General features: G+C 38.5%; 5 protein-coding genes and 1 long non-coding RNA gene across 8 annotated transcripts; 2 read left to right on the plus strand and 4 right to left on the minus strand.

Moving 5' to 3' along the window:
- Positions 1-412: 412 nt before the first annotated feature.
- LOC104599387 (uncharacterized) lies at positions 413-7311 on the minus strand. 3 transcript variants are annotated; one of them, XR_016073177.1, is made up of 4 exons: positions 7173-7311; positions 1037-1402; positions 715-822; positions 413-586 (listed from the first exon to the last, which is right to left on the minus strand). It is a non-coding gene; the product is annotated as an uncharacterized LOC104599387 (long non-coding RNA). The 3 variants fall into 3 exon arrangements; XR_016073183.1 differs by having other exon boundaries at positions 6384-7202; XR_016073171.1 differs by lacking the exon at positions 7173-7311 and having other exon boundaries at positions 1037-7166.
- Positions 7312-9199: 1888 nt separating this feature from the next.
- Positions 9200-23038, plus strand: LOC104599599 (putative ubiquitin-conjugating enzyme E2 38). Its single transcript, XM_019198123.2, has 8 exons — positions 9200-9642; positions 9756-9849; positions 17062-17199; positions 17299-17739; positions 20039-20102; positions 21159-21298; positions 21386-21697; positions 22420-23038. Exons 1-8 carry the CDS (start codon positions 9599-9601, stop codon positions 22780-22782), a joined length of 1596 nt encoding a protein of 531 aa, XP_019053668.1. The 5' UTR covers positions 9200-9598; the 3' UTR covers positions 22783-23038.
- Positions 23039-24986: 1948 nt separating this feature from the next.
- LOC109114842 (DUF2921 family protein, putative (DUF2921)) lies at positions 24987-28139 on the plus strand. The gene has a single exon (XM_019198127.2). It carries the CDS (start codon positions 25065-25067, stop codon positions 27957-27959), a length of 2895 nt encoding a protein of 964 aa, XP_019053672.1. The 5' UTR covers positions 24987-25064; the 3' UTR covers positions 27960-28139.
- A 4582-nt stretch (positions 28140-32721) lies between these two features.
- LOC104599388 (pyrroline-5-carboxylate reductase) lies at positions 32722-34048 on the minus strand. Its single transcript, XM_010261899.3, has one exon. It carries the CDS (start codon positions 34046-34048, stop codon positions 33539-33541), a length of 510 nt encoding a protein of 169 aa, XP_010260201.1. The 3' UTR covers positions 32722-33538.
- Positions 33347-40221, minus strand: LOC104599389 (uncharacterized). Its single transcript, XM_010261900.3, has 2 exons — positions 39086-40221; positions 33347-36782 (listed from the first exon to the last, which is right to left on the minus strand). Exon 1 carries the CDS (start codon positions 39764-39766, stop codon positions 39332-39334), a length of 435 nt encoding a protein of 144 aa, XP_010260202.1. The 5' UTR covers positions 39767-40221; the 3' UTR covers positions 33347-36782; positions 39086-39331.
- A 2115-nt stretch (positions 40222-42336) lies between these two features.
- LOC104599390 (putative hexosyltransferase MUCI70) lies at positions 42337-51113 on the minus strand. Its single transcript, XM_010261901.3, has 9 exons — positions 49952-51113; positions 49028-49318; positions 48674-48887; positions 48323-48432; positions 48039-48238; positions 46190-46293; positions 44154-44341; positions 43859-44058; positions 42337-42758 (listed from the first exon to the last, which is right to left on the minus strand). Exons 1-9 carry the CDS (start codon positions 50211-50213, stop codon positions 42546-42548), a joined length of 1782 nt encoding a protein of 593 aa, XP_010260203.1. The 5' UTR covers positions 50214-51113; the 3' UTR covers positions 42337-42545.
- Positions 51114-72089: the final 20976 nt, after the last annotated feature.

Below are 72089 nucleotides of genomic sequence, written 5' to 3' on the forward strand. Positions count from 1 at the left end.
CAATGTTTACTCAATTGACACATTTGAAATTGCAAACAGGACACCAAAACAGACTTCAACAACTCAAGAAACAAGACTCTATTTTCAACTTGAGGGGGAGTGTTGAGAAATGGATTGTAACAGTGTTTTTCTTTTCTTATAGTTCCTATTAGACAGTGGGCTTGCTTATTTTTCTCTTCTTTTATTTCCACAAACTACTATAAATAGGACTGGGAGACACAATGGCTCCATTATTTGGAGTTCTCTCCAATTCTCTTCTATCACCATTCTCTTTTACAATTCTACAGTTTTTTTCCTTTATTTTTCTGTATTTTCTCCTTCAACTATCTTCTCTTCTTGAACTCTCTTTTATTTCCAGCACCTACAGTTCTTTCACAATTTTAAAAGATTAGGGGCAACACCAACAAAAGAATTTACACATGTACAAATTTATTGGCTAAAAATGAAGCGGGGACTAACATCAGAGTTTAAAAACAAAACAAGTTTACATCATTCTCTCTTACAATTCTACAGTTTTTTCTTTTACTTTTCCGCATTCTCTGCTTCAACTATGTTCACCTCCTCAACTCTCTTTTATTTCCAGCAACTACAGTTTTTCACCATTTTAAAAGATTAGGGGCAGCACCAATAAAAGAATTAGCATATGTACAAATTTATTAGCTAAAAATGAAGTTGAGACTAACATCAGAGTTTAAAAACAAAACAAATTTACACCTCTACGAGTGCAGCTTCTTTTCTGGGGAAAGATCCAATAATAGAAGGAGACAGCCCAACATCCCTTGCCCCTTTAATCATGGCTGTTTCAGTCCATCCCAACCTAACCTGCAAAGCCACAATGACAATTCAAAACTGGATGGTCAAAAAATACTTGCCAAAATAATTCAGTATATTTTCTCCTAATTTTTGCCTAAATTTGACAATTTTAAAAACAAAAGGAGAAAATAGATTGACAAAGCAGAGTAATGCACTAATACTATGATCAGAATGAGGAGGTCCCACAAACAGGAAGGGGGAAATCCAGATTGGATGCACTAACCACATGATGAAGGGAAGCTCGAAGGACACAGGCCTGCTCATCTTGGTATTCAACTCTCTGCCTTTGCTCTTCTTTTGAGCTGTGGGTCTCATAGTGAGGACTTGGTGCACCTTCTTCTGTTGTTGATGATGATGATGAAGCCTTGATTTCAGGGTGTAATTGATGATTATTAGGATTTGGGGGAGATAAAGGTTGAGTATTGGAGTCTGTGGAGAAATGAGAATAGTTGCTAGTGATGATAGGAGAGAAAACAAAACGTCGATTTGTATTATTGATATAGGATGGAAGCACAAAAAGGCGCTTCACCACCGAGTAATACATCTCAATGACACTAGGAGCATTCAGTGAGATTCAGAGAAGGAGGTTCTGCTTACAGCAAAGTGGGGGAAAAGATCAAAAGCCTTGTAAACAGGCAAGGCATACATCAAAACAGTTCTGATAGAGGTTAAATGTATGTATACACAATTAAGTAAAATCCAATCAGACAGCAGCACATAGGAAAAAAGAACATAGACCAAACATAAGAACAACAAACACAGAAGGTATGCATCAAAACAATTTTGCTACAGGTTAGAAAAGGCATACATCAAAACCATTCTGCTACAGATTAATTTTATCTTTAATATGGACAAGAAAAATTAAGCAACAGCACATAGAACACTAAACAAAGAAGACATATACAAACAGGTGTAATACAAAGCATATATAATTCTTGGTGTGAGTTCAAACAACCTAGTTGGTTACTTTCTCAACAAACTAGAAGCAGAACCTCACCACACAGGTATGTCAACAAGGAGCCCACATTTGTAGCTTAAAAGCACCATGGTAGAACTAAGATGAGGAAAACTTGCACAAGTTATATCAGATTGAAGAGCTCATAGGTAAAACGATCACATATTTATAACAATTACAGATATTAGTGGGTCGGGTTAAGTGGTAAACATGCATTGACCCAATCCTATTAGGGTTGGGTCAGCCTTGATCGGGTTTAGGGTTGGTTGTATCTTTATAATCTTTTTCTTCAGTATTCCTTTTTTTACTTTCTTATAAATATCAATCTTCTGCGATTTTTCAGCACACAAAAGACAAGAAACCAAAACATTTAGACAAAATAGAAATCAGGGGATAATCAATATCCTGATGGTGATCAATGAATACAAATGATCCACAACGGAAGGGAACAAGGTTGTATCTGATATTTGATCCATAAAGGGAAGATGCCAACTACACACATACACAGGTGTATCTGATGTATGCAATTAACAAAATGCCTAATTTGAGAATTTGAACAAATTCACCAGTGCATTAGATGCTAAGTAATCAAAATATTTAAAACAGAACATCCTAACAAGGGCAATACATTGGTTGAAAACCCTGAACTCCTTTCAGTTTTTCACTTTTGATGACCTCTGGGGGAACTAGTTGGAAGTGGCAAATAGTTCTACAGGAAGAAGCAGGTCCATTACAGCTTGGGCTCCACCTTTGGAAGGGTTTATAAAAGTGAATTTTGATGGGAGCAATCAGGATAATCCCGGCTTGTCTGGGGTAGGCAGTAGGCTTCTCTTGTCTTTGTTTTCAGGGCCCGTGGGTATTCAGATTGCAAATCAACTTGGGATGAACAACTTAGTCATAGAGGGTGATTCTTCTCAGGTGGCTTTGGGGTGGTTGCAGGAGCAGGATTCTGTTACTTGGAAGTATAGGGATCCGCTAAAGAAAATTAAGTGGCTGACTTTGCATATGACTATCAGGAAACAATGGATGAACAGGTCTGCTAATGCAATGGCATATTTATTAGCCAAACAAGGGGCTGCTAGGGATGCTCTTTTTTTGGGCTGTGTTGTAATTTTCAGTTTCAGCTTTAATTGTACAAGGGTGTGGCTGCATCTTGCGCCCCCCTTGGGATGCTCGTATCAGTTTTTATCCTTTGATAATAAAAGATTCAGATCAAAGTTTAGCACAGTTATATTGGAGATATACAATGAGTGGATTCCATAAGGAAGATGCAAAAAGTATGAGAGATATAGAATAAGATAACAATGAATATTTTAGCAATTATTCATAAATGTCTCTCAAAATCAAGAAGCTGAATAACTACCAACTAAGAATGATCCACAGTAAAAACATATTCTTTTTGCATTTCTTAGTGGGCCAGATTGGCATGCAGAACTACCAATAAGAAAAAATATTGGTTTTCAGAACTGTATGAACAATAACCCAAAAATGAAAACATTATAACTTGACAAACTTGAGAACACAGATTCAAGTCTGAGGATCGCCACTTCATGCAGAATGTGTCAGAACTTAAGTCCGTAATTCTGTATAAACCCACCCCTCCCAAGATCCCGAATGACCAGGACCAGCATTGAGTAATAACCTTCACGTTAGCTTGACAAGCATAGTTGTCAAGGCAACGCCTACACAAGAAGGTGCCCTTGGAGGCTCGCCTCACCCAGTCACCAAGCAGTTTTGTGCACTGGGTTATAAAATACTTTTATATTTTTAATTTTTTGACATTACAATTATAAAATAGGCATTATTAAACTAGAATATTCATTTTATGTGTTTATATACTAATTTATTTTTATTATTTTCTTATTTGTTAGGGTTTAATCAATGCAAACATTGCTAACTGCTGTATTGAACCCATGGTTCAAAGTATCGATACACCTCTATGTATCGGCAGAGGTGTATCAATACTTATAACGATACTCCCCTTATTTTTTTATTTCTTTGGTTTTCAATTTCATTTTTAAATATAATATATATATATATATATTATTTAAAAAATGGGTCCCCGAAAACACCTGTAAACAGGTGTATCGAGACCCCAAAGATACAATACAATACACCCGATACAAGGTGTATCGTATCAAAATTTTGATCCTTGATTGAACCCTCAAAAATTTCAAAACCTGAACCAATAACCAAGGGAAGAACTTAAAATTTTGTCTAATCAACACATTTTCTTCTTCCACCTTTTCTTTTCTTCTTTCCTATAACAAAAGTAGGGGTTCAGCCCCTATATTTTTTGAATTTTCTTTCCTTTGTTTTTTTTCTTCTCATAAAATGTTGATTTTCTAGACTTAAACATGAAAGTTATACTTCTCTTATGAAAATTTATGAATAATTATCAAGGAAAGATGGTTATGGAACCTAGGGAACTACCCTAGGATATATGGTTTTACTTAAAAAAAATCCATCGCCTAGGCATCACCTAGGCGCCCGCCTAGGAGACTAGGCGACAAGGTGCCCCCTTGTCACCTAGCCTCGCCTTGGCACCTTGAAAACTATGTTGACAAGTTGCTGAAGAAATCATCTTAAGAATAAAAGAAACAACCTAGACTTCTAGTGAGTCAATTGAATTCATGCTACCTATCAATGTTCATGGTGACTTGAATGATCATACGAGCAAACACATTTGATAAGAAAAGCAATTACACAAGATCATGATTATTCAACCCCAAGAATAGCTCAAGCTGATTGGTTACAAGGATGCTGCCAAATGCAGCTCAAATCATTAAAACAATTCTTACATAGCATGAGTTTTGCCCAAAATCCAAGTTAAGGTTTCAAGTTTCAACTATGCGTGTGTGGGGAAAGACACCACCAAAAGGAGTTCACTTAGGCCATGTTTGGTTCAATTCTCATTTTTTCTCATCTTTACCTAGGATGAGATTCTATGATGGGCAAGAATAGGAAAAAATGAGCATAATGAGAAAATATTGCTGTGAACCAAATGCTTTTTTCCAAAAAAAAATAAATGAATTCTTTTTGAGGCAAGAATGAGAATGAATTTAGACCTGTTTGGTTACAATTTCCATTCTCATTCCTTTTGAATTAATATTTTGTGCTATATTTAGGTGTGATTATTTGTAGCCCAGACTAGAAGCCTGGATCAATTCAAACCAAAAATTTCAGGATTGGGCTTAGGTTTTGTTTTCAGCCTGGCCTGGGCTGCATGGGCCCACATTAAGAATTACTTACTATGTGGGTCCCGCATATAAAACCTAATTTATATGCTTTATCATTCTATTGCAAAAAGAAAAAAGTAAAAAGAAAAATTCCAATTCTACCACTATAATATATTTTTTTTTTGATGAATAATAATAAGTTTATTGATTCAGAAGCAAATTAGAGTGAGTTCATACATCATCCCAAACGAGAGGCACGAGCTGCAGCCCCTCCTTGAAACTTACAAGTAAACTAGGAAAGAAAAACAAGAATCACAACTGAGCCCAAAATAATTCTTCTACTAATTGGTTAATTTAACTAGGCCAATTTTAAGACAAATCATGAACTTCTACTAATTGGAACTCAAAATTTAGAATTATATAACAAAAAATAAATAAGGATCCAACTCCTAGTACAAGTTCTACCAAAAACAAAATCCTAGTACAACAAATAATCACTAATCAGCCATAAGTAAATCAATGCAATTATAAGCCATGACAAAAATCAAAAGATAGGACTATTTTGTTGTCTTTGGGCCTAAGATTAAGAGCCAAAATGTAAGCTAGACACATCTATCCAAATAGTGAAATTGATACAGGTCAGTGCTATCATAATGTGTTGAGAAATGCTTGATGCACTTGTTGCCTTTGAGATTTTGAAGTTCTTTTTCCAAAACATCCTATATGAGCAAGAGTTGCTAATCAGCAAAAAAGTTATCTTAGCAACATGCCATATCCTTAATGATAGATCAATGTATGCAAATATGTTTCTTCAACAACATGAAACACCACTTATCATGCCAAAATGGCTTGGATACAAATATGCAATTCCTGTCACTTTAATATGAGAGTCTCAAACTCACCTTGACTAACCTATATGCATAAACAAGTATTCAGGTTACCCAAAAAAAAAGTGACCTAAGTTAAGAGCCAAACAAAATGCAGAAGACATTGGAATTGTGGTGATAATAAGATCGTGAATCAACTTTAAGAACCTATACTCAAAGCATTAGGAGAATTATACGCTGCAAACCAGAAACAAAGTATTACTCTGTGCTTGCTAACCAGATGGCCCTGCTTGCAACTAGAAGTTTGGGTGCTCCCAACCCAAAATCAGAGTTGGAATTGATCACATGCAAACCGCTTTTAGCAACTATAAGCAGATGACCCTGCTTGCAATCGTCAGAACTCTTGCCCCAAATAGAGGGGACAAGTTTGGGTGTTCCCAACCTAACCTCAAAACTATTTTTTTTTCCTTGTGTTTAATTCTTATAAAAAAACTACCAAATTACAAACTAAGTCTGCATCATAAACTAAAAGGAAACAACTCACACACGATAACAAAGAACAAAAGAAAATAAATACATATAGCATTTTAGGACTTGCTGAAAACTAACCATCTGAACAAAGTTTGGAAATGGCCCAAATAATAAATTCCTGTCCATATGGCTATGGTGTTTTGGTGTTGAGATTGTTGCACTTTAACAAGAGTAATTCCAAGTAAATATGGTGTTAGCTTGTATGCCACTTTCAACCAACACGCTATATAGCATACTCATTCAACCTTGCCCTCAAATAACCATTCAAGATTGCCATCCATGAAACAACATATCTTTCCATCATTCTATCAAACACCTTACGAGCCTCCAATAAATTACCAACAAATTATCATCTACAAACATCACAGGAGTTCTTAAATATTTTACAATGATTGCATGCAATCTTCAACTTCTTTCACAGCATAAGATGATCAAATAAGGAAGCATACACATCAGGATCCCTCAATATAGAATCGAATAAATTGGCTCCTGGGTTTTGTGTAGAATGGGGAACGTGGTAGAGGTTCTGTATTTTGTTATAAACAATATATTTTGACAAGGAAAAAAGTCAAAAACACAAAAACTATGATATTTTATGAGATTCTTGTACTACTTCTAGTTTGTCCTAATCTGCCTGCTCTCTTTTGATGATTAAGATGGTTGAGGAAACAACAAAGTAGTTGAAATTTAGGAATGTATAAGAAGGCGGGTGAAAGCATCGCAGGGATTAGCCGTTTTCACGGGAACACAGACGGTTTGAATCTAGACCGATCCCTATTCCTATTACCCTAAGCAAAGAAGAGGAAGGGAGAGGAGCAAGGAGCAAGGAACAAGGAGCAAAATCAGAAGGAGAACGCAAGCTCTTACCAGATTCCACTCTATTGCTAAGACTGCTGTGAATAGCTGAGAGAGAGGAGCAAACCTAAATACGGTACCAAACTTGTTCAAACGAACGGGATCGGCTTCGGTCAGTGCAAGGCCCGTTCGAATACTCATTTCCAAACGAAATCATGTTCATTCATAAGATGCAGTGCCTCCCTCACGATTGAGATATGCTCCTCACACCGACCTCACAGAAGCATTCCACCGTGTATTGGGAACATCTCCCATTAGTATGAGAAATGTTCTCGATGTGCGGCTGAAAAATGCTGTGAGGTTAGTGTGAGAAGCAGATTCTAACTCCTCCGTCACTCTGTGGGACATATACATGGAGGATATCACAAATCCGTGAAAGGATCTGTTCCTCATAAATCGGCACCTCACAAACACATTCACTGTGCATTAGCAATATCTCCCATGAATATTCATTAATAAGTACAGGAAATGTTTCCTATGCATAGTAGAATGTGTGTATGAAACACCAGTGAGGTGCCAGATGTGAGGAGCAGATCCAGTCTCCACAAATCCCAAATCCCATATTGGATGTTTGATTGATTGTGTATATACACATGCAAGCTGTGCCTTTTTAATGCTATGTTGGAATCTACTTAATAACTGTACCCATCTCGTACGTGTATGACTTACCTTTTCACGCAGGATGTTGTAAAGTAAACCGACGTCAAGGGGGTCACCCCATTGTAACCATAATCACATGTGTTGCATAGTTGCCACCTGTCCTCTAATAAATCTTTTGGGCCCATTGTGATTTGGCCCGAGTTAGACAAACTTTGGGGGGGGGGGGGGGGGGGGGGGGGGGGGGGGGGGGGGGGGGGGGGGGGGAGGGGGGGTAGGTTATATGATTAAGAGTTTGAATCCTCTATCATCATCATCATCTAAGCGACTAAGCCTTATTTAAACTATATGAGTTACATCTTACATGATTCGTGTTTTGTCATTCTTATCTATTTAGTGCTCCAAATTTGACAAAAGTTATAGTACTGGCTGCCAACTTAACACTAATATTAATATTTGGTGGTTCTCTTGTCATTGTGCTACCAAACAGAATTTTCATTAGTCATTTGAGTGAGGGTGTTCAATAAAATATTTAACCCACGGTTTTCTCAATAATTCACATTGGAAGTACTATTATCAAAGATATTGGTACTACCTTCTACATCAAATTGACCAAATTGGTGTCCTACTTAACCAAACTACCCTTAACTATTTAATATTTAACCATAATAGTCATTTAACTAGGGTTGTTTTAGTGATTTACAATTAAAACAAAAGAAATATTGGACCTGTTTGTCTGGGTCCCCTTTCAACTTTTACCTCTCTCATCCAGTTAAAGCGTAATAATTAAAAAATTGTTGCCTTGTTGGGTATAGTCTTTTATACATGCTGATTTATGGCCCAAATCATAGTATCAGTTGATCCATCATCCATTCATCCATGTTGTGGTGGGCCTCAATTCTTGAAACAAGCGAAGGGCCCATCTCCGGCTAATTTGACTCCAAACCCAAAATATACAGCCCATCAAATAATGGTTAAATAAATACAAAACTCGAAAGCAGAGCACCAAAGCCTACTAAGGACAGTTGGGCCCACACAAGTTTAGACCCTTTCTGACCCATTTCCAAGAAAAAGAGGCATCTCACGTGCGGGTCACTGAATAAAATATGATCCACGTACCCCAGAATTTGGAAGGAAGACGTGTCGATATCTTGCAGATTTGGGCTCTGTTCTCTAGGCCTTCTCGTTGGATTACGTCCTACGCGAGAGAAATGGAATGCTGCTTCAGTGCTTCTCCTTGGAGGCCCACGATCCACGACGAGTTCCTCAGTTAAGTAATTATGATTTATTAATATCTGTTTATTTTGTTAACTAACACATCTCAGAGATAAATGTGGGTCAGGAAGCAATGATGGGGCAAATCTGTACTGGATAGATGTCAAATTGATCAGACGGTTAACGGAGTATGACCCACCAAAATTTTCCTTAAGCTACACGTGGCGTAGACAAGTCAGACCGTACTCCACAAGCTCAAAGGCGAGGCCATGGATTAGACTCTCGACAGTCGTAGAGGAAAAAGCAAAAGTTCTCGTCGCGTTTTGAGGGGTATTATTGGTAATTAAGAGTTGAAGACGGAGCAATTTGTTAGTATAATACGTCCCGCTATTTTCGCGTGGTGCGAGTAAGTCTACTTATTAAAAGGCGCGAATCGGAGAGAGAGAAAGGAGAGAAGAATTTTTAGAAGGGCAACAGAGAGTCCTCGTTCCCTCTCTTTCTTCGTTTTTATTCATTTTAGTTAACTGAAAAGGCAAGAAAAGGAGAATCAGAGTGGAAGTAGGAGAGACTGGGAAGGAGGAGCATACGGAGAGGGAGAAGTGCAAGACAAGAGGAGGCGATCGTTAATGGAGCAGGCGCCCTTGGCCAGACACGTCATTAGAAAATCCAAGTACCGGACCTTTTTTTTCTTTCCTTTCTTCTTTCTGGACTTCTGAATCTTGCGTTGGAAGTTTTCCCGTACTGTTCCGATTTTTGGTTTGTTTGGCGATAATTTGATTGCAGGCTCAGAGTAATGTCGGGCGGTAGTTCTTCACTTTTTGATCCCGACGTCATCGATATCACGCCGCCGGCTGCTCAAAAGCTCAAACATAACAAGGTGATATTTTCTTGATTAATCGTTTGAGAAATCTCCCTTTCTTTGTCTGTTTATTCTCTTGTCTGGTCGCTCTTATTGTTATACTGAGTTTCTTATTCCTGATTGTCATATGGAAAAAAAGAGTGGTCGATTTTGATTTTAGAGACAATTGAGTGTTCTGTGATTATTTTCATGGGTTCTGATGGTTCTGGTGGCTTCCTTCATTTTATATATTATATAATAGATATTGATCAGGAAGTAAGGAATTTTTTTTATCTATACGGTTCCTTTCTTTCTGTCGAAAGGGCTTAAATTTGGCTGTTATGGATACCTCAACTCAGATACGAGTATTTGTTTTCGCCGATTTGTGCTGTTATTAGTAATGTTGGTATTACTTATCGATAGACTTAGTTCTTGTTCCTCTGTTAATTAAGTTTCGGGAATGGGGATATTGCTTTCATGAGTAGAGTGTCGCAATCTAGACTATTAAGAGCCTACCATATTGGTTGTATGATAAGATAGATTAAGATTTGATTTTCAAATCCCATTATAATGGGTTATTGTGATGTATTGTATCTTATGCTAAAACTGCCTCGTTCTTTAAATTCGCACAGGAGGACTATTCGATAACTTAAATGCATGTTATTATGCTTTTTTCCCGTTTCCCTGATTTTAACCATATTTCAACAGAATATCTTCATTATCTCCAAGTAGTTGCTTACTGTTAAATGTTCATTAACAATTCCAGCTACACCAACTGTTTGAAATCTTGTTGCAGCCTCCGAAGAGCCCAGATAGCTAGGAGCCTGGGGCTATCATTAGGCAATGGCCTTTTTAAATTACACTCCTACATACTAGAATTAATTTGACTAATTTTGTCAACTATTGCAGCTGTTCCTAGATTCTTGTGAATATACTTACTGTAATTTTATTCCAACTTATCTTGTCCATCGCTCAAGGTGAGATGTGCAAGTTTAAGCAGTTCTTCATGAAATCTAAAACAATGGTGCTTTCACCATAAGTCATCTCGTTATTACACCTAAAAAATGATTCTTTCACCAAGTTTTGTTGGAACCTTGGAATCATGAAGCATGAATGCATTTTGAATTTCAACTAACAAATAGAGAATGCACTAGGAAAAATAGTCCAGTTAAAATGATATTGTTCTTTGAATAGTATTCCACAACATTAATTTTATTGGTTATTGAAGAAGTGCTTTTATGTTTTTAGTGTCACAGAGCTAACACAAGAAACTGAAGATGTTATTTTATTGAGTATTTGAGTTTGTCTGCATGCATGATTAATTATGCTTCAATACTGATGGAGATCTGTAGATTGTTGGGGATGCTATGTTTTGGGGTCTATTGGATGGCATGGGGTAGTGATTCTCTTCTGTGATGATTTTATTGCATGGATCAGTTTTTGCAATTCACTTTTAAAGGAGCCCATTTCTATTGGATAACCAGGTTAGTTTTACATAGGGCTGACTTTTGGTTGAGAAGAGCCTAATTTGATTGATTGGCTTCCTTTAGGTGTTTTGGTGGGTGCTGTTGGCTTTGGTATGACAGTCTGGTGGGTGGGTATCTAGTTCTAATTTGGGTGCTACACTGCTATTTGTTTTTGGAAAAGGATTCTTAGAGGCTTCTTGCTTTTTTTGTGTGTGCATGTATATGGTCATGAGGGAGTAAGCTTTTGGTTCTAATGAGTTGACAATGGATTAAAAAGGGATCTGAACTGGGAGGGAGTTTTAGTGTTCCAGTTTTGTCTTTTCTTTCTACAGATGTTAGTGTTCATGGGAGTTTTTCTAAGTTGCTTCTTTTACTCTTTAGGAAAAAAGGCCATTACCCAATGATGGTCCTAGCCATCCAGGATTGGAGGGATACGGACCTGTTCTTTAGCTCTTCTTTTGCACAAAATGGCCATTTTAGACTTGGAATCTTTGTTCTCTCACATTTCAGTCCAAGGTTTTGCCATGGCATCAAGCAATGGCCCCTAGGGAGAAAGTGTATTTTGTCGAATAGAGTCAAACTTTAAAAGGGCCATTGCTTAATGTGATGGATAAAATCTTGGGCTGAGAAGCATGAAATTACAGGTTTGATTCAAAGTGTTGCCAATTTTATGCTAATGTGCCAAGAAATGGCTTTCAGTAGGATGACCTTGGTAGTAGATAGTGCCAAGAAATTGGATTCTTTTGCCTACTTTTCTTAGACCAAATCAGTGATTTAAAAGGCGCGCCTAAGCGCACAGGCGAGGCGCATTTTGGGGTATGCACCTCACCCAGGTCCTAGGCACACCCCTTTCAAAAGGCGCACGCCTAGTGTGCCTAGGTGTGCGCCTGATGCACCTTACGCCTCAGCCCAGGCGTGCGCCTTTTAAAATTTTGCGCTTTTTGCCTTTTTTGAGTCTAATTGCTGGGTTTTACATGCTTGAAAATGCTTTATATGTTTCCATTTATTTTTAAATTTTCATTTGAATACGCTTTACATGTTTTATTTATGTATTTTAATTTTAGATAATTGGTTTTTTAAAACATTTTTTTTAATTTATGTTTATATTTTTTATTAACATTATGTTTAATATTTTTGAATCTTTTGCATTTTTTTGAATTTTCTGGCTTTTTTTATTTTTTAGCTTTTTTTTTGTAGTTTTGCACCTTTCTTAAAAAGGCACCCCTCGCCTAGCGCCTCAGGCGCAAATTGGCCCTTGTGCCTTTTTTGCGCCTTGTGCTTTTAAAACACTGGACCAAATTCTGTCAGTCATCTCAGGTTATTACTCAATGTAGTTAGTGTGTTGCCTAGGCATTTTGGAGGCCCATCACCTATGCATGTTGGAGGCTCATTGCCTAGGTGGGAGACTGGGAGTATGGATATATAAACATCTTAATAGGGGCAAACAACTATATTCTTTTCATAAAATGGTAATTTGGTATGAGTATGTAGCCCATTTTGGGTCAATAAAAATGTATGCAAAGCTAACACTCTTGATAACCTCCAAGAGAGGTGGCCTTATTGGTGTCTCTCACCAAACATTTGTTTCTTTTGTGTGGCAAATTTTGAAGCTATATTTCACTTGATAACATCAAGAATCAAAATATGGATATGATATGCCATATATGAAGCAAGCCATATCTGTATCAGTGTGCACAAATACTCATGGATACACCGATACATGCATATTTTAAAAGGCTTAAACCTTTAGGATGATTGATCCCATCCTTATAATTCTTTTAAAATATAAAAGTAAAAAAATAAAAAAATGGTGTATCAATACACACCGATACCCAACTTTTGCCATATTGATATTTTGATGTTTGAACTTCTTATGCTTATGCTACTAATATATGAGAATATGATATCTTTTTTCCTTGTTTGATGTTCGATAGACTCCTCTGGATTCTATGCAAGGGTTATTTAGTTCAACTCTCTTCACCCTCACTATGAAGTGAAGGATGATCTTGTTGTGATGTGCCAGGGCAGCTAGTTTATGGGAAGAGAGAAATAGCAGAATTTTTAAAGAGAAAGTTAAAAGCAATAAAGTGGTCATTTGCAAATATTAATTATACTAAGGGTACCACACTGAGTAGAAACCTTAAAGAAATTTGATTACATCATGACAGATGACATAATTAGAGATTGATCTCAAATGGCAAAAACATTGGTAATTAAATACATCTCACCCTTCCCCTTGTTGGTCTCTATCATTAGGGATGCATCAAATTGAACTTTGGTGGTTATAATCTTGGGAATTTGGGCCTATCTAAGTGGATTTTTCATAGATGATGCTGATGAGAATTTTAAAATAAGTAGGACCAAAACAAAATATATGCAATGTAAATTTAATAACAACAACAACAAGAAGGTATCTGATTTACTCGTAACTGTGGTGGTGTTTGGGACCATCGTCATTTTTTTGAGCAAATGGTGCCACACCAGATTTTGAGAAAAAGGCAAAAAACACATTGGCATATGCCGTTTAGTTGGCTGTTTTCTCAAAAAACAGTAAGAAAACGTTTTGCAATTTTCTCAAAACATTGCCCATCTTAAAAAATGCAATTTTGGTGCTTTTTCTTTCCACAAAGCATTTTCTGATATGGCTTCTATATGGTGTCGTTTCCTCAGGAAACAGCAATGGAACCAAATAGCACCATGAAAAAATGTTTCTCAAAAACTGCAAAAAACGCAATGGTCCCAAAACCCCCTATGTAGTGACACTGATGGAGTCGTCTACTCGTCTCAAGACACTGTTAGCAAGCAGCATAATGTCAATGCCGGTCAGAGAATTAGCTTGCAATTGGGGAGACTAGGGGTGGTAAATGGATGGATTGGGTTGGATGTGGATTTCAGATCAACCCATCCACCAAAGCACCAACCACCCACTAGGGTTAACAATGGACCGGATATTTGTCCAATTCGATCTAGTGCCATATGAGTTCATTACAGATGGACCAGGCCCAATCCAATCTGATGAATAGTTTGGACTGGACTGGTCCAACTCAATGTCTTATTGGACCGTCCAACCTGTTCAAATTGGTTTTAATTCAGATTGGGTCCAACCCAAACCCGGATATTGGTTCAACCCTACCCAGTCCACTATAAATCCATTACAGATGGACCAGGTCCAATCTAATCCAATAAATACTTTGGACCATTAAGTCTAGACAGGTCCAATTCAATATGTCTTATTGGACCCTGTTCAAATTGATTTTGATTTGGATGGGGCCAACCCAAACCTGGCCATTGACACCCCTACTACCCATATCCATTAATAAACCATTTTGACCAGGTTGGGTTGGAACCCAACCTAACCAACCCATTTTGACCCACTTAAATATTTAAATCCATGTGATTATTGCGTTGGTTCAACTAAATATACAAAATGGGACCCAATTTTAAAAAAAAAGGAGAGTGAGAAGAGAGAATATGAGAGGGAAGTGCTTAATGGCCATCCGTTACTTTGGCATGAGTGCTAAAGTGTCCCATGTGTCAAGGACACATGGCATAAGAAGGGTGCTGTTTGGCTGCAATTTGCCTAGCCTTCTGTTTCTAGCAGATCCAGACCCCTTGTAAATGTGGGGTTTAGAGGAGCATTCTCTAGTTGGTTAATTTGTTTTTCTTGGCTGTATTGCTTTGTGCGTTTGCAGCTGGTCCCCCTCATTCTAAAGCAGTGCACAAGGACAGCAAATGGGGTTTGTGGGGGAAGTGCCTTGATAGATCTTATTAAGATAAGAATTGGGCACTGGCCTTTGGCATGTGAAGAATTCAAAGGTGTTACTATGGATGAGCTAGTGAGAGGATGGCAGGTTGTGGCAGGGCATCAATCTAGAAGTCAACACTCAACAGAGACCAGTGGAATGGACAGCACCTGAGACCAGAAGGCTAAAACTCAAATTTGATGAATGCAGCCTAGGCAACCAAGGGGAATCTGGAATTGGAGGTGTTTGTTAGAGAAAGTAATAGCAACATTTGTCTCAGTTATTCTGGACCATTTGGGCATGGCATTCTTTAAAAGCAGAAATCTAGCCTTTTAAGGACTAACCTTATCTCCATGTTAGGGTGGAAGGATTTAGTAGTGGAGGGAGACTTTTAAACAGTTATAGAATGGATGCAAGCTGATGGGGATTCTCCTTGGAGTTACAGAGCACTAGTAAGATAGGCTCAAGCATTGGACAAACAATTGAACAGCTCATTCAAGTGGGTACCATGGTCTGCAACTTTGTTGGCTGATGCTCAGGCTAGAACACGGGTAATGAGGGATAATTTCCTATGGGGAACACCTAGACCGGGATTGGATGTGCAAAATTTTCTGTATCTAAATGTTTGTAGCTGTCTAGGATTGAGTTATACTTTTCCTTCCTACTCATACTTTCAGGTAGGAGGGAGTTTTTTCATGAATACAAATTACTGTTTTGATCAAAACAAAAGAAAGGAAAGTGTCTGCAGATAATTGCTATTAGATGTTTTTGTTACACAAGTGTATGCTTGTATTGTTCTGGAGGAAGTTTTGGAGGTGCATTTAGTCGGGGATTATATTGTCTTGTGGAATTGGAAACTAATGGTAGTTGGAACTTGGAAGCACAATCTAGTTATTTGAAAAGGCTGGGATGATAACTTGTGAAGAATTAGAAATGATGTGATGCATGCATAATAGAGTTATTCTTGGATTCAATATGGTAGAGTTAATTGGGGAGTGTGGGACTAGTGGAGGTAGAGGTGGAAAATCTATGCAGTTATGCCAATATTTTCCTTGCATATTGGTTTAACATTGAAAGAGTCCAGATTTAATTTTAATGTACTTACAATAGATCCACATGCTTTTGATCAGGAATTATGTTCTCCAGTGATTTAATTCCTTGGGAACATTGGTTATTGTACTATGATATCACTGGGCTATCAATTGCTCATCTTCAATTTTTTCAGGTTATTGATCTTTCTATGATTGTTACAAAATTGCATAGAAGTTCGGTACTTCTAAGTTTTTAGGCTTCCAATGTCTAAAACTTTGTGTGGGGTGTTCAACATTTGATGTAAGCCATGTTGATGGAGATAGGTGACAGTTTCTCAATAGAACTTGTTTAGCATTTTATTCATATATTCTGTATTGCTATGGAGTATGAAAACTAATAAGCTTATCTGCCTTTTTTCCTGTGAAATTGTTGATTTTTGTAGTTCTCTACTATAGAATGTGGTTACAGTTTCTCAGAATTGTGGGGATTCTAGCCTTTTGTCTGAAAGAGATCACTGAAAAGAGGTGCTGTTGTTGGAACTTTGCAGGAACAGAGTTCAAGTCTGTAATACTGGTTTACATGGATGTTATTCTTGGTGTTGTTCAGGTGTCTGAATTTAGTTGTTCTAGCCTCTAGGGTTGATCAGGGGCCTTCTCTCTCTTCTTCTTCTTCTTCTTTGGATTTTGTGTTGTTAAAATTTTGAAATTTAACACATCCTACACAAGTTGATAAAAATTTAAAATTTAACTTATCCTACACAAGTTGATAAATGCTGTTTAATTTGGTATGTTAAATTATAGCTGTTTCTAGGATTATGATTATTCATCTACCCAGAAGTTCCATAATACCCCTAAGATTATCTTTATGTTGAACAGAACCAGTTCAGTCTTTACTGCTAATACAATCTGTGCCATGTCTCCTAAATTTTCTTTAGGTTTTGAAGCTATTTTTCTTTGATGATGCATCATAAGTATAATCAGGAACAAGGTTGTGATGATCTCTGTTTCTAGGTTGTTCCCCATGACATAATTGAAATTGATGAGGATGAACCATCTGAACTTTTGACCTTCAAAGAGACAATTGACATGAGTAACAAGGGGAAGGGAAAGGCAATAAAAGATGGATATGACAACTGGAAACAAATCATGGTATACAATCACTACTCCCCACAAATAGCTTCACTAGCCACCATTTTCCTTCCAGTAATCCTCACACAAATTGCCATATAACTATGTTGAACTTTCCAGGATGCTTTGGCCAATGATATTGTGTACCCAGCGACTGCAACAGATCTTGGATTGATGAATGAAGTTCCTCCGTATCCTACAAGCAACTTTGGGCCACAATCACAGAATCCAGTCAATATAGATGATTTCGAGACTGATTTAACAGATTATTATGATGATGACTTGGTAGATTATGATGATAGTTTGACTTTGCAAGCTCAATTTGATGCCATGGACATCCCTCCTGGGGTAGAAGCATCAATCCCCTGGTTGGATGACCATTTAGAAGCTAAAAAGAAGGAAGCTACTACTAAAATAGTCCCTGGAATCTCAAGTTCTAGCAAGAAAGTGGAAGTGGAGGAAGATGAAGTTCTGAAGAAGTATAGACTATTCAAACGATTTGATACTGTTGAAAATTATTCAGACCATCACTATGTCAATAAAGGCTCAACAACAGAGAAGGTATTCTAGTTTGAGAAACAAACTTCTTCTTGTTCTGTCTTTAAATCTTTCCTGGTATAAGGATAACATATTCTTTTTGATAACTGTAAAGTAAAGTGATTTCATTAAAAATCAACTATAGAAACCCCGGTACAAAGAGAAATGAACAGAGGATATACAAAAAAACCAAAACAGCCCAGTACAGCCTCAATCCCCCAAACAAAAAACTACTCCTTACAAACAAAAAATTAAACTCAAAAAAAGCACTTGGATGTCTGCCTTTAAACAACAGGTGTATAGTCAGCTATGAGTGGATCATCCCCAGAATTTTCCTCAGAACATCTTTTGAGTATATAATTCCTTCAAATGATCTGTTATTTCTTTCACTCCACACACAGAACAGTTGCAGGAATAATGCTCCAAGCCACTTTTCCAGCTTTACTCAGACCATTCAGCCACCAAGCCTCTATGAGTCCCCTAACATCTGCTGGGAAACATAGCCTTAGCACCAAATAATTCCACTACTCTTAACCACATCTAGTGAGTAAAATTGCAGTGTAACATTAGATGACTTGATGATTCCACGTTCCCAATACATAGGGGACTTGCCATGTCCACCACTTCTAACCCTCTTTTGACAAAATTGTCTTTGGTTAGAATCTTATCCAGCACTGCTGACCAACAAAAAAAAAAGCTATCTTTGAAGGCACAGTTCTAACCCATATTCTTTGACTTGGGAAGGAGATAGCTTCCTCCTTTGTAACTGCTTTAAAAAACGAGTTTACAGAGAACACACCTGATTTCTCAAAGCTCCACACACTTTTATCTTCCTCTATTCCAGATATGTTCGAGTCATACTGAAGCTGGAGCAATCTGATTAGAGATGCCACCTCCCAATCATTTAAATTTCTCCTGAACTGAGGGTTCCAAGAGCAATGGCCATTCTGCCTTTCCAAACATTCAGCAACAGTTGCATTTTTGTTTGTGGTGATTTCAAACAGGTCCTGAAAAGCATTCTTTAAGGGGCCCTCTTCACACCAGTTATCCTTCCAAAAGAGAACCCTCCTACATTTCCCACTTTGTATTTTATTCCCTTGAAAAACTGGGGCTGGATTTTTTGTATGGCCTTCAAGTTTGAGCATATCCCTGCTACTTAGCCCATATTTGGCTACTATCAGCCTTCTCCATAAACCTTCTGTCTGTTCATTAAACCTCCATAGCCATTTACCAAGAAGAGCTGTGTTTACCTCTCTTACTGATCTGATCCCTAGGCCCCCATTTCTCTTTGAACAACAGATTTTCTTCCAATTCACCAAGTGGCATTTTCTTCCAGTTCTTCAAGATAGGTTCCCAAATAGATTTGGATTTACAACTTTCTCCCAGAGGCATGCCCAAGTATCTAGAAGGAAGCTTTCCGATTTTACATCCCCAGTCATCTGCCCATTCTTCCATGTTTAACACTTCCCCCATAGCCATTAATTCACTCTTCAAGATGTTGACATGCAAGCCTGATACCACCTCAAACCATCTTAATATTGCCTTCACATTCCAGATTTGTTCCCAAGAGGCGTCACAGAAAAATAATGTGCCATCTGCAAATTGAAGAAGAGCTATCTCCACCTCCCCACTGCCTACTTTAAAACCTTCCAGCATTCCTCCCAATTGTTCTCTTTCTACCATCCTGTACAGGGCTTCTGTCACACAAATGAACAGAAGAGGGGAGAGAGGGTCCCCTTGTCTCAGACCCCTAGAACTTCTAAACATTCCACAAGTGCTACCATTCACTTCTAAACGTTCCAAAATTAAACCTCTTCAGCATATAGTCAAGAAAATTCCAGTTTACATGGTCATATGCCTTCTCCATATCCACTTTGCATAACAGACCTGCTCTTCCACTTTTTCTCCTTGAATCTATTAACTCATTTGCAATGAGGACCCCATCCACTAGCATCCTGCCCCCTATAAAAGCTCCTTGAGATTCTGCAATCAGATTTGGCATCACCTTTGCACTTAAGCTAATATCTTGTACAAGCTACTAATTAGGTTAATTGATCTAAAATCTGCCAGCTTCACTGCCCCTTTCTTTTTCGGAACTAAGGTGATGAATGTGTGATTTAGGCTTCTTCTTAGAGAATCCCTTTCATGAAATTCACTTAACACATTCAACACGTTCATCTTCACAATTTCCCAACACTTCTTGTAAAACAGTATTGTGAACCCATCCAGATCTGGAGCCTTATCACCCTAAAACCCTTTTATCACTTCCCACACAAAACTTTTGATCAAGGGTAACATATTCTGTACTTTCTTTTTATGACAGCTAACAAGTGCTTGGACAAAGAAAATTCAGGAAGAGTGGAAGATCCTGGAAGCTGGTTTACCTGGTAAGTGGAAGAAAATTCAGTAAACAAGTGCTTGTATTAAAAGAATTTATATAGGCTATGTTGGGCATTGCTTATCTATAACTTGTCTGTGTATGGGTAAGGGGTTTTTTTCTCCTTATAACTTAATAGCTTTTATCCTTCATATGGATATGACCACCCATTTTACCAAATTACCAAACAACTATACAATATCTTTTCTCCTTATTCTGTCATTACACATCTTCTTTACTTTGCACCACCCTTTGTGATCTGCTTTCTTCAACCCCCCTTCCCCCCGCCCCCCTAAGAAAAAAAAACAAGAAAAGAAAAAAAGAGTTGCTCCAGAAAATAGCATAAGGAACAATAGTGGAAGATCAAGAGTCAGAACTCCACCAACTGATCAAATGACACCTGACACCTCCACCATGCGCAGATTTTACTCACTATGAAGACAAATGGAAGGACCTTCATCTAGGAAACCAATCACGTATGGGCCTTGATCTTATGAGGAACCTAGCTACACCAAAATGTGGCCAGACTCTGAGTTCAGCAATCCCTTTAGCAAGGCCATATAGAGGGACATCACCAATTATTTTCTTCTTTATGGTTCAACCTTGCCAAGGTTTTACAAAAGACCAGAATTTAAGCCACTGATCTACCATCCAACAGAGTAAAACTCAAATTGTTTCTCCCTACTCAAGTAAAGACAAGATAGAATCTAGGACGGAGCTCATTAAATTTTCAATTGCTTCTTCCTACATGGTTTAGCTCCTGTTTGGAAATGCTTATTTTTAAGCACTTATATGTGTGCTGGAAATAAGCCTAAATAAGTGTTTTTTCAGGAAATAAGCCCGTTTTAAATAAGCCAAAATTTTGCCTTTTTTTCAAGCTCATTTTTTTGTGTTTCTGGCCCGGCCTGTCATGAAATTTTTGATATACCTATACGACCCCCATTTGAAAGAAGCATTTTTTCACCAAACACTCAGTGCCATTCCTATAAGCACTTATTTTTCCAATAAGCACTCCCAAATGGCAGCAGGAACTTATCTGTTTTTTATTTTGTATTAATTTTGACAGATGCAATATTTGTAAGAGTATATGAAGCGAGGATGGATCTCTTGAGGGCTGTCATTGTGGGAGCTGCAGGAACTCCATATCATGATGGTCTCTTCTTCTTTGATGTTTTCTTTCCTTCCAGATATCCTAGTATTCCACCGGTATGTTTTTGACGAAAAAATGATCACTATGAGATCTCTTACAAAAAAAAGTAAAGGGAAACTGGATCTGTTTTTTGTTGCTGTCAGGAGGTGTACTACCATTCTGGAGGGCTCCGATTGAACCCAAACTTGTACAATTGCGGTAAAGTCTGCCTCAGCCTTCTGAACACTTGGCATGGGAGCAAGAATGAGAGATGGGACCCGAAGAAATCAACTGCACTACAAGTTCTGGTATCTATCCAAGCTTTGGTTCTTAATGCGAAACCCTACTTCAATGAGCCTGGATTTGCATCTACAGCTGGGCAGCCATATGCCGAACAGATGTCCCTTGAGTATAGTGAGAATGCATTTATCCTTTCATGCAGGACAATGTTATACTCGCTAAGAAATCCACCAAAGGTATGACCATTGCACTAACTATGCTCAGTAATCCTGTTTTTTGCTCCACGACAAGGAAGCCTGGTCTATGAAGACAGAATATGAGCATAATTCTCCCTTTGACATGAGTTTAGGGTAAGGTTGGCGCCCTAGGCAACCTGGGCAGACAATCTTGGACTGTATATGCATGTCCCTGTGTTATATAATGTATCATGTTTATTTAATTGTTATTAATAATGCAATCTTGGATTACTACAAACAAATTAAATTGATATTATCAGCATATTGAGCCCTTAACCATGAATACTTGAATAGAAGAATATTAACATGATCAAGGAAGATCAAACGCTTAAGATTAAGCTGATATTGACCTCAGCCCAGTGCAACTCAAACTTGCTTCAAGTTGCATTCCCTATTTGTTATTGAACTCGAGCTATAGAACCGTAGCACTTGACCTTTTAATATCAGATTGCCCCCTACCTGGACTAAAAGCTCACCTCTGTGTCAGCCATTAGTCATCAACCTGGTGATGAAAATTTGTGCTGTGTTACATCACAGATATGAGATCTTAGTAACATCCATTTGTGTATTGGATGGACAGACAGTGGACCATGCGGATTTTAAATTGTGACACTCGCATTTGCATTTGAGCTTCTGGGACTGTGATGTGTATTTGACTCTTCCTTTTCCATTTGTGTTTCTCGGACTAGACTATAATCTGAACCACTGGACTCTTTCTGCAGCATTTTGAGGACTATGTGAAAGGGCATTTCCGCAAAAATGCACTTTATATTCTGGTGGCTTGTAAAGCATATATGCATGGTGCTCAAGTAGGGTGTCTTGTTGGAGGAGGAATACAGGACGTTGACCAGGGTGACAAGAGCTGTTCAATGAATTTTAGGAAAAATGTGGCTGATATTGTGAAGTTGCTTGTTCCGGCGTTCTCCAGAAATGGAAGCAAGAACTGTGAGCAGTTCCTTCCTTCGATAGACAATAGCAAGGAGGGACAGAACAAAATACCAAGTTTGGTGGGACAGAGTACAGCACTAACGTTGGCACTGCCTAATGCCTCTAATCCAACACTAAGTTGGGGATTGCATATTTAAAGCTAGGATCTAGTTTGGGTAAATGGAACTGAGGTCAGTTTGCATGAAAGGGCATTCACTTGGATGTCCCAGTTTTTGATGGAATAGGTTGTTGGCAAATACTCTGAGCATATAATTATAATTAACTTGTAAATACGTGTAGATATGGCAGAAGTCGCAGCGTCTTTCTGGTTATTACATACATATTAGGATTTGTGGGATGTTGCAAACATGCAATTATTCTGGATTAATTTATAAATTCAGCACTTTTTTTTTATCTAATTCCATCTTATTGCTTGCTTAAAATTTCTGATGCACATTAGCAAAAAATGCATGGAATCTAGGAACATACTGATGCATCACAGATTTCTGACATGGCCATTTCTGTAAACACTTCATTTTTAAACAGATGGTGGCCTAATCTAGAGAGAGAAAAACAGTTGTTAATGAAGTGACTAATTTTTCTAACTTGATGAATCAGTGTTTTCTACTTCACATTATTGGACCGGCAGCTGGTTCGACCCATATGAATATAGCAAGCATCAACATAGATAGCTCATAGGTCCAAAAAAACTCTCCAAGGGCACAAATTATCTTTTACCTCAAACCGCTTTTCTCAGAGGCATGTTTCATGCCAAGCAGCAGGCAAGTTCCAGTTGACACGCATCAATCTAGTTGACGATGAATTTAAATCCAATTTATACAATTCTTTTTGCATTTAAAAAAGCTATTTGTAGAGGAATTATCATTTACTTTGGTCCAACCAGGAGCACAAAACTTTAGCCAGACCGGGAATAAAAAAAGATTACTCATCTATCACCGTATCACGTGGCCAACCCTAGGGCTGCAAATGGTATCCGATTATCTGATTTTGAATTTGAATTTGATGCTATTTAGGGGCGATCTGAATTCGATCGGTTTATAATTGAATATTCGATCCTATTGTATTATACTTATCATTGAAGTTGGTATTGATGTTGTATTTTCACTAAATTGTTATATGTTCAAGTTTTATACAAGTATTTTTTTAATTCATTTGCTTACAAAGAATAATAATATATAATATTTTGGTCATTTTTAGTCTAATTTATTTATACTATTTAATTTCTGATTCTAATTCAAATTTGATTCAAATCAGTTAAATATGATCCGATTCAAATTCGAATGTAAATAAATCAAATTTAGATATGCTTATATTTGATTCAATCTCAGATATGTTTGCAGCCCCCAACCCAGCAAATTCTCCACTAGGCATAGGGATTGCAAACGGATTAGATTGGATTTAAATCGGGGTATATTTGAATCTGATCTAGTAATATAAATCCGAGATTCGATCTGATCCAATTTCATTTCTGAAGAATTTTAATAAAAATATAATAATTTATATAAAAAAATAAAAATACAAATATTTTTCCAACTATTTTCATCATATATATTAATATATAGATATCTTTTTATAAAAAAATACAAAAGTACAATATAATATATAGTTCGGATTAGATCGGATAAAGAGTGATCAGAATTCGATCCAATTTTCAATTGGATGATATTATCCGAGCTAAAAATCCGATACAGAAAACATGATTGGATTCGGATCAGACCGGACCATGATCCGATACATTTGCACCCTAACTAGTAACTACGCAGTACGCACTATAATATATTAAAAAAAAAAAAAAGCACTACGAAATGGCAAAGCTGAATCATGTCGGCACTCTCCACAGACTGCACTTCGCTGAATTGAATGAACACTTTCAAGTCTCAACCATTTCCACTCATATAAAGCAAAAAAGCCAAGGCTGAAATGGGAAATTCGTAAGCCCGCCTTTTTCTGCTTTCCTCTCTTTATTGTTTTCTTTGCATTTTTCTGTTTGGTGGGAAAAAACTAATTCCAGGTCTTCAGTTGACGGCGTCCTCTACACTGCCACGTCACATCAGACCCCACTCTTCTCTAATATTACAAAATTATCTAACAAAGGTTTATGTTTTTAATAAATCCAGTCCTATTGTACTACCCTGATACGCCTACACGATTCTACGTAAAAGGAATTTTCTACATAAGGAATTAATATTTTGTTATCGTGGGCTCCATGGAAGGAATCATTTAATTTTCCGTGGATCATGATTCACATCTGCGCCACACAGATGGCGCTCCACAAAGCCGCGTCACGCACATCCCAACCGTGTATTAGGAACATCTCCATCGGCCGGCAGGGACCTGAAAGTTAATTAGTCTCTCCATATTTTAATCAGAGATTCCACACAGAAGAGAGAGAGAGAGAGACCTACCTATAAATTGATGGATGATTGAATGCAGTGCTTTAGACGTTAGAGGCAGACGAATGGCGACTGAGTTTGCTTGGTCTTACCATTCATTGAAGAAATTTGGGGCTAGGGTTCTGGGTTTCTCATTGATCTCCTTACAGAGGAATCAACTGCTATGGATTCATATCTTGTTGTTCCTCTTCAATATCGCCTGTGCAGCCTCCGTTTCTTCTTCGGCTTCTCGACTCTCTTACAGCGATCACTGTGATTCGATCGTACCCCAACCCACCACCAATGGTCCTCAGCGAATCTCCACCGCCGGAGTTCTCGAGTTGAGGAACGGATTCTACACCGGTGGCGATAAAATTCTAGGGCAAAATCCATCCTCCCCTTTTAATTTCCCGAAAGCTCTCTCCTTTCACAGCGGGCTTACATATGCAACCGATACCGAAGGTGTCTACAAGATCGACGGGAGTTTGACCTTCCAAGCCGTAAACATGTACGCTTTTCTGGGGAACGAAACTCATGGTAGAAAGCTCTATGCACGGCTTCGGCCTCGTCCACCTCGTTTTCCTATCCGGAGAGGTGGTGTGCGTTTCTCTCTTCGGGGCTTTTGGTCAGAGACTACTGGGAAACTTTGTATGGTCGGATCTGGTTCTGGTTACTCGAAAGAAGGTAACTTACTCGATCTTTCGGCTGTTTTTAAGCTTAACTATCCCAAGAATTCGACCATTGTAAGTAGTCTGGTTAGTGGAACCGTAGAGAGCTTGGATTCGATCGGTAGCTTGAATTATTTCGAACCAATTTCCATGCTGGCCTTCGCTGAGAAGAACTACGAGTATTCATTTACTTCAAAAGAAAATGGAATTGTATGTCCAAGTGCGGATGGTGATCAGGAGAATTCATCCCTTGGTTTACAGCGGGGTAGAAGTGTTTGCAAGAAGCTCCATAGGCTTGCTAATGTGGTTAAATTGGAGTATGGAAGTGACTGTGATCCTGGTAAGAATTGTAGTCCCCTTCCTAGGAGTGTTGGGTTTTTGCCTGGCTTTATGTCCTTCAACACGGCCCAGTGTTCAGATGAGCAAAGGTTGCGATTATTATTAGTGTTTTCTAATACTAGCTATTACGGGTATAACCATCTTTTAGATCCCAACACCACTTTGGTTGCTGAAGGAACATGGAATGCAGAGAATAATCAACTGTGCATTGTGGCCTGTCGGATCTTGAATCTTAACAGTTCTCTGGCTGATGCTTCTGTTGGGGATTGCTCAATTAGGTTGACCTTGAGATTCAATGCAATCTTGTCAATTAGAAACAGGAGTCATGTCCTAGGACAACTTTGGCATAATGGAACCATGAATAGTTCGGCTTATTTTAATAGGATTATGTTTAAGAGTTTTGAGAACAGAATAGTGGGGATTGCAGGTATGAGATATGAATACACAAAAACTGAAAGTGCAAGGAACATGTGTACAAAGAACAAAGATGTTAAGAGCAAAGGAAAGCAGTATCCTGGTGGACATTCGTATGACATGAGATTTGACATGTCTGTGAAAAATACCCAAAGAAAATTGGCATGGGGTTATTCAACCCCACTCTATATTGGTGATCGGTTTTATGACAGCTATTCTGTTCCTTTCTCAACACCAGCAAACTCTGCAGTTGCAGTCAATAAAACCAGTCAAGGCAGCCTACTGAATGTCAGCTATGTTATAAGCTTCACAGCACCATCTGATTTCAAATTGGATGGTAGTCCTTCAACTGATGCTATAGAAATTTCGGCTGAAGGGGTCTATGATACAAAGACTGGAAGCCTATGTATGGTGGGCTGCCGGTATCTGGGCTCAAACCATCAGAAATTAACAAAAGATGCTTCCTTGGACTGTGAACTTCTCATCAATGTCCAATTCCCTTCATTAAATGCTAAGAGTGGAGGTTACATCAAGGGAACCATCAAAAGCACAAGGAGATCATCGGACCCTCTTTTCTTCAAACCTTTAGAGTTGTCTTCAACCTCCATTGCTACAAAAGAAGCAGGGGAATCCATCTGGAGGATGGATCTGGAGATCAGCATGGTTTTGATATCTAATACTTTTGCATGTGTATTTGTGGGATTACAGTTGCTTTATGTGAAAAGGAACCCTGATGTGCTTCCACTTATCTCCCTTGTGATGCTTGTGGTTCTTACCCTGGGCCACATGATCCCTCTAGTACTAAACTTTGAGGCCTTATTCTTGGCAAACCGCAACCGGCAAAATGTACTGCTAGGAAGTGGTGGATGGCTTGAAGTGAATGAAGTGATAGTAAGGGTAGTTACAATGGTAGCTTTCCTAATGCAATTCCGTCTTCTCCAACTGACATGGTCCTCAAGATTGGTTGATGGAAGCACAAAGGAATTGTGGGTTGCTGAGAAGAGGGCTCTTTTTGTGTCACTACCATTATATGTGGTTGGGGGGCTGATTGCTTGGTTTGTGCAGTGGTGGAAGACTTTTTATGAGGCTCCAGTATCCCATGCACGCTTTGTTGCTGATTATCAACGACATTCTCTCTTGGGAGACCTGAGGTCTTATGCTGGTTTGGTCCTAGATGGTTTTCTACTCCCTCAGATCCTGCTCAATTTATTCTGGAACTCAAGAGAAAAGGCTCTTGCACCATCATTTTATGTTGGAACTACTGCTGTCCGTCTGTTACCACATGCATATGATCTTTATAGGGCCCACAGATATGTACCCTACTTTGGTGTATCATACATCTATGCTAATCCTGGTGCAGATTTTTACTCCACTGCCTGGGATGTCATTATCCCTTGTGGTGGTTTGCTGTTTGCCCTTCTCATTTACTTGCAGCAGCAGTTTGGTGGTCGTTGCATCCTTCCTTCAAGATATAGAAAACCTGCCTCTTATGAGAAGGTACCTGTAGTTAGCGGTGAGTGATTGTAAGGGTAACTTAACCTCCCCAGTTTTCTGTTGTTACTAGTTGTAGACTTCATACCTGTGCATAAAAGTAATGGTGAATATAAGCAGTTATATAATGCTGCAAGCGTAGGCATTAAGTACATACTTTTATTGTTTTTGTATTCTTCAAGAAAGTTTCAACTGATGTTTTACTGTGTTTCTTCCCTGGCCTAATTCCTTAAAAGTACACACATAGATTAGCATTTGATTGTTTTATAACCGACATAAAATGAATTTTCCTTAATTTTTTAATGATTGTTTCTAGGTTTCCAATGAATGTCTTTGTCATCTAAATGCTTGAATGGTTTTATGTGCTTCCTCCTTGCATAATAACCACTTTGTGCCTTAATGTTATGCACACATAAATATGAATATGAGGTTCAAGGCAAGGAAATGATACAAGTCCTTTAATGCTAACTTTTCATGCATCCTACTGAGCCGAAGTATATAGCAACTTGAATTGTTGCAAGGGTATCTAGTACTTCATGTACCTCTTTTGATCAGCTTATGTTTTGTTGAAAATGGGTCTGTATGGATTATGGAATCATGCATATTGTCCAATGTTCATGTGTATGGGTAGGTGGACCAATCTGATATACAGAAAATGCAGAAAGAGATGGAAGAGATTCAGGTAGGTATGATTGTAAACTCCAGTAAAATAATGAAATAATCTATACTGTTCAGTGTTCATCATGTGTACGGGTAGGTGGGCCCATCTGATATCAGCAAATGTATAAAGAGATGGAAGAGAAGAGATTCAGGTGGGTATGTTGCTCTTCCAGCAAAATAATGAAATCATCTATACTGTTCAGTGTTCATGTGTATGGGTAGGTGGGCCCTTCTGATATGCAGCAAATGTAGAAAGAGATGGAAGAGAAGAGATTCAGGTGGGTATGCTGTTCTTCCAGCAAAATAATGAAATCATCTATACTGTCCATGTTCATGTGTATGGATAGGTGGGCCCATCTGATATGCAGCGAATGTAGAAAGAGATGGAAGAGGTTCAGGTGGGTATGTTGTTCTTCCAGCAAAATAATGAAAATATGGAACTTATTCTTAACTTTCGTCCTATTGACACTAAACAATGGAATATGGCATAGAACCGAATGGCAGATAATCATTTAGGTTATGTTTGGTTTGAAGGAAAAGGTAGGGAAAGGAAGGGAAAGATGGGGAAACCTTTAGCCTCCGTTTGGTTTGTGGAAAGATTTGGGTGGGATGGGAAAAGATGGGATGGGATGGGATGGGTTGGGATGGAAAAGTGTAAAAATTTAACTTTCCAGTGTTTGGTTTTACATGGGAAAATAGAATGAAAATCATCCAAGACAAAACAGAGGTCTCGGAGGTTCAATCCGCAGAGGGAGGATGAAGACGAAACAGAGATCTCGGAGGTTCAATCCGCCCTCATCGCTGGTGAATGCCTACCATCGTCATCAACGGTGTTACATGTCACAGTTTCAAAAAAAGTAAAGTTGAACCACACAGACACAGAGAAGGAGGAGAAGGAGCTTTTATTACTTTCTCATCAGTTTCTACTATTCATCGTCGTCTCTAACCCATTTCATTTCTCTACACTTCACAGTAGATATCCAATCCTTTGTATCTACATGGTTAATTACGAGATACGGGTTTTCTTTGTCTTTTTTTCCCCTCTGGGTTTATAAGTAAAGATAAAAATCGAGGGTTTCTTATCATGACTTCCTACTATTCTTCCGGGCTTTTTCTGTTGAGATCAGCATGTTATTCCGGGATATACTATCTGGGTTCCTATCCTGCGGTTCTGCTTTTGTAATTGTATGCCTGAAAATGGAGGGATTTCAGCAGAAAAGATCGTTTGGTAAGGGGAAACCATATCACGGATGTGCGGCGACTCTCATAAACATCTCTGATCAGAAATCCGACATTAATCTTGTCCTGACGGAGAGAGTTCTCAACAAAGGTCAGGCATTGGTTCTCTGTCGGTCCTTCTATTTCTGTTCTTTATCTTTCTGTTTACTTTCGTTTTTTATCGTTCGTACTATTTAAGGAATTTTGAATTCATCATTCCCGTCAAGGTGGCAATTACCAGCAGACCTGTTACTGGCAGTGGTGGCAATGGTGGCAATTACCAGCAGTGGCGACGAGGATGAAGACAGTCGTGAGTTTTCTCGAGTTTTTCCACCGGGGTCGCACAGTTTTGGTGCGACTCCGAATCTTTGATTTTGGGACCTAGCATCCCACCTTTTTCTCACCCCATCCCACTCTTTTCCTCAAAACAAATATGAGAAAAGGGAATATGTTTGGAATATTCCCTTTTTCTCATCCCCATCCCACAAACCAAACGGAGCCTTACAATTTTTGTATAGGTTTCCTTACCGTCCCCTTCCTTTCCCTGCTTTTTCCTTGAAACCAAACACAGCATTAGCTGACCACATAGTTTGGGAGAAGGCTTAGATGATGATGAATATTGGCACTTGACCGGAAGATGTTTCTTATCCACTGGTCAGTGATTTTTGAAGTTATTTATCTCCATATGGTATTTTTACCTAAATATTGTGTGCATGTTTTTAAAGGGAATGAAGAAAAAGTTTCTATCTTATGTGGCGATGGCCAGTAATAATAGCTTCCTATCATGTCCATAACTGTGGAGGGTTAACTTGTGTAAAAATGAAAGAAATTATTTCTATAACACGATTCCGACTTCTTGGCAATATCAACCAGACAACCACCACTCAGGTAAAAAGGTGCTCTTCAGTGGTGATCCTGAACCTGCGTCTGAGGTAACATGCTTTCCAGAATGAGGGTGCCGGGATTTTTTTTTCTCGTCCAGATGATATCTGAGCACGTTGATGTGGTAGTTCCTTTGTTCCTTTATCCTGGCTCTGGATGTGTTTGAAAGCCCAGTCCAGGCCCTGATTGTTCCAGAGGATTTCAACTGTTCCACAACATTGGTTGTTGCAGCTGAATTTTTTATTATTCTTAACCCAAATTGAGATTCACACGATTCACATAGTTGGCAAGGCATTGAGGTGGTCGCATCCAGGGCAAGGTTAGCCAGAGGAGTTTGTTTCAAGCAAAGAATTAGTCTAGCGAGTCCCCTACCATTGCCAGACCAGCGTGGGCACCGAGGTCGTCATGTCCAAGTTAGCCTTCCAAAAACTAGCACCAGAAGGAAGAATGGATGTTAGTTTGTGCCTTGGTGGATAGTGTTCTCTTAAGGCACTGAATGGATACCCTGCTGATGTATGTAGTTCTTATTTTATTTTCTTTTTATATTCATATTGTTGCTTTGGATGTTTGTGATGGAAAATGATTCACTGATAGCATAGAAAATAGAAACGAGGCTTAAAACAAAAGAAAGCAACAGAGTTCCTTTTGAGATTTGTCCCAATTAGCGGTTTGTGGATATGAAGTTGCCGCAAAAGGTATATCAACTAGTCAAGGTTGTACTCTTTGGAAAACAAGGATTACAGTCGCTTATCCTCTCTAACCTTATATTTCTGTGCTTGTAAAATTTTTAATATCCCTTTTTTTTCAAGGTTTGAAATTTCAAAACATCAAAATTATGGTAAAGATAATTTTAAGAGGTGTATTAGGATATGTAGGTAGAATACATGGAAAGCATGGCTATGAAATCCAAATATATATACGTAGAGTCAAGGTTTTAAAAGGCTAAATGAAAGTTGAGGCATTATAGTAAGCTTCAAAATGTTGCAATGCTGAAAGTCTTGAGGCAAAATTTATGCACCTTGCCTCATGGTGTATGTCTCATATTTTTAAGGCTTAAGCCTCTTAAAAACAAGGGAAATTTTCCGATTAGCATCTTGTATTTTGGGTCTAGTGTCATTTTTGTCTCTGGATTTTAAAACGCAATAATTCAGTATCTGAATTTTTATAATGTGTCAATCTAGTATTTACCATTACGTGTCATTTGAAAAGATACAAATGCATTTTGAGTGTCATCTAATCATCTAAATATTGATAAAAAATGAACAATAACAAATCGATTTCTATTCAAAAAAAAATCGGAGTCTCTAAAAGAGGCAAAGGTTTGAAACTCTTTATTTTTTGTCAGTGAGAATTTTCCCTAACAATGTGAGGTTGCTGTTTGAATAATTGCTGTCAACGAATTCCAGCCCTTGGAACAATCTTATGGAAAGCCAATGCTGTGATGTAATTACTTGTAACGACCTCGACCAAAATGTTGAAAAGGGTTTCAATCCCGGAATGTATTGTTACTGGGTCTGATGAGTCAGGACACGGTTACTAGGATGCGCAAGTCCTCGACTCTATCCAGGTTTGCACCTGGGATAGATATGACAAAATCCCACGCTTCCATTGCTTTTCATTTGCCACGTGTTGTTACCATAGTTGAACACCTCTCTTTATATCTGATTCAGACCTTAAACCTTAAATCTTGAACTCTCCTATTAAAATTCACATATGCGCCCAACAGCATCTCCCATGATGGAGCCTCGTCACTATTCTTTCATTTGCCGAAAACCATGGCAGCTCTGATAAATCTTGTTCCTCATCATCTTTTACCCTTTGCACAGGCCAGTTTCGTGGGTTGGCTCGTGGCCGACTCGTGATAAGCAACAGCCAATCCGTCGACGACTATGAAGAATTCGGTGATGGAAGATCTCACGACGAGGATAGCGACTTTGGGTCTTTGACCAAGACGATGAGGGGAATCTTAAGTATTTCAACGGATCCTTCTCTCTCTCTCTCCATCTATGAAGTGATCAACAGCAATCTCTGGTTGAATCATACACGACTCTGTTTTACTTTTCATTCTTCTTTTTAAACAGTTTTTGAAGGGCTTTTAAAGAGATGCAGGTAGTCTTAGAACTATAAAGGAGAGCATATGCTTAAATATTAGAAATTATAATAAATATACAATGGAAATGGACTAAATTTTCCAGAAAAAAAAAAGTCAAAACAGTGATTGAAACTAAACCAAAAAGAAAAACTAAGAATATTAGTCACGTTTCTGATTTTCGTTATCTAAAGCTATGCGTTATGCACATAATCCATCTACGTCTTGTGTTTCTTCTCCCTTATGCAATTGAAAGTTTTTTCACAGATACGCCGGGAAAGAGAAGGGGAAGTGGGGCGGGAAAGTTTTTCAGGGACATATTCTTTGTTTGTTAAGCAGATTTACGTTTTCTCTTTGCAGAGAGAAAACTCTTATCTCTTCAACAAACAAATCATACCCAAGCACCAATCAATCATAAATTTGGTCAGGTTGGTTGTTTGGGCTCTACCTACTCCTGTCCTAAAGAACCTAAGCACAGCACAGACCAAAGTCAATAAGCGATGAACCCTACTTCTGGAAAATTCAACTCACACATACAAATTATACAATCCCCCGATCAAATCGATGATGCCCAAAATTTTCTGGATTTCATATTAGTCGTGTATTACCAGAAAAACAGAAGATAGACTACAAGATCAGCTGCCATTAACTAACCCTATTTGAATTTTGAAGTGAAGGAGGGAAAGAAAGAAAGAAAGGAAAAATTAAAAGAAATTACTAAGAAAAGAAAGAAAAATGAAAAGCCGTGGAATCGAGAGAATCAATCGTCTTCGCCTATCCTCCTCACAAGCACCAAGTACCCAAGAAACGCACAGAAGGCGGCCACGATATTCCCTTCCCTAATCACAATCTTGATGACAAACCCTGTAATATCTGTCGTGATCTTCCTCCCTTCCAGCACCAGAGATCGCTGGGGCTTGCCGCAGAAAGTAAGGAGCACCAGCACAGTAATCCATGTGAGAACCATGGCGGGCAGGGCAACGGCCAGGGCTGCCACCATAGAAAGAAGGCCAAACACAGCTCCGAAGAGGACCGAGGCGTAAAGGGCCGGCCACCCAGCACCAGCAGCACCGTCGGAGTTGGAGTTGTACCAGGAAAGAATGGACCGAAGGAGGTTCCATGAGGAAGACAGCAGAAGAGCATAGACTAACACGAACAGACAAACCCATGTTCTTCTCTTGCTCATCAATCGCCTTAGCAAAGCCCAGGTGTCGGAGGAGCCCTTTTGCTCCTCCTCTTCCATTTTCTCTTCTTCAAAGTCTTCTGCCATTGATGATCTGCTCGACCCTTTGATTTTTCTGAGCTGAGGAGGTTTCCGCTATGCCTTCAACGAGGTCGCTGAGAAGAGACGGTAGCAAATTTTTGGGGGGGAAAGGATTGAGTGTCTGGATAGTTTTGGTTTTGGTGTGGTGGGTCTCTCTGATCAGATATAAATCAGATGCTTCACGGCTTTATTTAGGTCGACGCTTCGACCTTTCCTTTTACCCTCTGTAACAATCTGATGGAATCATGAAGCATCAGAGCAAAGCACCCTTGCTCTGCTGACGGGGACCAATAGTGATAGCGAGTCGACGACGGCGTGATAACGGCAGTAAGACACGAAGGACATCATCGACATGGGTGCAACTTGGGCGGGCCCAATCCGAGGCCGCACCGACCGGACCAACTCAGCCCGAGATTTTTTGTCCTCGGATTGGATTTCATATTTAGTTGTATGGGCTTATACCTAACTCTTAGGCCATGTTTGGTTTGAAGGAAAAGGTAGGGAAAGAAAAGGAAAGGAAAGGTAAAGAAATTTATACAAGGTTTGTAAAGATTTTCTTCCCTTTCTTTTCTTTTTCCTACTTTTTCTTTCAAACCAAACATAGCATTAGATAATCTGAACCTACTCTATCTTGTCCTAACCTGATTATATATACACAAATTATTAACCAATCTGAATCCAACCTAAATGCATCAAATTATAACGCGGATTGAGCCAAGTTAGTAAGATCGGACTTGACCTCGGATTCAGTCTAGGCTTGGGCCTTAGCCCAAATTTTAAGATTAGATTTCAAATGTCCGACTTGACCTCTAACTCAGTCCATTCGACTTGACCTCTAACTCAGTCCAGGTTTGGGCTAAGACTCTAATCTCAGGGTTGGGCTTGGGTTGCCCATAAACCCAGCCCAACCCGCCAGACTTGCACCCTTAACCATCAAGTCGATACAGTAACGGCAGTTAGTGACCAGGAAATGAAAGTGACAAAGGTCCAGCAGCGTTGCCTCCGTTACTTTCAAAGTGTGGATAGATTACATTACATTGTTTCACGAGCAATGTAAAACTAATGGCGCTTAATTAGCCTTTGTTCTTTTAAAGGGTTGGCCGAAGTTATGATTTCGTGTTTCAGAAGATTCGTTTTGGAGCAGCAGAATTTTCCTTTGTGAAGAATGCACATGTGGAGGGCAATATTTAGGGCCCTTTTGGTTTGAATAGGGGTTTGCAATTAAAATCAAAATGGTCTATTCTAATTCCAACTGTTTGATTGGACAGAACCGAAATCTCATTTCCATTTCCGGTGGAATGACTCAATGACATTCCCCCATTTGAGGGTATCTCGTTCCCATTCTCATCCCCCTCCCTTGAAAATGAAATCTCATTCCAGTTAATTTCAATTTCTATTCCGATTCCTATCTGAACCAAATAAATTATAGAAATCGACTATTCCAATTCTAATACCAAAGGATTTCAAATCTGATAACTATTACAACTACAAACCAAATGATTCATAGACAACCAGAATTGGAATGATCTATTCCCATAATTTGTTTGGTTTAAACAAAATCAGAATGGGATTTGATTGGGGAATGTCGTTCAAGAGAATGGCCAATGTCATTCCATCAGAAATGGGAATGGGATTTCATTTCCACCCAACCAAAAAGTTGGACCTTTCAGGTTCCGATTCCAGACCCCCTATTCTCACAAACCAAATGGGCCCTTACTGTTGGACCTAATGTCCCAAGGAGGCAAGGATACTCTTTTGAGTTGTAAAGTTCAATCCAAGAAAGAGTTGATAAGCATCTAATGAGGAAACGAATACAGCAGCCCAATTAAGAATCATCTCTGACGAGTCTATCAACCATTACCGAAGATAGACTGCAACTTCCAGCTCCACCAGTGCTGAGAAATTTGTTCATCCTTTTTACTGTTAGATGTGGATGTGACTTGCGATTGGGTTGTTGATTGGCAACAGAAACAGATGCAGAATCCCATTAGAAAGTACACAACACCAAGGCTGCTTGGCGTCCATTAGAAATTTGTTCATCCCATCGCAAAATCTTGCTCCTTGGCGTCCAAATTGAACTTCAGTCCTTTTATGTCTTCTTGATCCCAAATTCTCAATCCTCTTGGTCTTTCATTCAAGTCAAATCCCATTTGAAAGTACACAACACTAAAGCTGCTTAGAAATCCCTTAAATGCAAAAGCTGGCTGCCTGGCTTGGTATGGGGAATCACAGTGAGAAAAAATTGACGTCTGAAATAACAAGGTGGTGGTAACTGACTGGTAACTGTCCAACAGACCAAGTTTTCTTCCCTTTCTTCTTTCTTATAAACTTCCAGAAATTCTGGGGATGTGTAAGGACCCCAAGTATGGCTGCAGGCTTATTTCAGAGGGATTAGCTTGTTCAATATCTCATAGGCTAATATCTATTACCATGTAAAACTTTAAGGGAATAGCTTGGATCCCAAAGGAATTGATGATTAAAGTTGGTCCACACATGGTATTTTCAGTATTCCAACAGTTTTCATGGCATAAATATTAGATATTTGATGGATTAAGAGACTGCCTGCACGGTTTAATAATTTGGACATCCATTCATCCAGCTCCGATTGAAATAGCCCCATCAGAAGATGTGGTTTTTGGTAATAGAGTGTCTGAGAGACAAAATGCCATTGAAAATATCCTCTATCAATCCTGAGAACTCTTGGCAGATGCATTAACCAAATGAGCAATGCTGCCATCATCTGAAAAAGAAAAAGGAATAGAGAAGATGAGAATAGAAGGGTTGTACCATGCCTAGAAGCCCTAGAAGATCTAAGAATCTTTAGATTTGGAATGCCTGAAAGATTTGAATGGACAAATTGGTCGAAATATATCTGGGTGAACATAATTGAATGAAAGTTTAAAGTATGTTAAGGTTACACATCATCTGATGAAGCCATGATTATTCAACGATTGGAAAATTTAGTGTTAGATCGGGATAAAAAGAAATGTAGCTGCCTTTGTAGACATGCTAATATAATTAATGCACGATTTGTTACAATGATGGAAAATAACTGGTTGAACTTACACTTTACAATGACCAAACAAAAAAGAAAGGAGTGATCATTCAAATACAGGATTTAATGATGTGCTTATTATTATTAGTAAGTTGGTTCGCTTCGCGATCAACCTTCAGGCAGGAGCACTGGAATAACAAAATTCTTTGTTATTCAACTTCAGCATTTAATAAACTTCCTTGAAGTCAGTTGAAAACTACTAGGCAAGACAAATCAGGGCCTAACAGGCTTTAATATACTTAAATATATTATTACCAAAAACACAATGCTTCAAAATCTCTGAACACCTGAATATTGGCATCTAAAAGAGTATAGATAACATGTACACAAGGCAAATCCAATAAATAAATTAACAAATAAACTGTGTACAAGGAGTGCAGATAAGAAAATAAACTAAAACCGTGGCAATTCAAGATGCTTAGATGCAGCAACAACCCAAGAACAGAGAAGTGTTATAAACGGGGAAGGTCTTTCTACCACAAATCCACAATAAAACAGAGGAACATACAAGTACCTCATTAATCAGGAACCTCAGCTACATGACTTTTAAAAAATGGAACATACTTTCCCTGCATATGCATGTGTGCTAAAATTCAAGTATTCCTACAGAAATGGTTTTGGTCATTTCCCAGACCAAGGTAAACGTGAAATCAGAACTGGAGAACAAAAATGCCAATAGATGTCATTTTCCTTTCACTAAAAAGAACAGAGCTAAACTTAAACCTAAAACACCAAGGATTGTCTACAATGGTTTCCACATATCATAAACCTACTGCTACATATGAAAAACTAGTTTCTACTGCTTTAACTCACAAACACACAAAAACAAAATCCCACAATCCACAGTGATACACATGCACCCATTTATCTAGTGCATGTATTTTTGCACTTTGCATGTTCATATGGTTGCTTGGAGACAGAGAAGGGGGAGGGGGGGTCTACCTTCCAAGAAAGTTACTTTCTTTTTACCAATCACGTTCCCCAAGCTCCCTTTTACTTTTTATGAATGACAACTTGGAATCTGTTCTGAGTGCCCTCTTTTCACAGGGAGATGCTGCTTCAGGTTTTAGGATGTGACACATGGATCTCACGGAATGGTCAGGTGAAACAAATTCAAAAGGCATAGAATTAGTCATTCTACTATTTCAGCCACATGGTCAATCCAAACTACCCACCAGAAAGGGGACCATCTATATTGGCTATACGTATTCACTCCCCAGTCCATTCAGCTCCATGTTACACCATGTACCTTGCAGGGGTTGCTAATCACAAACTTGCCCCATGAATGAAGGATTTAGGACACTGTATGACACTTTATGACAGCTACCCTTTCTGCCACATGGTAGATCCTTACTTTGTCCGTGAATCCCTATGATTATGTAAATACATGGGAATCAAGTGTCTTCTAACCTGTAGGGCATTAGGTACTGAATGTTGACAAAACTTATTGGCATACAATGTATACTGCCAGATCAAGACCTAAGGACCTGTAAACCAGTAATACTTTATATTCTTCTGCAGTTCCTCAAGTTTTAAGACATTTATTATGCTTTGACACTAGACTGGCATCAGAAGAAGGTGAAAATATCAACTCAATCAAAGGGCATAATGATGTGTTGCACCAATAAAACAATAGCAGTTCCATGGTTTTACAACTCCATGCCTTCTAAGTGGCAAGATAAATAAGAGAATGCTTTTGACAGCCAATAGATTATATTTTCCGCTTATCAGGTAATATCATGTTTACTTAACATCTGAAATTGTTTAGTGGATCATCACATCACAGTACATATGAACCACAGATAGCATATATAAGCACCACCTCACTTAAAACCAAATAGAAGGTGTCAAATATTTTTATTATTATTAATGCCAAAGAAAATTTACAAGAGAAGTAATACACGGCCTTTCAGATATGTTCAAAGGAAAAAAAAAAAGAAAATAAAAACATCAAAGACTCTAAACAAAGTTCAGGCAAACATACTGACCCCGACTCGATTTGTGCTCTCTACCAATGGGATTCATCTCCCAACCCAGCAATTTTACAGCATAAAGAGGCGAGCCTCACTTCAAGAAAACTGTATTTCTACTCCACCTTGATTCCGATTCCTCTTTCACCATCTACAGCACAATTAAGGAGCAGCGGCAACAACCTATTGCTTTGTTCGGCAATGCAATTCAGTAGAAATACCCAAACCCGTATTCATGGAGGCAACCATTATTTCCCTATCGAGTTAATCATATTTCTCTCTCCACGAGTACACGAGGAAGAAAACCCAGGAAAGTGCCAGCGCAATGTCCCCAACGACCTGCCTCGGCCAATCATGAGCGAGATCTTCGAGCTTCCTCTCAAAGTAGACTCTCCATAGAGACACGGAGACATGAAGAAGCACGCATCCCTTGGCGAAGAAGCTCTGGAACTCTCTGTCCTTAACAAACGCGACCATGAACAGCAGAAACCCGATCACGAACAACAACAGACCAGCAAACGAATCGGAGGTCTTGATCAGGAGCTGATCATGTGGCGTCGAACCCAAAAGCTTACTCGCAGTTTCAGTCCCGTGCCCAACAACAGAGATCTCGTCTTGATAGAACATCATGAGAGCTCCACAAGTGAGAGCAACGATGGAATGGAGAAGACAAATCACAAAGAAACCAGATGATCCCATTGAGATCGATAGAGAGAAGAAATTTGGGGGAGGGGAGAGAGAGAGAGAGAGAGAGAGAGATCAAATGTCCTCCGCAGCAGGACTCAACAATGATGAATGCTTAAGGAAGCAAAAATCATGGCTGTGACATAACAAAACGAATTAAGAACCTCAAAAAGCAAAAAGGAAAACCCTAATCTCAAGTCATTGAAGGATCTTAGAAACGGAAAAGGGGGGAAATGGATTGGATTGATTCGAAAAACACAATAATCAAACCCTAACCCTAACGCGGCATTTTACGGGAGAACAACCAACAAAAAAACGAGAGAAACATCAATCAACTACTCTTCCCATTTCTCTCTGTGAGTCTGGCTAAGAACGCTGGCAATTTTGGCGCCTATTCGCGAGAGAGAGAGAGAGAGAGAGGTGCACTCTGTTCGTGTCTGTGTCGCTCGGTCGCTGCCCATTTTTACCGTTTATGGTATTTTTTTATTATGTTATATTTTATATTTTATATCTATCTATAAGACTAAAGTACCCTTATTTGATGCCTCTAAGGCTCTAAATTATCCATTTATGGCTTTTATAAAGAAAATAAAATGAAATAAATTTCAAGAAAAAAAAAACTTGAAAATCTCAGATTGGCCCATATTGAGGCAATTTATCTGCAGGCCCATGTTTTCGTTGTCAGTACGTCTTCTTTCTAGCATTTCTGGGCCCAGTCCATATACTACATTACCATTTACCACCGGAAGGATTCCGTGGCCGAAACGGTTCGTGTAGAAGGGAGCTTCGGACACCTCTGCTCAAAGAATTTGAAGGTTGGATTTTGTGTTATGTTTACCGTTGGTTTTGGTTTGGACACGAAGTACCCAAAAAGCAACGAGAGGTGGCACTGTTGTTTGTATGTTGCACCCGTGGGCAGTCTGAAATTGTACGCTGATGTGACCACAAGCTGGCGGAGGTGGGCCTGATGCTGTTTGTAGTTGTACGAAATGGTATCTAAGGCTGTTCATGAAATCGATCAAACCGACCAATTCGGTCCAACTCGGTCCGAATGGTCCGGTTTTCAACTATTTTTGGTCGGTTCATGCATCATGCTAACCTGAAGGGTCGGTTTCCGTTTCATCGCATAAACCGGTAAAAACCAAGCCTATATTTAATTTAAAATTTTTTCATACAAGGAAAGCACGATATCACTTTCTATAATCGAAGACAGCAAATGGTTTTCATAATACCGTTTAATAATTGATTTTTACCTATAAAATCTTACTTACTCCACATTGTGAAAACCATTCAATGTATGATTTTTATCTTTTGAAAACATAGTGAAAATCGCTTTTGGGCTGTCTTTTAAGCCAACCGACCTCCACATTGAACCATTCAATGTATGATTTTTATCTATTGAAAACAGTTAAAATCGCTTTTGGGCTGTCTTTCGAGCCAACCGACCTAAATTGATTCTTTATAGTAGAGTCAGTTTTTATTAATAGTTGGTCGGTTTTGGGTGGTCAATTCCTCAACTTAACTCAAATCGATTCAATTGGCCAGACAACATGAAACTGAACCAATCTAACCCATGAAAACTCTTAAATCAAACTCAATTGGCCAAATAACATGTGAAAACTCCTAAATCGAACCTTTACTCTTATTTTTTCTTTTAAACCGAACACAGCCTTTGGGAATCCTGTCAATAGAAGGCAATTCTGAAGCAAAACCATGTCATAAATGTAAATAGGCCCACCAGCCATACTGTTGGTTGGAACGGTTGAAATGGTCCATCAATTCACTTTCTCTGAGTGAACTGAAATGAAGTCTTCAACAATATAATTGGCTAGTTGATTAGCATGAAAGAGAGAGAGAGAAGAGAGAGTTAGCTCGCTCAATTGAATGGCAGTTATTGTGAATAAAACAATTGGCCAGAACTCAACGTTGCATAGTCAAGAGGAAGGGTCCACCTCTCCACTCTAAATACTGTGAGAGGTACCCACAGAAACAGAAACATGTACATGTTCACGTGGGCGTTCGACCACACTTATTGACCTGTAACTCACACTAGTTCATCAATATACTCCATGACAATGAAACTTCCCAAGGTTTTTTCCTCCCCCACTGTACGATCTTAAAATTAACAGTCTATTGCACGAGACCGGATCTGCTCCTCACACAAGGCGCCTCATTTGCGCCTCACACGCACATCGTACCAGCATTGGGAACAACTCCCGTACTTATAAGTTAATATTCACAGGAAATGTGAGGCGCCCCCATGTGAGGAGCAGATCCCGTTCCTCCTATTACACAACACTGCGCAGCTCACACTAGAAAATACATCAATTAAGAAATAAAGATAAAAAAGACAAGCAATAAGAGTACATAGATCTTGAAGGTTGAGAATGATGATAATTCCATTAACCCTCATAGAACTACAATAGTGAGTATGAAATACAGTAACAGGAACAGCGACCGCCTCTTATTCTGTTTTCCAACAACAAAACTTCAGAAATACACAACATAGACTACCAGCTGAAGCTTTCATCTCATTGTTCTCTGGAAACCAAAATTGTAAGGGACAATATGACCTACTAGACAAGGGGAAATAACAGATCGTGATATTTATTGCAATTGATATATATATATATACAATAAAAGAAAGAATAGATATCGACAATTCCGGACAAAAATTATCCCTATTGCTTTCTTTCAGAACAGGCCTACTACACTCATTCCCTGAATCCTCCTATTCCCTAATGAATAATTGAGAAACAAGGAAATGAAAAAAATATATATATTGACTACAAAATTAAATCATATTGTTATCCCTAGTAACTGTGATGGTTTTGGAACGGTGACGTCTTGAACCAGATCTTCTTTCTTTCCCACGTTTTGTGGGGATCTTCCTGACTGGAGTTGTTACAGACCTATCAGTTACAATCTCAGGTAATGGTTTTGCAGGGGCTTCATTAGTGACTGCTGCTGGAGGTGCCATATGCTCTAATAAATCTCTATGGTATGCCTGCAGGTTGCAAGTACAGAAAGAAAACTTCATCAATGGGTTAAAGTTTGCTACACTTGTTTATCTAAAACTGACAGAAAAATCACTGGAGGCAACTAAGGTAGAATTTGACAGTGTGTTTAGAAAAGCAGCCACAAAATATTTCATTTACAAGAAACAATAAAATAAAGAGATAAGATAACATCTCCACAGCATTGGTTACAACTAGGCAACCCATGTAGAAATAGCTATTTGGCTTGCATGTGCACACTCGGACAATATGTGTTTGCATGAGAGAGACAGATAGTAAAAATGTAGTAGATGAGTATGTCCCAAGTGTGAAAGGGCAAAATTTCAAGTTTTGCACAAAGTTAATTATTGTCTCCCTGGCTTATGACACTGAAAACCAAGCAAAACATCACCTATCCCAGACCCAATTAGATAGTATTAGGCACATTACACTCAGGTTGGGAAGGTCAGGTTACCTGCAACTTAAATTAGGTTAGGTTACAGGCAGACTGTTTCAAGTATTTCGGATTTAGAGTTTAAGATTACAAGGATCAGCTTGAAGCCAAGACGCATGCAAGTGTCATCCTCAACAATTATCATCTATAATACCCAGATATGGATATGGACATGGACAGGAATATGGGAAATGGGAATATGACCCTCTATTTCCTAAAATCTTGGACAGTGCTAAAGCTTAAAGGTATATGTAAAATGCTTATATCATGCATTTATATCTAATTTTTTGAAGCTAAATGGCACTTCCAAAACTTATTTCTTACCAAATTTAATTAAATTTCTAACATGTGCAGATTGTTTCTTAGTTAAAATATACCATTTTACATATTTTAAAATTGTTAATGCATAAAGTATATCTAGAAGTATCTGTGCAATATTTGGTATCATATCCAACACTGGTACACTAGACATGTAAAGGTATCTGGGTATTATAGATTACCATATACCAAAATTTTCAGAAGCATGACATTAAACAAAGATGCTTGAGAATTCCAAAGTCTTGTTTCCTCATAAATAAAGTTTTCTTGGACTACCTCTTTTGATGTGGATTTGTGAATCCAGCAATGCTGCTATAGTCATGATAAAAAAATAATTACCTGAACCACAAAGTTGCGCCTTTCACAATCTAAAAACATGTTGATACTCCAATTGACTTTTGACATGATCTTGTCCCTTACGGTGGAAAAGCTAAGTTGGTCCCTTGATGTAAAATGGTCTACTTCATTGAACCAGAGGCAGGTAAAGAGGTTGGTAATAGGAATGTGCTCCCTTATGATTACACATCCTTCAGGAACATCTGTCAAAACCCATGCATAAAGGACACAACTCAAATTGAGATAAAGAAACTAGGGAGGATCCAAGACAACAGAAAAAACATAACATGCAACTCACCACTGGTGATCGGAAGCTTAGCTTGAGAATATGGGGTTAAACCTTCCTTCTTATAAAATTCAATCTGGTAATCAATAGAAGCATTGTCATATTTCCCAGCAGCTTTATTAGCTTCAGCTTCCTGAAAGACATCAAAGCGTCTGTAGTGCCTAGAGATGGCAAAACTAGCATTCTTCCGCCACAAAAATCTGAAAAATTGACAGAAAAGTTGATAATGCCAGTTCCAGAACAAATATCTGAAAAAAAAAGAGTGAAGTTCATTGGAATGTCTCCTATCCATGCAGAGAGCTGCATCCACATCCAAAATGATGAAGCACACCAGATTACCAGAGCAAAACCCAAAATCTGAACAGACCCTATATTTTTGCACAAAGAGGCCATTGCTTTGTGTCATGATAAAATCTCAGGCTGACAAGCATGAGAATGCAGGTTTGAGCTTGACAGCAGCTACTTCATGTAAAATGTGCCAAAATATTAGGTCCATATCCAGTCCACCGCTCCCAAGATCCAGATAGCTCGAATCAACATTAGGTAATATTAATGACCCTATATATGGATTTTGGAAATCCTAGGTCCAACTTTTTGTTTAAATCAGTTATTTGGTTCAAACCAGAGAGGAGATAGTAGAAACACGAGTACAGAGGAGAATAATAACATGGAAATGCTGAAAATTGATTCAGATTGTATCATTTTGTGTCATCCAGAGCATGAAAGATGTAGACTGATTAGACCATCTCATGAATTAGCTATGGAAATGGAAAAGGTAAGCAAATAAAGGAGGGCTTTCCTTGTAAAAAACAAAAAATCATTATTTTAACTAATCATACAATCATAGGTTGTTGCTTACAAACACATGAAGATGCTTTTAATGCTAGCCACATGGTCGACATGGTTAAGCCAGAAAACAAACAGGTAACATTTCTTTTCCTGTTTTTGCCTAGCCCTTAACTAGTATAGAAGTTGTGCTGCAAATTTTCTTTCTTCTCTTATTTATTTATTTATTTTTTGGAGGTTTTTTTGTGGGGGGGGGGGGAGTCACTAACCCCTTTATAGAGGAAGAGTCGCTCACCCCTTTATAGAGGAAGATCTATCTTATCAAAAATATGCTTCATTAAAATTCTACTCTCAGGGCAATATAACCTAGTAAGTAACTCTGGACAATATCTAGAGGTCTTGCAGAAAGAAACAAATGAATAATAAGTATTCACATCCAAAAAAATCTTTTAATGAAAATTTTCCCTTCACTATAAAAAAATCACACCCAAGAAATGCACGACATTGATGTCGTAAGGATATGGACAGCAGCATTTTGGTGATAAAGATTCAAAAAGTGCAACTGCTGTGAGGCAATGGGCGGAATTGTGCCTAAAAATGATGTTCCTGGATCAGGTTTACACTGGATATTGCCAATAAGCTATGGTAACTGGTCAACCAGGACTAAACTAAGAGCCCAAATTCAGCAATTTCCAGATGGTGATAATTGTCAGGTGAAATTGAACTAAAGTTTTCTAAAAATAACTGAACTAAAGCCATGAGATTGATGGCATGACAAACAGAACAATGCCATTGATACCCTTCTAGATAAAGATCCATAAAAAGATCAACCTTTTCTTTGGAAACTTAGATGTGGCAATAGTATGGCTGATGCTTTGGCCAAAGAACAAGTAAATAGGCATGAACTGTTATGATGGGTGGTTCCATTAGGGAACTAAATGTAAAACTATATTAACTTAAGGGGTAGGCAGTTAGAGCTTCCCTACAAAAAGGGGTGCCTGGAATATTATTTGAAAATCGTTCTTTGTAACATATAAAAAAAAATCCTGATTGTTGTCAACCAAAAATAATAAAATAAAATGACCAAAAGTTAATTTCTCTCATCATTAACCAGCTTTTTCCATAATCTGCAGTGAAAACAGGAATTAAGGGAAATATAATATGGTAGGAGCTTCAGATAGATTTCGTTAACTACACCTTAATGAACATATAAATAACAAATTCATAGAAAATCTGCAGAACAAAAACTATATAGAATGTACCTCTCAAGAATTTGATATGGATCCACCACAAGCTCAAGCTTCCCATCAATCCATATAGAAAACTGAGAATTAGGGAAAATCCTATGCAATAGAAGCTTAGGAACCTGTTACAGGCATAATATGAGTCAACATAAGATTCTAGTACATTTTTCTGATGGGTAAGAATCTAGAACAAATTAGGAAGCTTTTGACAACAAATATCAAAAGCCCCAGATGCATCCAAACTGTGCCAATTGTTCCATCATCAAAAACCTGGCAAGTACCAACAGGAATCATCTTTCTCTTTTCACCATGAAACAACTTGATGAACTGGAAAATAAAACATAAAAAATAGAATAGTTGCAATAGATACCAATAACAAAAAACAAGGAGAAAGTTAAAAGAAGTATGCCCTAAATAGCATGGAATGGATGAGCAGGATTTGAAATATTTTACCCTAAAAAATATCTGAATAAGAATTATGTGCTCAACCTTTGCTTTTTTATTGATAAAAATTCATTTAAAAATAAGAGGAGAAGATGCAAAATGGGAAAATTGATGCTCTGTGAAAGAAAAAAAGGGCAGAAAGAAAGTTAACAATTTAGCTAGGCACATCCCATTTTTAATAAACAGGACATATCCCCCTCTGAAGTGACAAGAAAGTAGTGGTACCCTCTTAAATTCTTAATTCTAACAAAACCAAAAGCTGATAGTAGGTCTGTAAATGGATTGGATTCAGCAAAATCTGAACCCGATCCAATTATTGAAAACTTGCATCTGAATCCAGTCCAAAATCTGATTGGATTTGAAGACCTTGAATTCGAATTCAAATCCTAATGGACTTGGATCGGATTCGGATTTAATCCAACTCCACTTTTATATATAATAAATTAATGAAAATATAACATACTGAATTTATTATATAAATAAATTCATATGTAATAATATATAAAAAAATATTTTTTTGTAATTTTAAATATAATTGTATAAGTTTTATATTAAAATCAATAAATATTATAATATAATCGGATTCAGATTTTAATCAGATCAGATGGAGACAAATCGGAAACCGATCCGGTTATTAATCAAATGCAGCTTGAAAAATCCAAATCCAATCCAATTGGGCCGTGGAGTTTCAGGTATCACTGACAGGCGTAGCTGATGGTATGTCCTAAATAGTATGGAATGGCTTAGAAGGATTTTAAATAGTTAGCCCTAAATGATCTGAATAAGAATTATGTGCTCAACTTTTTCTTTTTTATTGATAAAAAGTTGATTTCAAAATAAGCGGAGAAAATGCAAAATGGGAACATTAATGCTTTGTGAGAGAAAAAAATGAACATAAGAAGGTTGATGATTTAGACACATCTCATTTTTTTTTTTGATGAATGAGGCACATCTCATTTTTGACAAACAGAGCATTTCCCCTTGTGAAATGACAAGTACCCTCTAAATTTTGATGGAAGTTCCACAGGTAACCCAGGAGTAGCTGGAATAGGAGAGAACAGGGGAAAGGATGGCAATATTTTTTGTCCATTGACCAGGGTTCAAATCTTGGAAACAGCATTTCTGTGTATAAGGTTATGTGTGTATATTCCTCCCTAGACCCTGCATTGGCAGGAGCCTCGTGCACTGGACTGCTCTTTTTTGTCATTATCATCATCTAAGCCTCATCCTTACTGTTTTCTGTTATCATGCTACCCACATTATTCATGTTGATAGCTACAAATAAATAGTTATAGTATTCTATGCATGCCCTTCCATACATAGGCAGACTAATTTCTAAAGAGTTGAATAACTGCACCCAAAGGGGCTCTGAGAGACAAAATTTCAAGAGTCCAAGAGAACCAATCATGGCTCAAATACTTACTTTTCCATTGCGTCTTGCATCAGCATAAGGAAGGTTATGGACAACAACAATTCTCCATAATCCAACCTTAGTGCTTCCGTCCAGAACACTAGAGTTTCTCATATATGTTTCTGTCTCTTCATCAACAAACATGAAAAAGCAAACATTTTTCTTTGCAGCTTCACTGATATTCTTTGGCTGTTGTATAATATCATAGTTTCCTGCTCAAGAAACACCAATGAGAAAAAGCAAGACGGTAGCTTGAACCCAACAAAGAAATCAAATAAAAAATACTTTGGAAATACCAAAAATAGCTGATGCAACAACAATTCCTTGACACTGCTCCATCTCAAGAAGGTCAGTGTCATCAATGTCAAATCCAGTTTGGTGGCCAGGTTTCCTTCCTCTAACAAATCTGATAAGCAATGGCATGCATCAATAAAAAACGTAGAACAGGTAAAAGTTAAGTATAAGACAATAGTTCCTTGTTTCTATTATAACTCATGTAGATGCAGAACAGTGAAAATGATTAAAAAAGCATGTGGAACATCAAAATAGAAAAGTCCACTTTAACTTGAAAAGATGATCTTATAAGTTATAACCTTAAGAAGCTACAGAAACATCTAAGTAAAAAATTGAAGGAGAGTGAAACATACCCACAATGCACATTCATTGACTCTTTTATATCAAAAGAATCATTCCTCTGCTTCAAAGAAGGATATCCACCAAATTCAGATCCTCCAAATGGCTCGGTTCTAATTGAGTTTTCTTCATATACATAACTTAAATTCCTGAGTACAGGAGACATGGATGGGGATTTTGGCATGAGGGCCATTGCTTGCTCTACTGGAATGTAACATACTGGACATGCTGAAGGAGCAAATAAACAAGAAATTTCAGCACCAAAAAATGATGTTAACATCATATTACACATGCATGGTTAGCAGCATGATCAATAAAACAAATATTTGATGTGAATATGTAAAATCCCAAACAGAAACTCAACTTACGTCTTGGTCCTGTTCGCTTTTTATCAGCCGGTGGAGGTGGAAGTGTGAACTTTTCACATGGATGACTCGGTAGCAGAGCAGTCCCCATGATTACTGGAGGCAGAGGAGGCTTCAGTCTGTTAGCACCAATTCTTGACACAACAGTTTTTGAGAGAGAGCTAGCATCCTTCTTGTTATATTGTTCTCCATGGATCAGGGAAGATTCAGGGTAACTTGATGCGATGCTATCGCTTGGTCTAATATTTTGAGTCATTCGAGTATGGTGAACTACACCTTCTGAAGCATCTTCATCTGAAGCCAGGCCAAAAAGCAGGAAGGTTATGTTCAAAAATAAACCATACAAAAACATACAGGAATCAGTATATGAGATAGCTGAAATTTTCTGGAAAGGGCAATGGTTATTCATGCTGAATTGAACTCAATCAAAGCAGATACTAAGGGGTCATTACTAGTGAGACCCAACCTGATTATCTCATCCACCAGAAGTGGCTAAACCATATGATCCTTGTAATCTAGTCCGTGGCACTGGGGAATCAGCAGAATGACATAGTAAACTTACTTTCCAGTAAGAGTGCATATTAGAGTATTGAAGAACATCATATTGGGTCAGATCTTGGCCTTTAAAATATTCTTGTTTGCATTCATCAACTGATGGGTCACAACCCTCTTAATGTTTACCATAACTACTATGCTAGTTATTTAAACAGTAGACATCCTAACCAACCGCAGTTCAGAAGTTGAGTAGAATTCTTTTTACGCTGACTTGCCTATCACAATCCTAAGCGTCTAAGGAACCTTCATAGATCATTATTGCAACATCAGAAAGGAATCAATAATGCAGCAATTGACTGCGTATCACGCAGAAGAGCCAGGAAAAGAGCAAAGAAAATACAAGGAAAACAAAACAGATATACAGAATCAAACCTTTATTAACGACAGATAAGACTGATATGAAAACCACAACAGAAACGACCAGCAGAAGCAGCATTCCTACCCTCCTTCTGCCAGCGAATTTGAAGATCCGAGGAAGAAACTTTTCTTTCTCTCTGTATCCAGGTAGGAGCATCTTCGAGGGCTTGCGCAGGGTGACGGGTGTAGTTTGAATCGGCAACACAACACTGTTCTGCAGATGTTGTTGCAGTGATCCATAACTCCCTGTACGAAGACCCAATGACCCTCCAGTCATCGTCCTTCTAGACTCACAGGTTTCCCTTTCATTTCCCTTCTCGCTCTGAATCCCCTCTCATTCAAAATTCTCGAATTCTTTTCCACACAAAATTCATTAAAAACTGCTGAACCACCACCAAATAAAAATCCAACTTAAGAAACTATAACCACAGAAATCCCGTTTGCAGACCAACTTCTGGATTTCGCTAAATCTCACATACTATGCTTCAAAATACCAATGCAACAGCAGTGCTATAAATCCAATTCAACCTCGAAAGTGGCTTCGCACATTGTCCATCAACCAACCTCCGGCACAATTGCAAAATTTTCCTCGTTCTAAATTCAAATATATGAACTACGAATTTCACTGGAAAGGAGAAAGTTCCTCACTTTTTCCCCAAGGCTATCAAATCCAACTTTCCCGCAACAGCATTATCAGAAAACGGATCAATATATGCATACCTAGAACAGAACCAATCCTCCACTCGATAAAACAGATCTAAATTCACTAATAAATCGAACCACAACAACCATCAACCCACCATCCCACCAAAAGCAGGCTGCTTTGTTAGAATTAAATTTGCAGAAGCACGAATACAAATCCAAATCTATACCGAACTCCCAGGCTGAACCAAAAATTAACTGCCCCAGATCAAGAAAGAACCAACCAAGCCTTACTTGAGAAAAAGAGGGTGTGGGGAATCAAATATCACTTATCTCCCCCGACTAGACGAGACGAGACGCAGCAAACAGCAGAAATCGAGATGCGAACCATTACCTCATGTCTTCCATTACAAATTTACAATCTCACATCAAATTCTAGGGTTTCCCAAAGAAAATGATTCGTGCTCGTTAACTGCTCTGCTGTTTTAATGTCTCGGTAAATCTGAGATTCATGAAAGAATTATTGTCTGCAGTTATCTCTCAGCGTGGGAAATTCAATGTATTTATCGTTTAATTAATAACCATTTTTATTTTATTTAAAAAAAGAATTGAAAGCCAAACAAAAGTAAAAAAGAACATAATGGGCATTTTTCTAAAATGCGCTGTGAGCGTGATCAAATGGATTCGTTGAAGATACATCATATAAGGATTAAGGATCGCTGCATAGATCCGCCACGAGCACTTTTGCCGTTTGATAATCGTATTGCCATCATCTAACGACCATGATTCATTTGGCAGTTTGTTAATAATAGGGAAAGTCTCCTATAGCCTTTATAAAAACTTCTTTTTTTAGCACAGTTTATAAAAACTTTTTTTCTGTGATGGGATTGATTTGGGCACATTAATTTGGAAATCGTCTATAATTCACCATCACTTTTTACAAATTCTCTTAAACTCGTCGTAACTTTTCACATTCTGTTATATTACCGTTAGGCTGCGTTTGTTTCTTATGCAAATGCAAATATCTACCATGCATTTTTTGACTCATCCAATGCAAAGTCATTCAAGAGTTAGTTTGGTTTTTGCACTTTTCTCGTTTGTTTGGAATTTATATAAATCAGGGCACAAATTTGCTATCGTTTGTTTAAAATCGATGCAAACAATGAGAGTAAACATAAATGCTCTACCTAGTGTGCTTTTTTCAATAATAACCACTAGTCCAGGTGCAAGAAATTTGGATTGTTCATTGTTACAACCATAGTGATAGCAAATGTGCATGTGAGCTCGGCCTAATATTGTTTGAGGCCAAACAGCTGAGCTTGCCAAAATGGTTACAGTCCTGAGTCCACAATTCAGCTAGTGGTAGCTAATCCATATCGGTCTTTCATATACAAGAGGTTTCTTCTGGCGGAAATTGGCTTAAATTAGTGTGGAGGAATCCTTACAATTTTCATGCAGGAGAGAGACATTTTCTTAATTCTATTGCAATCCTACACAAGAGCTTGCTTAGACAGTTAGAAGTTCCACACCATCATCGATTTTCTTTGAATCCAGGCTTGTACATAGACTTGTTTTCCGATCCATTATCCAATTCTGCATCAACTACATCTGTGGGCAGATTAAGATGATGGGCTGGATCTCCCTCAGATTAAGATGATGTAGACTATATGGGCAGACCCATATTTTATTGAATATAGTCCATATATCTGCTCATTTGATAACAAATATGAAAATGATAACTATATCACTCTATATTTGCTAATCTATTGGATCTCCTTCCCATTCCTATTCAATCCATTCACATTTCATTCAAACATGAGATATTCTAACACACCCTAAACAATCCATCCACATTTCCCACTCAATCCATTCAAATTTCATTGAAGGTACTGTCAACCTTCAAACAATGATACCTGATAATAGTTTGCATTCACACTTACTAATCAATCCATTCCCAAATCATTGAATGTCATGTCAGAAGCGGGCAATCATCTCCTCGCATACTAATGTGCATGCAAATGTCCGAAACCCCTTATCAATCTTATTGCCCAATGCTACTTATGTTAGACAGTTTTGTATGCCCTTAGCTTCAATCCGATTTGATGTACTTTTGTTATTTAGTGGAAATAAATAAAGTGCATGTTTGATTCATGTTGTTTGGTTTAATTCTGTGTAAGACCCTAAAACTGGACACTTATAGAGACTCGTGTTAGTTTTAAATATTCACAGTCGTTGGATAAGTCTGGGGAGATTTATCCTACCAAGGCTGATACTGGTGTGCCACCAAATGTTAGGATGGCCTGTCTCAGCCACTAGGGTAAGACCCAAGGCACATGCAGTATGGAATTACTTGAATCCTTGAACCGGACCAGATTTCCAGTATTGCCCTGGACCTTGGAGACAGATGGGCAAAATTGGAAAGTTACACCTGACCCCTAGACTCGATTATGACATTTCACTAGGTGTCGGATCGGGCTGTCTTTGATATGCCAATCAGTGAGATCCTTAGATGGGGATCAAAACCTGGGTATGTTGGGACAGTCTGAGAATTCATTTGAGTGGGTGATCATAGTGACAGGATCAGCCCCTTTGTCGGACAAAGGGTAATGATCGGGAATGCACTCTCCCTGATGGAAACCAAACTGCCGACAGTTGATTTCAATCGTTGGAATTTTGTTTTGCAAAATTAATATATTTATATATATATATATATGTACGGTTTCGAATTGTTTGCAAATGGTTTTAATTCCCGGGATCCATGTGAGTGGAGAGTGCGGCACTGTTCCTTGCAGCCGAGGGAGAGGTCCTCTCTTGTCGGGCAGTGCTTGATCATTAAGGGCTGAGAGGTTAAGTGTAAGACCATTTAGGGTAGTACCTGATGGGCTAATCTTGCACCTGCCCACAGTCCCTGGGTTTTTATAAGATGGCTTGGCCCAGGGACCACTTAATGTAAGTGTTGGGCCCATAGGGTCCATATGATGGGCTCAGGGGTTTACTGAGTCTTTCAGTGAATTCAGCTGGGCCTTGTATTAAAGGCTGGGCCGAACCCATGTGGCTGGTGTGTAGATCAATGCTTGGGTCCCACGCCATACAAAGAAGCCCAACTGGGCAGCATATTGGAAACTAGTTAAACACTGAACATCTAATGGGCCAAAAGCCCATTTCGAGCTGGGCTGATATGATCACCCATCTATGGGGTGAATCTGAGATTAATGTTAGTAAAAGGATTGGGCCTTTAACCTTATCCACTCCAGGAGACCAAATTCAAATTAGATTTGAATCTGGTAACCTCCTGATAAGATCAGGAGTAAACTAACTTAATCTACAGATAGGATTAAGATAATCCCCTATCCAAATACATATTTGGATTGGGATAACTCCTGATTAGGAGGTTTCTTAATCAAGAAGAAAGGAGGAGAAAAACAAGAGAAAAAATACATCAGAATTCGAACTAGGGTTTTGGTGAAAGAAAACTCCCTGCGAATTGAGATTAGATCTCATTCATACTCTAGAGAGAAGAAAAGCAGTTCAGCCACCTTCGTCCCTAGAGTTCTCCTCCTGCCGCCGCCATTCACCCTTGCAAGATTCGATCTTTGCAACAATAGGAAGTCAAGAAATCAGTTCTTGACATCAGTCTTGCAAGAAAGACTGAAGAAGATTCGGTGTTCAGAATTTCCAGAGGATTCTTGCGAAGGATCCAGTGTGTAGGACGCACCCTACTGGTTCCGTTCCATCCACAGCTGTGTCATCTTCAGCAGGAGCGGATCTTGGTTTCTTCTTTGGGCGTGAACACTAACTTTGGGAGATACTGCTTCTCCGAATCAGGTATAATCCTCCCATTTACCTTTTGGTTCAGATCTGGTTCGATTATGGTTCAAATAAGATCCTTGAATATGGTATTCTAAATTTAGGGAATACGATTCCCCAGTTGGAGGAAGGTAGGAAATTTTTGAAATTCGCCCACCCATTCCGCAACCTTTTGGCGTCCATTAGATGGATCCTACCATTCCTTCAGTGGTATCAGAGCCAGGTTCAAATCTTGAACCAAAAGAAAATCAGATATGACCCTGCGTAGATGGATAGAAGTTGTTCTTTCAAGATTTGCGCAGATTGTTTTCTTTATTTCAAGAAACTGTTTCTTGTTAAGGGCGATTGATCTGAAATTAATTTCTGTTAAATCCAAAATTTATTTAGAATTGTTCTTTATTTATTTTGATTTAATGGACTGTTCGAACCTGGAGATCGCAGTGCAGATTTGGCGCAGATGGTCTGCGCACCCTTTTTCCTTTCTATTTATTTATTTCATTTAATTCGGTCTGTAAATAATTTTTTTTTTATTTTCTAGAGTGAATGTATAGGATTTGATCAAGAATGTAATTAATTAATAGAAATAGGATTTCTGTTATTTATTTTCTTGATTAAAGAAGAAGGAAGAAGATGGCGGCGTTGGAGATTTGCAGATGGAGAAATCGCTTCTTGCGATTTGCAGTTTGTGAAACTGCAACATTGGAGATTAACCTCTGTTTTGCAGGTGGTGCGAACAGTCCATAATTGATTTGTGTTTGTTTAAAATTCAAGATTATTAATTTCAGATCTTTCATGAATTAATTCTTGAATTGAAAATCAGTTTTGGACCTTTTCGGACCAGATTGGACCAAAACTATTTGGACCGAATATGGGTTTCAAAGGGGACTGTTTTTCAGTCCATATTTCTCACACTTGCTGTTCCAAATCTGATGTTCAATAACAAGGATTAATTCGGCCCACCTGTAAAGCCCAGTTTTAAAGGGTTAAAACTGCAAAAGCCCATTATTGTGAGATAAGTTGTATGGGCCGAACTGCTAACTGCGATTCAGCCCATACACCTAGTAGACATTAATTGTTAATGATTTAGTTTTAAATGGGCTATTCGATGGGCTTTACAGCAGTTAATTAATTGGATCAATTCCTCTTTTACATGTGATGTTTGGATGTTTGATGTGCTGCGACCATGAGCCATAAGCACTTGGCCCATGAAGACTCGTTAGTGGCTCTTGCGCACACCATGGCTGAATGCACATCATTGCCATGGTGTCCCTTAAGGTCATTAGATGACCCCTCTTTGTTTGGTGGGCCCCACAACCCTGAAAAGGGATGCGTACGGAACCCCTAGCCGATTAAGGCCCACCAGAAATCTGACTTTATGAAAGTCAGTGGGAGCCGCTCTGGTTTGACCTAAATTAGAACTAGGGCGTAATTTCGTTCCCTCCAGCAAATATGAATGCATGATAGGGAGATCCATGTGATGGACTCCATGAGGATTGATCCAAAAATTAATAGTAATGAATCAGCCGTTTGTTATCTGATAAACTGAAATATTAAACAAATCAAAACCCTAATTCCTAATTAACAAGCTACCCTAATAAGTTTTGGATCAAACCACCTTCATGCAATGAGAAGAAAAGTTGTATGTAAACACTAGCAAATTCGGTTCAGAAATTAAACCATTAAGTTATTCAACTGATGTGGAATTCAGTCATGAGTTGGCGAAGCCCTAATGGTATGAGCAGCCTCTCTCGAGCACAACCCACTCTATCTATGTGTGACAATTCCTATATCTCTATCAAGAATTTAATCCCCATAGATGCATTAAGAACAAAGAATTCGAAGGGCATCAATTCAGGTATGAATGAACACCAAACGAACCATGCAAATTATCTCTAAGATGCATTCAGTCTGTTTTCTTGATTAGATGATCTGATTACCTAAACTCTTTCTCAAGCAATTCAAGCAATCCAAGAATTAAGAACAATTTGACTAAGATTATTCTAGCAATTAAAAACCCTAATCAAGAAATACCAAGAATGAATCCAATCAATCGAATAACATAAAATAATTAATTACAAAAATCCATTAAACCTTATTTGAATCTAGGTTACCAATTGTGTAGAACCAAAGAAGAAGACAACCTATGATTCTTGCATCAATCTTTGATCTCCTTGATGTGATTCTTCTTCAATTCGCAATCAGCAACCTCCTTCCTTCTCTAGCACTTCTCTTATTCAGTTTGCTTTCAGGGGTTCGAACCCTAATTCTGGTGCATTCCCGAATGAAAACTTGTAGGCTAAGGAATGGCTCCAGCACGTCAGCAGTTCGGTTGCAAATAATTTGGGCCCGATTTTGACCTCGATGCAGTTTGTGCTTTGCTTGGTCAATGGGTACATTAATTCTCTTGCATTTTTGCCAACGGTGACCTAGCAGGCCACAGTAGGCACATACTTTGGTAAGAGCTCCATAACAATAACGGATCCATGTTTTTTTTCCCTCCACAGTGACAAACATGCCCATAAACAGTGGTTGTCTAATATCCAGAACCACTTGCACCCGTGTATATAGTCCTCTCATTAAAGCACCTGTTTTAATTCTTGGCTGGTCTTTCACAACTTCACCTACCATTAATCCAAGGGCTTTAACTCGTGAATCTTCTACTATAGATCTGGGGATTAAATGAAGCTATAACCATACTTTTTGAAAATGAAGCTTTTCCACCATACCATCTTCACTGTCAGTCCATGGTCCTACCTTTAGCCAGCTAGATCAATAAAACCAAGGTCTCCATTCAGCACCTTATCTCTTTCTATTTCATTTTCGAAGAATATCTCCATTCGACTTCCTTCGATGAAGTTAATACATACTTGATTTGGAGGTCCAAATGAGACTTGCATGCTTTTCAATTGCATCCTATGTGACTTGAAGTCTTGGAAATATTCTGCCCTTCAGTAAGTGATTGACATAGTTCGTTGCTTCCTTACAACTTTCGAGTTCAAACTCCACATGTGAACCTTTGACCAATGCCTTTTCCACCATTAGTCTTGCCACTTGAAGGCTCGGAGTTTGTTTAGATTCCTCAATCATTTTTTCTTTTCCCTTGCTATTTTCCATGCCGCTGCTCGGCTTGTTTTCTGACTTTAAGAGTGTGGATCTTGACAACAACTATGTCAGATTACCTTCAAGAGATTCCTTCTGAAGAAAGTAGGTTGAAAGGAAACCGATAGGGACCCCGCCACCCACGAGATTCTACAGTGGTTGCTACATGGCTAAGAGAAAGAGAAGACGGTTAAAGTTTACAGGGTTACCTACACAAGGCAAGATACTATAAATAGTAAAGAGTCAAGGAAGACAAAAACGACAAGCTCATGGTTGTTTGTAGATTGAAACAGGATTAGAAAGTCTTCACATGAACATGATTTTAACAAGTATTTAGGAAGAGAATAAGGATACCAAACAGGGATGAGATTAGGATATTAGAAATTCTTCTCATAGCGTGCCTTTAGTTCTCCATCGGTTCGAATGCTTGAGCTCAATATCTTCTCACTTACCTGTTGCTCAGATGACGATTGTCAATTCACATAGAAGGATCGACAAAACTGAAGAGGTGGTTCCAAAAGGCTCCGGCAGTCCATGAACATAACTACTGCGTACTTCTTATGTCGATGATCATGAAGGTTTTTGGACAGGCGTGCAGCCATCAACATAGCAACTACTAATGCCCAAAAATAGTTTAACCCCTCTTGCTTCACTCACTCCTATATCCAGTTTGAAATTGTGACGGAACAAAGATTATGATCAAAAGTCCCAGATATTTCTTATGTTTTGAAATATGTAAATTTGTATTGTAAATTATTGCAACTTGAATCTGGAATGTAAATCCCCATCAAGGGCTTTGCATATTTATGCAAAAATATTTTTGTAATCTTTTATCTAATTCTATGAAATATTTTTTGAAAATTTCTTGTAATATTAGTTGGGTGCAATGGTTTTTTTTTTTTTTTGAAAACTTTATCATTTTTTTAGTGTGAGTGAAGTGGTTAAGCTACCTATGGGGTCTCTTTGAAGGACAAAGGAAAGATGAGAGTAGGAGGCTAAAGGCTAGGGCAAACGGAGTGATAGAGTGAGTATTTCGCTATGAGTTGGACCCCTATTTATAGGGATAGATCCCGAGGTCCCAAAAGGAAAGATCCAAAAGCGCTTGATTCCCATTAGGAAAGGGAATCTAGGATTCGGTGTTAGTTGTCAGGGAGCATTGCTATGGTTTTGCCATGTGTCTTATGAGATATTTCAAGGATGAGCTTTCCTTTCATCTGGGGATTCTCATAATACACGTGTTCTACTTCCTTTCGCGACCCTCATAAACCAACGTGGTGGTGCGGGTGACATTACTATTTAGCTTGCATGTTCCCTTTAGGCCCACAAGGCATCCTATCATGCACGTTATTAATGACGTGCATGCTTATTTCATTTATTTTTGTACTGCGACAAGCTTACCCTTATCGCGGTTGTGCGATGGCTTTAAGCTCATCGCAAGTTCGCGCGGGTCTAAAGTTTATCGCAACATTTTCCGAGTCAAGAGTCCACCGCTGGTGTGCGGTGAGTTATGGATTCATCGCAGGCGTTCATGTAGTATTGGTTTGATACCTTCTATGTTTTGATGGTCTAAGTGACCATCATGTACCTACAATTAGATTTTTTGAAAACTTTTATCATTTGAGATATCATAAAATGGGTCATCGAGGCTGAGGTCTTGCTTGGTAGTTCACAGTTCGGCCTATTGCAGTGGTGTCAAGGTCATCGAGGCAGTTATGAAGTGTCCGAAGTGCACTTAGAGTCTACTTACGTGGTGTCGAGATGTCACTCTAGTGTTCTGCAATGCCACGTGTCGTGATATCATTGGAGGACCAAATTACCCCTCATCAAGACTTAAGATGAAAAAACCTTTAGGGGCATTCTTTTTTTTTTATTTTGAGAGGGGGGAAAGTTGGTCAATGGGATTTTGGTTTCCATTGACAAACGATCTCATGTACTCATTAAGATCGATTTCCCATTTTGTCAACCTTCCTAAGACCTCGGACTTTTGAATAACTTGCCTCAGAGGTTGAATGGTTAGAAATACAATAGTGTGGGTCTGGAAGTAAGGACGCAATTTGTGGGATGCTAGCACCATCTAAAAGGTCAGCTTCTCGATATTGGTGTGAGTTGTGTGGTAAGGCTAAGTGTGGCTGTCTCCTTGAAAGACAAAGGAAGGCTAAAAGTAAGGGTAGGCTAGGAGATTTTGTTGACAAAGTTGTGAGTTCATTATGATTCATGTCCCCTTTTATAGGGAGAGATCTCGAGGTCTTGAAGGGAAGGAACTAAAAGGATTTGATTCCTATTTGGAAAGAGGATCTCTGATTCGGTGTCGGTTGTCAGGGGGACACTGCTAAAGGTTCACCACGTGTCTTATGAGATCTCTCCAGGACAAAGTTTCCTTTCATCTAAGAGTGGATTCGAGCCGAGCTGAGCCAAATAGTATGAGGCTCAAGCTCAGCTCGCCAAGGTTGTATAAGGCTCGAGCTCGAGCTCGGTTTGAGCTAGAATATTGAGCTTGAGCTTGTCTCGAGTCAAAAACTCATAAGCTCAAGCTTAATTTGAGGGAAAATATTTTATAAAATATATATATATATATATATAATTTATTTGATATTTAAAAAATTAAGAATAATTAAGAATTATAATATTTTTATTATATATTATTTTCCACATATATATATATATATATATCGACTCGTTTATTAATTGAATTGGGCTCAAGCTTGCTTGAAACCGAGAAAAGATGAGCTTTTCACGAGCTGAGCTTGAGCAGCTCATGAAAAGCTTGGATCGTTTCCACCCCTACTTTCGTTTGAGGATTTTCATAATACACGTGTACTACTTCCTTTTGCGGGTCTTTTGTACTGACGTGGCGTGGGTGATGTCAGGGCTAGTCTGACGTGTCTTATTTAATCCTAGTAGGTGTTCTGTCGTGAACAATTTTGGTTGATCATTGTATTTTCGTTCATCGCTAACCTGTGATAGCTTTAAGCTTATCGCAGGCTCGCGATAGCTTTAAGCTCATTGCAGGTCCATGGTGGCCTTAAATTCATTATAAGTCTATTGTGGCTTTGAGCTCATCACAGGCCTGTGGTGGCTCTGAGCTCATCATGGTTTTGCGGTGGCTTTGAGCTCATCACAAATCTATGGTGACTTTGAGCTCATTGCAAATTTGTGCCGAGTTGTGAACTCGTCACGGGTGTCTCTGTAGCATTGGTTTAGTACCTTTGTTGTCATTGCGGTCATGGTGACCAACATGTACCTACAATTGGGATACGTAGTCCAATGGTGTGCAGAACCTTTCTCACATAATAGACAGGTCGCTACATTCTATCCACTTCACGGATTAGAACCAAGCTAACTACCTCATAACTCGTAGAGAGGTAGAGTTTTAGATTATTTCCAGGTTCCGGCTTGGTCAATAAGGGTGGTGAACTTAGAAACCTTTTTAGCTCGTCAAACGCGAGCTGACACTCTTTGGTCCATTTGAAGGCACCACTCAACTGACTTAGACATGAACCGCTTAGGGGTAGCTATCCAGCCTATTAGTCTTTGGACCCATTTAATCGACTTAGGGGGTCTCATATCTAGGATGGCCTAGATTTTGTCCGGATTGGCCCCGATGCCACGTCGGTTTACTATGTACCTGAGGAACTTGCCCACATGACCCCAAAGAAGCACTTGTTTGGGTTGAACTTCATGTTGTATTTTCTTAAAATATCAAAAACACAATTTAGATCGAAAATTAAAGAATTTGAAAACTGGTTTTTACAACCATATCATCAACATATGCTTCTATTTTATTTCCAATTAAATTAGAAAACACTTTATTTACAAGGGGTTGGTAGGTCGCTTTAGCGTTTTTTAAACCAAAGGGCATAACTTTATAACAATACAAGCCCATTTCAGTTACAAAGACGTGTTTTTCCTGGTCGAATGCATCCATCTGGATTTAATTGTAGTTGGAGTAAGCATCCATGAATTTCAACAGCTCAAACCCTGAGGTCGTGTCTATGAGGCGGTTTATCCTAGGGAGTGGGAAATTGTCCTTTGGGCAGGCTTTGTTGAGCTCGATGTAATCGACGAACATGTGCCAATTGCCGTTGGTCTTCTTCACGAACACTAGGTTTGCAATCCAGCTTGGGTATTGGACCTCTCTAATGAAGTCTACTATGAGGAGCTTCCCTACCTCCTCGTCCATTATCCTCCACCGCTCTTGTGCAAGGTTTCTTTTCCTCAACCGAACTGGTCTGATTAAAGGGTCAACATTCAACCTATGAGTTATGATAGAGGGGTCTATGCCGGGCATTTCTACTGTCGGCCAAGCAAAGCATCTAAATTATTAATTAAAAAATTTACCAGTTCAGAGCGTAGTAGTTCCATTAGGCGGGCTTTGATCTGCATCATCTTCGTGGGGTTGGTATCTGAGATCAGCACTAGGGCGGTGTCCTCCATGGTGCGAGCTCTCTTGTCTGTTCTCTAGGGATGGTTCCAAGTCAATGTCATCGGCCATCTTTCCTTTGCCTTTCAGTGTGGCCATGTAGAACTTCCGCAGCTTGAGCTTATCTCCCCGCACCACTCCCACTCCATAGGTCGTTGGGAATTTCATCGACAGGTGATAAGTCGACACCATGGCTCTCAAGTTATGTAGGATCAGTCGGCCCAAATGTCATTGTAGGGCGAGGAAGTCGCAACCACTAGGAAGTTATGGTTGAAGTGCACATGGTTTGGTGACGAATCCACTGTCACTAGCACCCTTATGCAACCTAGAGGTCACACCACTTCTCCGCTGAAATCGACCAAGGGAATGTCGGTCAGTAGCAGGTCCTTCCTTTCCAGCTCCATTCATTCAAATGCCTCCTAGAAGATGATGTTCGTTGAGTTGTCGGAGTCAAATAGGATTCGCTTTACCTCGAAGTCGTTTATCACTAACTTAACCATTATGGCGTCATCATGCGGATACTGGATCTCGCGAGCGTCATCTTTGGTGAAGTAAATTACTTCCTTCACGTGAGGGTGCTTAGGTAGGTTCTCATCCTCCTGCATAAGCTCTCAGGTTGAGTTCTTTCTCATCAAGGTGCTCCATCCTACCACAATGGACCCACTCGTGATCATGTTAATCACACCACGGATGGTCCGCTTTACTAGTGGTGGGTCTTAGGGAGGTTGGTCCTATTCTGATCCCTGCTCGACTGCAGCGCTTCTCTGGGCTGGTTGGTAGGTCGGTGGTGGTCTTCCTGCTTGGTGAACTGCTTCAAGTAACCTTGATGGATCAGCTCGGCTCAAGAGGCTCACGAGGCTAGTATTAATAAATAATTTTTATTATACATACAAACATATAATAAAAAAATTTATTATATATATATAATAATATTTTAATTTTTTATGTATAATAATAAAAAAATTTTATAATTCTTAATTTTTTGTCTGAAAAAATTATATATAATTTTTATTTTTGAAAAAATCTTGGCTTATAGTCGAGCTTGAGCCGAGTTGAGCTCGAACTTGCGAGCTATTTTACACAATTTTTATTGCCCCATATATAGCTTTCATGGATAAACTTTAATGATTCTTACCCTAAATATGCTTAATTTCAGGAAAACGGGAGTTTGGATCAGCTTTGGGGTGATAGAGCAAGAAGACATGGCCATATCTTATCAAGGAGGCACTTCTGCCTGAGTAGGAAAAAGACACAGCCGTGTGCTATCTGGGAGACATCAGCACAAGGAATTTTAGGTTGTCTTCTTTAATTCAACGATTTCAGAAACCCATGTTCAGTTAGGGTTTTCTTTTATTTAGTTTTTATTCCTTCTTCAATGAAGATAATGATTGATTTTATTTTAGTTATGTAATTACATGTTAGATAGATTGGCATGTGCTCGAAGGAGACTGTTCATGACAATAGAGAAATCGCCAAACCATAACTGGAATTAATATCAGTTGGGTATTTCAATAAGGTAGTTACGGAATTGATTTTAAGATCAATTGAGTTATCGTGAGTAATTTCTCTTTTTAGTTAGGGTGATTCAATTCTAGAGCAATTAGGATAGATAGCTAATTAGGATTTAATTAATCAATTTTTGGATTATCAGATAACGTAAGGTAGATTTAGTACTAGTAGTTGTTGGATTAATCCTCATGGGAACGACACTTAATTTACTCATCATTATATTACTTTATCGACTAGTGCACTTGCTAGTGTAGTTTTACGTGCATCAAGTTTTTGGCGCCGTTGCTGGGGATTATCATAACAATATTAGGAATCATCTACTGTTGTTAATCTGATATTGTATAATATATTCATGTTGTGTGTTATAGTATTTTTACGACTTTGACTTGTTCAGTATATGACACGTAGCAGTGGGAAGGAGAGCATCGTCTACGATCCGGAGATTGACCGAACTCTTCACTGTCGTCTTAGAGCCTTGAAGCAATGGAAAGTTGAAGGGACGAAGATGGCCGAGTAAAGGACTATGATTGACTATGCCAAGCCAACTCTCACTGGTGCAACCTCGAGCATAGCGAGACCGGCTATGCTGCCAATAACTTTGAAATCAAACTAACAATCATCCAGATGATTCAGAACACAGTTCAGTTCTGTGGTTTGGCTAATGAGGATCCCAACACTCACATCGCTAACTTCTTGGAGATATGTGACACATTCAAACATAACGGAGTTAGTGATGATGCTATGAAACTCATATTGTTTCCTTTTTCTTTGAAGGACAAGGCTAAGACTTGGCTCAACTCTCTACTACTGGATCGATCTCAACTTGGGATGAAATGGCCAGCCGCTTCCTATCCAAGTATTTTCCTCCATCCAAGACTGCAAAGATGCGGAATGACATCATAACTTTTACTCAGCAGGATGGGGAATCATTATATGAGTCACGGGAGCGCTACAAGAAACTATTGAGGAAGGTCCCACATCATGGACTTCCTGTTTGGCTCCAGGTTTAGACATTCTACAATGGATTGACTGAGGCAAATAAGACAATCATGAATGCTACAGTTGGAGGATCCATTAACAACAAGACACCTGAGGTTGCTCATGCATTTATTGAAGAGATGGCTACAAATAACTATCAGTGGCATTCCGAGAGGGCCCAAGTTAAGAAGCAAGCTGGCATTCACAATGTAGACACTTATACAACATTATCTACACAAATTGGATCTCTTAGCAAGAAGATAGATGACATGCAGATGACAGCCATGCACGTTCAAGCAGTAGCCTGTGAATGGTGTGGGGGAGGTCATGTTAGTACTGAGTGCCAAGTTGGAAATCAATTCATGCAGCCCCCTGAGCAAGTGGATTTTGTAGGGAATTTGCAAAGATAGCAAGGTAACCCCTAGCCTCATGCCTTTAACCCCGGATGGAGGAATCACCCTAATCTTTCATGGTCAAATCAAAATGTGGTGAAACTTCCTCCACAAAATTTTGCTCAGTCGAAAAATAAATCCAATTTAGAGGAGTTGATGACTAAATTCATATCGAGTGTGGAAACAAGATTTCATAATCAAGTGGCATCGATTAAGAATTTAGAGACTCAAATGGGGCAATTGGCACAAATGATATCCGCTAGAGTCCAAGGTGCTTTACCTAGCAATACAGAGACAAATCCAATGGAGTAAGTGCAAGCTATTACCTTGAGAAATGGTAAAGAGCTGAAGGAGATGGAAAAGAAAATAAAAGAAGGAGGTGAGATGGATGCAACTCTAGAAACTGAAAAGGAGGAAGAGCAGTCGGATTCAAGGGAGGAGAAAAGTCAAAAGCCAAAATTACCATTTCCCAATAGGCTTAAGCGACACAAAATGGAAAAGGAATTTGGTAAGTTTCTTGAAATCTTCAAAAGTTTATATATTAACATTCCTTTCACTGATGCCTTAGCTCAAATGCCACATTATGCAAAGTTCCTTAAGGAAATCTTGGTGAACAAAAGTAAATTGGGAGAAGTGACTATAGTTGCCTTGAATGAAGAATGCTCAACAATCCTTCTCAACAAGCTACCTCAAAAACTAAAAGATCCAGGGGGTTTTACTATTCCTTGCACTATTGGTAGTTTAAAGATCAATAAGACATTGTGTGATTTAGGAGTTAGTGTAAATTTGATGCCCTATTATGTTTTTAAGAAATTAGGGTTGGGTGAGCCCCAACCCACTAGAGTTGCATTGCAATTAGTTGATAGGTTTATCAAGCATCCTAGGGGAATTATAGAAGATGTCCTTATTAAGGTTGATAAATTTATTTTTTCTCGTGGATTTCATAGTATTAGATATGGAAAAGGACGTTGAGGTTCCACTTATTCTAGGGTGACCCTTCCTAGCTACAGGAAAGACAATGATAGATGTCCAACAAGGACAATTAATCCTTAGAATTCAAGATGAGGAAGTAATTTTTAAGATGTTTGATGCTATGAGACATGCACCATCTAGTGATGATTCGTTTTATATGATAGACGCTATTGATTATGTTGTTGGTGGGTGTTTTCAGGTTAACAGATTAGTCGATCCCCTTGAATTATGCATACAAGAAAGGGAAGCAATAATTGAAGACGATGAAGAAATTCGGAGCCTATTAGCATACCTAAATGCGAATCTTCAATTTAAAGGAAAAATGTTCATCAAGTTGGAGAGCTTGGACAGATCCTCAATGCCAAAAAGCAAGTCATCAATTAAAGGGGCGCCCACCCTTGAGCTAAAACAACTCCCACCACATCTAGAGTATGCCTTTTTAGAAGCACCTTCATCTCTACCGGTGATTATCTCATCAGCCTTGACCCCCTTGTAGAAGGAAAAATTGTTACGGGTGCTAAGGGAACACAAGACAGCTCTAGCTTGGAAGATAGTAGACATTAAGGGCATCAATCCATCCATATGCACTCATAAGATTCTGATGGAGGATGGATACAAGCCCATGGTTCAGCCCCAAAGATGCCTTAATCCGAACATGAAAGATGTAGTGAAGGCGGAGGTCATCCAGCTACTAGATGTAGGTATTATCTACCCAATCTCAGATAGCTCATGGGTAAGCCCTGTCCAATTAGTACCAAAGAAAGGAGGCATGACTGTAGTGCCTAATGAGAAGAATGAGCTCATACTGATTAGGACGGTTACCGGATGGTGAGTGTGCATCGATTACAGAAAACTAAATAACACCACACATAAGGATCACTTTCCTCTACCTTTCATCGATCAGATGTTAGAAAGACTAGTTGGTCATGAGTTCTACTATTTTCTAGATGGATACTCGAGCTACAATCAAATTCTGATTGCACCCGAAGATCAAGAGAAGACCACCTTCACTTATCCTTATGGCACCTTTGCTTATAGGAGGATGTCGTTTGGATTATGTAATGCTCTAGTAACATTTCAGAGGTGTATAATGGCTATATTTTCCGATATGGTGGAAAAGTTTATGGATGATTTTTCAGTTTTTGGTTATTCTTTCGATGCATGCCTACATAACTTGCAAAAAGTACTCAAGCGTTGCAAGGAAACTCATCTAGTGCTAAATTGGGAAAAATGTCATTTCATGGTGCAAGAAGGTATTGTACTTGGACACAAAGTCTCACAAAAAGGGATCAAGATTGATAGAGCTAAGGTGGAGACAATTGAGAAATTACCACCACCAACATCTATCCAGTCCGTGAGAAGTTTCTTGGGGCACGCAAGATTTTATAGAAGATTCATTAAGGAATTCTCCAAGATAGCTAAGCCTTTGTCCAATCTACTATAGAAAGATGTACCTTTCAAATTTACAAAGAGTGCTTAGAAGCATACAATATCTAGAAAGATAAGTTGATTCATGCACCAATCGTAGTAGCACCGGATTGGACACTCCCCTTTGAGTTGATGTGCGATACGAGTGATTCAGCAGTTGGAGTTGTTTTAGGACAAAGAGTGAACAGAAATTTTCAGACCATTTACTATGCTAGCAGGATTTTGAATGAAACTCAACAGAATTACACCATTACGGAAAAGGAGCTACTAGTGGTAATTTTTGTTTTTGATAAATTTTGCTCTTATCTAATCTTGTCCAAAGTTATTGTTTATACAGATCACTCAACTCTTAGACATTTACTTGCAAAGAATGATGCAAAGCCAAGGCTAATCGAGTGGATCTTGTTGCTTCAAGAGTTCAATGTCAAAATTCATGATAAAAAGGGCACCGAGAACCTTGCTGCAAACCATCTCTCCCGTTTAGAGGATTCAGATTTGGGAGGGAAGACCACGAGCATCCTCTGAGATAAATTTCCCGATGAGCAGCTCTATTCAATTCAGGTGGATACATCTCCTTGGTATGCTGATGTTGCCAATTTTCTCGCTGGAAAAGTTCTTCCTCATAATCTCTCATATCAGCAAAAGAAGAAATTCTTCTCTAATGTGAAACACTATTTGTGGGAGGACCCCTTTTTGTATAAGATTTTTGCAGATCAGATCATTCGGAGATGTGTTCCCGACGACGAGATGGAGTCCGTGCTCACATATTTCCATGATCAAGAAGCAGGAGTTCATTTCAGAGCCAACCGCACAACAGCCAAAGTGCTACAATCATGTTTCTATTGGCCCACTTTATTCAAGGATGTCCATAAGTATGTATCCGCATGTGACCAATGCCAAAGGACATGTAATATCTCTAGACATAATGAAATGCCTCTTACTAACATATTAATATGTGAAATCGTTGATGTATGGGGTATTGATTTTATGGGACCTTTCCCAAATTCTTTTGGAAATAAATACATCCTAGTTGTTGTTGACTATGTGTCTAAATGGGTGGAAGCTATGTTCTTACCCACAAACGATTCTAGGAGAGTAGTCCAATTCCTTAAAAAGCTATTCACTCGATTTGGCACACCACGCACTATAATTAGTGATAGGGGGACTCATTTTTGTAATACTCAATTTGAGCGTTTGATGCAAAAATATGGTGTCACACATAAATTAGCAACCCCATATCACCCTCAAACCAGTGGCCAAGTCGAATTAGCTAATAGGGAATTAAAAATAATTTTGGAGAAAACGGTAGACTCTTCAAGAAAAGACTGGTCTGTTAAGTTAGATGATGCATTATGGGCATATAGAACTGCATACAAAACACCTATTAGCATGTTCCCATATAGGTTAGTTTTTGGCAAACCATGTCATTTACCCGTTGAACTTGAGCATAAGGCGTATTGGTCCATGAATTTATTGAATTTTGATTTGCAGGCCACAGGTGAAACACGACGGATGCAACTCAATGAGATGGATGAATTCAGACTTGCAGCTTATGAGAATGCCAAGATATATAAGGAACAAACCAAATGATGGCATGACAAGAATCTATTGAGGTGTGACTTTCATGTAGGTCAGCAAGTACTCTTATATAATTCACGTTTTCATTTGTTCCCAGGTAAGCTGAAATCGAGGTGATCCGGACCTTTCACCATATCACAAATCTTTCCTCACGGAGCTATAGAGGTAACACACCCAGAACAAGGCACGTTTATAGTCAACGATTAGCGCCTTAAACCATATATAGTGGATGGAGCATTGCCTACCCCATCAACTGTATACCTAGATGATCATTGATCACACTAGGATGACGAGCTTCAGAGAGAAAATAAGCGCTTATTGGGAGGCAACCCAATGTCGATAAGTCGTTTCTATTTTTTTTTACTCTTTCTTTCTTCTTCATTGTTATTAATTTTTTTTATGATTTTTGTTTTCTACTTTCATTGGTTACTTACATTTTGTTTTTACAAGGATGTTCATTTTTAGGTAGAGATTTCTAAACTTTAATACTAGGTAAAATTTTTATTCAATTCAAAAAAAAAAAAACCAACAGAGGGAAAGACTGGCCTCAGGACACAGCCGTGTCTATGGAAAACAAGGCAATTTAAATTCGAAGAGAGGGGAGCATCCTATTAAACCTCAAAACCATCTAAACTTCTTCTTCTCTCTGAAATTGGGCAACACAAATTGTTTGATTCCCTTCCTAGCCCAAGCCGAACAAAATCCACCACAGGAGTAAACATTCAGAGTGTTGTGGGGATTTATGTGCTTTACCTAAATTGTGTCTCATTTGTTTTTCTGTTATTTTTCATCCGTACTAGTTTGTTTTTAATTCTCTGCTCCTAGTTTCTTTTTGGTTCTTAGTAGCTAGATGATATATGACAAAAGAGCACACTTCAGATATCCAAAAGTTGTTCAGGGAAGATCTCTCAATTCACTTTCTTTAGATTCTTGAGTTCCTTCTTTCTATATTTCCCATATATTGTCTTTGTGCATTATTGATATGAACACTGAGGACAATGTTTATAATAAGTGTGGGGGAGGATATAAGTATGCACTTGCATGCATGTTTGGAAGCATTGATAGGCCGCATAAACTAGTAAGTTCCTCGGAATTAATTGTTGTCTATGAAGTGAATTCATGAGAGAGAACTTGATGAAGTTTGAAGGAAAAATACTCATAAATGTTATGATTTGTTTTCGTGAGTTATTCAATTTTATCATAGTATATGAGGATTAGGAAGTTGAATATGATTTTTATCATGACCAACATTAATTCTATTCATGTGTATAGTTGTACTTGATTGAAGTTTTAATGGACACTCGAGCATTTGGTGAACATCCTGAGTTGTCAATGCATGAATAATTTTTAGCAGCTGAAAAAAAAATGGGGATAATAAGGAAGCAAAATTGTTCCTAGACAAAGTTCGAACTATTCCGCTGTCATGAATTGGATAGTAAAACAATGGTTCATGATATGAGTTTAGTCCCAACTCCGCTATTTCAAGTTGAATAGTAAAACTAGCAACTTGGAATATGAGTAATGTTCTATCTGCCTCTAGCCTGTGACCCTTGTGAGACAGAGCATAAAATGCACGCACAATAAAAAAAAATGGTGATGGCTGAGGTTCAAGGGGTCAAAAATATAGTTGGAAATTCATTTTAGTGCATTGATAGGAGTTAAGATCAAGCTCGATGTGATGATTATTCATGAAAGTCAAGGAGCTATTATATATTGAATGGAATTGAGTGCTGGAACATGAAGAATTTCATGTTTTTCTTTCTTCCTTCGTTCTTGTGTATGTGGTGAGAGTGGATTGTCATGGGAATGAATTAGAATATTTATATATGATTTTCGATTATTTAACGCATTTTTGTCCCAAAATTCATGTAATGGATAGGATTAATTTGGGGGAATGGTCGGTTTATGATTATTATCTTTGCTTGAGGACAAGCAAAAGCTTAAGTGTGGGGGTATTTGATGTGTGTGTATTTTACACACTTTTTATTGCCTCATATATAGCATTCATGGATAAACTTTAATGATTCTTACCCTAAATATGCTTAATTTTAGGAAAACGAGAGTTTAGAACAGCTTTGGGGTGATAGAGCAAGAAGACATGGCCATATCTTATTGAGGAGGCACTTCTGCCTGAGTAGGAAAAAGACACAACCGTGTACTATTTGGGAGGCTCCACTAGGTGACTAAATTGGCAGAATTCGAGTAAGAGTAGGACTCTAAAGTTGTAAGAAAGAGTATAAAAGCGAAGGGAATGAAGAAAAGAGGGGGCTCGATTTCTTTTCATAGGAACCCAAGGAGAAGGATTGGGAGAAGGATTACTAGGCTTCCAAAGGAGAATTGGAGAGAAGATCGGGACTTCAACGCAAGGAATTTTAGGTTGCCTTCTTCTTTAATTCAACAATTTCGGAAACCCATGTTCAGTTAGGGTTTTCTTTTATTTAGTTTTTATTCCTTCTTCAATGAAGATAATGATTGATTTTATTTAGTTATGTAATTACTCTTTTAATTTAATTCAATTGATGTTTATTTAGTTATTGGGATTCCTTGATTAGGATTTTTAATATTAAGAGTGATTTCGGCCAATTTGCTCTTATTTCATGAGATTACTTAGATTGCTTGAGAAAGAATTTAGGTAATTGGACTAATTAATCAAGGGAACGAATTGAATGTATCTTAGAGATAATTTACATGATTCGTTTGGCATTCATTCAATAAAAAGCTGACATCGTTTGATTTCCTGCCATTAATGCATCTACATTAATTAAATCCTTGATAGAGATATAGGGGTTATTACATGTTAGATAGATTGGTATGTGCTCGAAGGAGACTGTTCATGACAATAGAGAAATCGCCAAACCATAACTGGAATTAATATCAATTGAGTATTTTAATAAGGTAGTTACGGAATTGATTTTAAGATCAATTGAGTTATCGTGAGTAATTTCTCTTTTTAGTTAGGGTGATTCAATTCTAGAGCAATTAGGATAGATAGCTAATTAGGATTTAATTAATCAATTTTTGGATTATCAGATAACGTAAGGTAGATTTAGTACTAGTAGTTGTTGGATTAATCCTCGTGGGAACGACACTTAATTTACTCATCATTATATTACTTGATCGACTAGTGCACTTGCTAGTGTAGTTTTACGTGCATCAGTTGCGGTGAGCTATACGGTCGGGTTGAGGTTAGGTATCTGATGCCACTCCAGGTTTAACCGCTTGATGTAGTAGCGAAGCTTCTCATCGGATCGTTGGACAATGTTTAGTAAACTGGTCGCTGACTTCGGGCACCGCTTGCTCTTTGTGAAGTGTGTGGTAAAGAGATTGG

The sequence above is a fragment of the Nelumbo nucifera genome, chromosome 1, assembly GCF_055504915.1.
Source record: "Nelumbo nucifera cultivar China Antique chromosome 1, China Antique-T2T, whole genome shotgun sequence".
Taxonomy (NCBI): Eukaryota; Viridiplantae; Streptophyta; class Magnoliopsida; order Proteales; family Nelumbonaceae; genus Nelumbo; species Nelumbo nucifera.

Excerpts from the sequence above, each read along its gene's own strand:
- LOC109114842 (XM_019198127.2), top strand. The coding sequence starts at position 25,065 with ATGATTGAATGCAGTGCTTTAGACGTTAGAGGCAGACGAATGGCGACT.
- LOC104599599 (XM_019198123.2), top strand. The coding sequence starts at position 9,599 with ATGGAGCAGGCGCCCTTGGCCAGACACGTCATTAGAAAATCCAA. Across the intron at positions 9,643-9,755 it reads CACGTCATTAGAAAATCCAA|GCTCAGAGTAATGTCGGGCG; the intron begins GTACCGGACCTT and ends ATTTGATTGCAG. Across the intron at positions 21,698-22,419 it reads CGCTAAGAAATCCACCAAAG|CATTTTGAGGACTATGTGAA; the intron begins GTATGACCATTG and ends CTCTTTCTGCAG.
- LOC104599390 (XM_010261901.3), bottom strand. The coding sequence starts at position 50,213 with ATGACTGGAGGGTCATTGGGTCTTCGTACAGGGAGTTATGGATCACTG. Across the intron at positions 49,319-49,951 it reads CTTATCTGTCGTTAATAAAG|ATGAAGATGCTTCAGAAGGT; the intron begins GTTTGATTCTGT and ends GCCTGGCTTCAG. Across the intron at positions 48,888-49,027 it reads AAAGCGAACAGGACCAAGAC|CATGTCCAGTATGTTACATT; the intron begins GTAAGTTGAGTT and ends TTGCTCCTTCAG.
- LOC104599389 (XM_010261900.3), bottom strand. The coding sequence starts at position 39,766 with ATGGGATCATCTGGTTTCTTTGTGATTTGTCTTCTCCATTCCATCGTT.
- LOC104599388 (XM_010261899.3), bottom strand. The coding sequence starts at position 34,048 with ATGGCAGAAGACTTTGAAGAAGAGAAAATGGAAGAGGAGGAGCAAAAG.